Genomic DNA, 72,089 nt, shown 5'->3' with positions numbered 1-72,089 from the left:
CCAATTAATATTCAAATCCTTTTTTAACAAGATTTGACGATCAAATACGTCAGTTTTTGAGTTTCTATGTCGAGTATAAAGTTTTGGTTTTGTTTTTTTCTTATATTCTACAAATAAACTTTTTTTTTATAGATCGAATTTTTTCTGTGCATTACTTTTCATATTATATTAAACCAATTTATAATAATTTTAAATGGACCAATGTATGTTATTATACTATTTTATTTTATTATTTCTGCTCTTCTTTGTGATATTCCTCTATAATTAGACAATATATTATTTATCAAATAAAGTTTTATTTATATTAAAATTTTTCTAGCTAAGCTCTTGCATGTCTTTATACTCTAAAAATCCTTAAATTTTTTTGAAGGTTGCAAATATAGATTCTTCATGCAGAAATTTCCTTATGCAAATATTACTTTTAGCAAAATCTTACGGTTCTAATTTAAGTAATCCTATTTAAGTGTTTAAAATGGCGTACTTATATGATTAAAAATTCCCGAAGAATTTCATCAAAAATTAAGTATAAAGTTTATTATTGTATCACCGATGTACTATCTTCTGGTATTTATAGGTATTTATGGCTTAATATATATTCTAGTTATGTTGTAAATTTATCTACATCCAATAAAATTTCTTTTTGATTTTGATACATTGTTTTCTAGGCATATGCAATTAAAGAAACCAGTTATTTCTTAAATCACCATTCTTAAGTTTTATGAATCTTCAGAGACATCAATTAAATAATCAATGAGTAAAAAGTGTTGCTTTCTATAAAAAATTTAATCCAATGATATGTTTCTATGGTTGAGTTTTTCGTTGAGCTTTCTGCTTATTGATTACATGAACAAAACTTATGGAAATGTTTTTAAACTGCATTTTTTATTATTCATTTAATAATACTGTTATTTATAGTCATTTTATTGTTATACAATACCGAAAAGGTACATTTACGGAATATCATAGCTATAAAATTATATACTTATTAAGAAAGATTAATTCCTCTCTACCATGAAAAATTGATATTCACGGATTATCGAATGAAATGCTTTATTATCGATATTGACAAAATATTTAGTTTTTTGACATATTATCTATTTATTATCGTGTTTATTTTTCAGTATTCTTTGGATACTTATAAAAAGCGACAGTTCATATTATAATTTATGCTGATAGATATCATCCTTATACTTTCAATTAATATAATATAGTTTTAATTTTAGCAGTGATTTCATAAAAAGAATCTTTTGTATTATAACATTAAATTCCCACACTATATGTGTATCATAGCGAATGGGGTGTATAGTTCGCTCATAGAACTATTTATTCGCGATTATTTTCTTAAACGAATTTCTGGTAGAATATCTGAAATGAATTAATTTTTAAAAAATATTACCAAATGAAATTTTGGTTTTCAACCTGATCGGTAGCCAAGCAGTATTAGGAATTTTTTTCAAATCAATGACAAGGCAAAAAATAATCAGATTTTTTTCAAATAATTACATTAAATTGCTTATAAATTATGTTGTTTTTCATCCTTTCAAATTTTTTTGTTCAAAACCTCATAATTTTCTATTCTGTATTTTTTTATATTTTTTTCGACGGAATAAACTAATATATTTCATATATATCAATTTTATACTTCAAAAATATTATTTCTGTCGTATACTGTGTTTTTTTATATTTTTAATCGTTTTGGAGATATTTTTTTTTGTTTTATACTTCAATAAATTTTTTTTTGTTTTAATATGTCGTCTTGTTTCTTTTTATGACTCTTATCTCTTATGTTCCAACGGTTTAAAAAAATATAATTTTTATATAATTTAATTGTTTTCGATATAAAATCCATTTTTTATTAAGCCCTACATAGTATTTATACATGTTTTGTAAATTTTTTAAAATTTCGGTTTTGTTTTTAAAATGTTTGAAAGCTACACATGTTTTTAGAATATGATTAAGATGGTTATCTATCATTTTAGCCATTTGATAGATTCCTTATTCTTTCTAATACTTTATTATACGATTTTCTAATAAATTGACAGGTATATTAATAATGATTGAATTTTTGGAATTAAATTTTCAAATGGTCTTATACAACGACACTCTTCACATATCATAAGCATCTATCTCTTACTTTGCTGCAAAAAATTTTAATTTTGAGCTTGTATTTGTATGAAGTCATTGGTTTTACAAACCAAGACGCAAAATGCGCTTAAAGGTATCAAACAATAAGCAAATAGCAGTTATTAATTTATAATTTTTTTGGAAGATTGCCAATTGTGAAGATTTTTCCGCTTTGAATAATTTAAAGAGTTAGGCTTCTTTCAGATATAGCTTTATTTCGTTTTCTTCTTTTATGTCTTAACAAGATAAATTATAACAATTTTAATATCTTATCTTTTCCCTTGTTTTTCCGTTGCCTCCATTTCGTATTCATATAATTATAATACTAAAAAAGACATTTTAATATTTTATAAACAATCAGTTGAATAAATTATATAAGCATTTCTTTGTATACATGAATGTTTTTCATAAATTACAAATGTAAATTCTAACAGACTTCGCTTGGTTTTATCAGCCAATATAAAATTTAAAAAGTAAGAACAAATTCTAGTGTTTTATAATATATTAAATTATTTATTGTAAGATGTTTAAACGGTTATAACTAATATAAAATAAATACAATACAAAACAAGCATCATAGAAAATTCAATATAAATTTTTTGAAATAAAAGAAGTATCTTCTCGTTTTACAACTATATTTTTAAAAACCCCGAATACCGAGTTTAAAATTATTTTGTATATTATATAGCATAGTTTTTTCCACATATAAATAAATCTATCAATATACATTTATTGATATTATGTTAAATAATGGATTTTATGCCTGGTAATAATACTATAACCTATAATCTAAAATAAAAAATGTGTGATATTATGGAAAAAAATACAACATATTTGAACTGATACCAATATTTTTAGTGAGAATTTCAGAAGAAAAGAATTTTATATAATAAAAGACATGCGCAATTTTCTATAATTTATCTATTTTCATTTTATTATTGATCGATCTAATCACCTTTTTGACTCTATGCAATCTAGTTGGTTATCAGTCAGTATATTTTTGATTTCCATATATCATATTTCTTGGTTTTATTTATTTATAATTGCTTACACTTTAAATAAACAAAAACTATCACTAACTTAGGCGATATTATCAATCATAATCATAATTTCGTCTTTAAATAATGAATACGTTTTCGAAAAATATACATTATTGTATCAAAAAAAATCGCATTAAGTTTTTTTATAATTTTGATATAAATATTTTCCTCTATATCTAGTACAAAAAAATGCAAAAAAATATGTGATAGTACATTTAATTTTTAATACATTAAAAGCACAAGATAAATACATCTAGTATGTTTTAATTTTTGAATTTTGCGTTGGATGTAAAAAAGGAACTTTATGCATATACCAGCATATTTTTTATATAAAATCTACACAATTTTACCTATTAGACCTCGTGTGTTCATACATTAAATTTTTTAAATTTATCAGATAAATTTACAGACAATTTGATCCTAGCCGAATTTAATAAAATATGATTTTATAAACGATTACTGCTATTTAACACTATCGTTAATCTGAAAAAAGGGATTTACTGGACAAAAATAATTTAATTTTTTGTTTATAGATTATTAAAAAATAGAAAAAAGCAAATGTAGTTTTTTTTGAATTATACAGACAGAATTAATATTTTAATGACAAAAAAATTCATACGAATCTAACTATTTTAACGCATTAAGAAGATTTTCGGACAATGTTGCTACTTATTTGCCTTTTTTACATGTAAATTGCGTAATTTTTGATTAAAGCAAAATAATAGAGTGCTCTATGTATATATTTTCCTGATTATTTATACTTCATGAGGTTTAATTAAGTGCAAATAAAACAGTCGATTGTTTCTACAATAGTTGCATTTAATCTTATTATATCTTGTATCTTAAAACCTCATTATGAAACCTTTTTTAAAAACATAAAAATTAGTTCACCCTTAACATAAAAACTACATTTTATAATTATCTGAAAAAAAATCTTTTATGATAGAATTTATCGATGATTATATACAGGAAATAGTACATCAATAAGTTTTAGAATACAATAAAATATTTGTTCATTTTTATTAAAAACACATATCATTTAAAACACAAAATAGTTATTTTTTTCTTTTTCGCTTATTACACTCTGCTATATAGGCTATGTTTTTTAAGGAAAATTAAGGCATATTTGTTCTATAATTTATTAAAGCATTTATATTTTTCATCATTTACATAAAATATAACTTTTTATTTTGATAAATATGAAAGATTAATTTTTTTAGATGATATAATTATTTTTCTATTCATTAGTAGAGTTTCTTTTTATAATTTCATCTATTGAGACTCAGTCAACCCATTTGAAACAATGCTCAACTTCTAAATACATCTTTTCAGACCTTTCGAGATATATTTCTATTAATGCACCTCTTCTCTAAAATGAGATGATTTCAAATGTCTTACAAGAGTGAGAGCTTGAATGCATCCACCTGCTTTTTCCGGGATTTTCAACGCCTTAAAATGCTTTTTATGGAATTTTGTAACCACCCGTCCAAGATCATTACAGCTATATGATATAAAATATTGATTAAATTACAATTAATTGTATCAAAAATAGAAGTAATATATACATAACAAAAAAATAAGATAAGATATTTAACATATGAATCAAAAAAACTTCAATTATTTCAAATCTAAAAAAAATATTTAGATTGAATAAATTTAGGAGACATTGGTAGATGAAAATACAAAAATATGTAAAAATAGATAAAATAACAATAAATAAAGTATATGATATATTTTTTTCTAAAAAAAATTCACCGGTAAAATATATACTATATGAAGATGCCTTGAATTGCATACCTTTAACCAATCATTTTTTTGAATCTATTTAAATTGATTTATTTTTAGCAAGATATTTCTTTTAGCAATAAAATTTACATATAAAACATAGAATTTAAATTTTGAAACCATGCAGATATTTTGCTATGTAAAGGGAATAATCATAAAGATCTTATGGAAAATTGTAAAATAAGTTAAGCAATCATAAAAGTAATTTTTTTATGCATAAATTTATTTGAAAAGTTATATGAAAAGCCTAATCAATCCGTGAAACATAAAGTTGTTAAATATCAACAACTATAAAAACATCGAATTTATAGCCTCTTCAATACAGACGGTTTTATACGAAAAATCCTTTTTTTTCATCTTTTAAAGTGTGTTATTATAACCCTTTTATAGATTATTTTAATTTTGATACATTTTTTAAGAAATACTTTGTAATAAAACTTATATATACATAAATGAGGTTATTGGATGTTTTTGAATATTAAAAAAAAATTATATCTAAAATTATATTATTTAAAGATCAAAAATTGCATGTTAGCACATAAGAAATAAGAGCAAGTTTTTCGTCTTTTACTATACTAAAATGATATCATCTGCCTATTTCGAGTAAATTTTACGCGTACACTTACATTTAATGCTTTATAGTATTGATTTATTAATTTTTAAAGATTTTTACCCAAACGTAATTAAACTGTTTTTATAATTTTTAAATCAAAGATTAGAATATTTTCGTTTATATTTATAAAGAATTTACATATGAAATGTCCATATATAGATATTTTGATTTGTTATCAAGCTCACATTACATTTTTTTCAACTTAATTTATTTTTTTATGATAAATTACACTTCTTGTGCATAAAAAAATGTAATATTATTTTTTTTTTCTATATAGTCGGTAAAATATATCTGTTTTTTGTGTCATTTCCATATGCACAAACTTTATTTTCAATTTCCCGATGGTAAACTTTAGATACTATGTGCAGTTTTCTTATGTTTATAAATTATAATATCATATTAGCCCAAGTTTAATTTAATGATTATACGATAAATTCCAATAAAGTGATGAAAGAAGCGTTCGAACCAAATGAAAAAAAATTGATTTTTTTTTGTAAAATCATATTCAGCAACTTATAACGAACAAATGCAGTCAGAGGATTTTTTTGTAATTTGAATTAAACCAGTGCCACATATTCCAAATAAATGTGCTATTATCATAACACAAATTTTTTATTCTGAAACGATTTTTTATAAAACTATACAGCTGCATTTTTTATATTTATGCATTTTCAATCGATGGAATTAAATCAACGTACTATAAAACAATGTAAAAAATGTAATGGTTTAAAGCTATTCAAATTAAAATACCTTTGCCGTATTTAGTAATCAGAAAGGATAAAACTATCGTGAAGTCTCTATTTGATTTCATATTCATACGCATCATAAACGTTTTATATTAATACAATACAAATTTTTTTTTATAAAGGCGATTTATAAAAAACTATTAGTTGATATATTTAGTATTACAATTGCAATCTAAAAAAACCAGATAACCTAGATTTATGAAACAAAGTTAGAATTCGGCCTATCGGTATTTACTCAATTGATGATATACAAAAGCAATGTTTAAAAATAAAAATCATTTCAATGCAGTAAAGACGAGTAAAAGAAAAGCAACATATATTTGTACATTCGAGCTACATACCTTCCAAAAATAAGACTTATTTTCAGACCTGACAGCCTTTAAAATAGAAAAACCGATAAACCTAATATTTAATTAGAAACGTCAATTATATGCTTTAAAAATTATCCCGTAGTTTTCTAGAATTCCCACTATAAGAAATTCAAAAAATTAAATTGGGCCGATTTATTGAAATCTTAAGAATTTGTAACTTTAGATTAAAAACAAATTGAGAATAAAAATTGAAAATATAAAACAAAATAATCATATACATTTATGAAAAATAGGAAATAGTCTGAAAACACTAGGTTCAAAAAGTAATTGAAACGAAAGGGTGGAAATAAAGAGGACGCAAGAATAAAAACGGATATAAATTACATCGACCACACATTTTCGTGTACGATAAGAAGAGTCACTTCATAACGTTAATGGAAATATAAATAACGGGCATTGACGATCTTAAGAATGTTGAAAATAAGAAACTATGAAAATACGATCTATTAGCAAATAAAATCCCCCAAACTTATAATAATGAAATCAAATATTGCCAAACTCATAACTTGGGATAGGCGTAAAAATACCAAAAATCATATTTTAAGGTGTTAGTAATGCTAACTGAAGCGGAAGCATACGCGCAAATAATAGGGTTGAGGAAGACACTTGAACTTAAAAATCTTGAGAGAAGAATATGCGTCGAGTAAGCATTTTAATATGATGAGGTAGAAAGAAGTATTAGCCAAATAAATTCTATAAAGCAATCTAAAGTTTTGCTTGAACAACTTATAAGAGCTTAAAATCAATTCAAATATATGAAATGAATAGAAATGATTTGAAAATTCATGCAAGATAATACCTTTTCGCAACAAATAGTATTCTCGTTTTCAGTAAAAATTAGTATTTTAAATTTTAAATGGTTTGTGCATAATTGATTTATGTTTTAAACTATTACTTTTAGGAAGCTCGCTTTATATAAATAGGAACCATTGCTTAACTGCTGCGTATCTCTGTGATACTCCCCCAGCGCTTCTTTTCGCCCGTAATCCCCGTGAATTGGACCCCTTCTCATGGGCGGCAGTCATTATAGGGAGGGGATGAGATTCTATATGCTGTTGATCGCTAAGGTATACTAGCTATAACCACACTCTACACTTACCTATATCCTTGCTGAACAGTGTGGTATCTTTTTCCATACTGGAGGCACAGTTCAACACCTTACGCAGCAACCTTATATTTCTCATGGCTTGTCAATGCTTTATGGTTATATTTTATTTATCACTGGCCGCCACCTTGGTTATTTTTCTTTAGAGTAAATTCGTTTGGAAATTAGTGAGGTGGGTGGAAGTGGAACCTACGACCCCTCACAGGGGTCTGACTTGTAAACCACTCAACCATACCACCCCTAGATAAAGGTACATATAGATATAATAATTTATATTTATTAAATAAAAAATGAGAAGTTCCATTAAAAGTTTTTTTATAAAATCAGATGAAGATACACATAACAACATGTGTATTGTCTTTAAAAAAATATCAGAAATACACGACAGCAATTTATTCATAGTTTAACATGGATTTTTTGTAGATCCTTAGAAAAAATATATCTTTTTTATTTTAATACGCGTGAGCTAAGGATATTTTTTCCTATTATTCTGATTTATGAACCGACAATACAATACAAATCTCTATAATGATCAAATTGTTTAAGAATTCAAAAATATATTTACTCTATTTCTATTTTTACATTGAGAAAAACCATTAAATTGATTTCGTAATTTTCTTGTGATTCAACCAAAAAAACTACCTCATTAATTACTAAGTACTGTAAATAAAGAATTTTTCACTATATTATCAAAAGAAGAATCTTATTGTAAAAATTTTATGAAAAACTAAATGTATAAAACTAACAGGCAAATATTTAATTTCGTTTAGTTTGATGTATTAGAACCCTTTCTTTATAAGCCACAGCATTTTAAAATTAAAATAGCACCGTTAAATATTATTTCAATCTATCATTGATTTTTTATAAAGCCTGTTAAAGAGCTTATATTATTGTATTGATGTTCACAATCAAAAAACAGATTCATTAGTCTAATAGGAAATTTTCTCAAAATAGAAATTATACAAAATTAGGATCAATATTGCTTACTTGCGTTAAGTTTCACCGAAACACATTTTTGACCAGATTTTTTCTCAATTATACACCTTTAAATATATTTTTTACTTGATTAACCAAATGTATACGAATTTTGTTGTTTTTCATCGTCCATGTTATATAATATACAAATAATTATTATTTTTAAAAAAAAATAGATTGAAATGATTCCCATTTATCACATCTGACAACAATTATATGCGTTTTAACGTATATTTTAAATTTTATTTTATTTATTGTGAGAATAAATTTTTGCTTTATAAATATACGTTTTTGAAAATTTTTAATATTTTATTAAATTCATTACATCTTCAATAAATTTCAAATATTAAACTGCAATAATGCAAAGTGTAAAAAGACTATTTTTAGTAATTTTTTACAGCCTTAAATCTCATTTACGGTTTATTCAAAAGCTATTATAAAAAGAATAGTAGAAATTCATGAATACGTATACAATCTTATTGTAACATAGGTAAAATGTACATATTTTCCTATTTAATTTGACATTATATAAAGTAATTCATCAATTCTTAAAATTAAAGATATGCGTACCTCTAAGCTTTCTTATGCACAAATCAATATTTTCGCTATTAAAGAAATGCAAAATTAAACCAACGATATTAAAGATGGAAATAAAATTAGAAATTCTTTAATCACCAATGCAAAGATGAAATTATTTTTTAATTTTAATTGATAAAAATTGCCAGAAAGAAGATTTCGATAGTGATGTAAATAAATATTTACCATGTTGTTTTTATTAATTATTTCAAGTAATTTTTTTTGTGAATTTAAATTCAATTTATAAATTTTAGCTTTGAACTAAAACATTGTTTTGCAGGATTTAAAAATTTTAAATTTTCAAAATAGAGTTTTCACCAAAACTAGTATAAAACAGGCTTTATTTTTATCTATAATTTATGGAAATTTATCATTTTTAGACCATGATATGAATACACAGATCTGCTTAAATTAGAACCTAAAGTACCGCACCATGTTTCAATTTGATTTGGTTTGATTTGGTCTTTGATTGTCTATCTCGATCATGCCTTCTTGTATAAAAACAAAATTGTATGAATAGATGTTAATCAATAACAGGCTTGTCAAGATGCTAATTTTTCGAATATAGATGCAAAATAAATAATCATCAGTTTTCTGTTGACTTTTGAATTTTATTGTCATCTTACGATTATTATATCACATTTTTGATTCTTAGATTCAAGTAATAAGTTTTTTTCCTGTATTTTAAGGGTGCATCATTCTCTGCCTTATCTTTGTAGCCTTTCATATTAAAAAAGTTGATAAAATAGAAAACATCTTGGATATTTTTCATGAAAAATTGTAAGCAAACTAAATACATTTTTAATATGTTGAAAAAAAACAATTGAAATATAAAGAAATCGGGGATATGATATTGTATATTTTCAAAGCTTTCTTATACAAAAACCTTATTTGCAATCTTCTTTATAAACAATATAATATAGATGATGCATATTTTTCAAAAAAATAATATACACAATTCACATCAATTTTGATTATTAAAATAACATTACCGAAAAATAAACATATTTTTGGTATTTTCTTGTAAAATTTAAATCCTTTTTATTTTAAATAGATAGAAAAGGAATTTTTAGAATTTGTTATATTTAATTACGCTAAAAAATAACATCTGCTCACTGATACTTTCTATATTTGAAATTTATTTTTTTATTATAGATGATTGTACTTTTATTCTTGCAAATCGATATAAAAAGCGGTTATAATTAATAAAATAGAATACGTGCCCATATGAATTGCAAAAGCTTGCTAAAAATATTATATTTAGTAGATAATATAAAAATGATTTAATAAAAATTATTCTCAATATAAACAGACCATATTTTTCTTTATTGAATAGATAAATAAGTATTGTATCATGTGTATAATTAATAGCCCCCATTATTTCTCATTCATACATATATACTACTGAAATACCGCACAGTCACTATTTTATTATTATTTTATTGGTATCAAGCATAATACTTTATTTTATTCTTTAAACAAGAACTTATATGAATTTTTCAATGTGCGTATCGTTTTGAATATAAAAACCACGTTACACTATATATATATATCATTTGAATAGCTATATACTTTGAAAAGTAAGTATTTGTCAAAATTTATATTAATTCTATGATTAAACATATTCTTATATGATTTATTTTTAATTTTTAAAATATCTCTTTCACACTTTCTCGATTTTAATTCAAAAATCATGATGATTATTTATTTTCCTCATTTGGAATAATTATTAATATAAATTTAGAAATAAAATTGAATTTCTGGTTATCAGTGAATGAATCAGGGCTTAAAATTAGATAAGAGAAATTATGCAAACAAAAAAATTTAATTTATTTTGGGAAGAATATTCGTTGGAAAATTATATGTATAAAAGGTGCATTGAATTTCTATTATAATGATCTATATTATAATTGACATAATATTGTTATTTTTAAATTCCGCTGTAGACGATGGCATGGTCGCAGAGAAAAGCCTTCTAAGGCTTTTTATTGTGGTTGAGATAGATCCAATACAGTTCAAAAAGCAAAAAACTTGCAATTCTATACAAGATAGGAAAAATAGCACGGATTTGAAAAAATCATCCGTGGATAAAAAAAATGAAGATTCTGGTTTTCATTGTGATGAAGAGCTTAGCAATAAAGCAGAAGAAAATGGTAAAGAAAAATATAGCATAGAATCAGATTTGGCCGAAAAGCCATTGATGTTTCTATGCATTATTATCTTGGTTTTTTTATTGGAGCTTTTGTTTTGGGCAGGAGAAAAATTAATGCCAGGAAATCATATATTGAAAGTGATTTTTTTTATAAGCTCGTTAATTATGGTCTCGAGCGAGATAATGAGACGGATGATTCGGATACTCCGATAATCCACATTCTAATTTCTTTAAAAGAGTATTTGTAAAAAAATTTCTATTATAGTTTCATGTGTATTTCTAATTTATGCGATTTTCTGATTATATATTTTGTGTATTTTAAAATAATAAATAATGAAATATTAAATGAATTGAGCTACATAAAATCAAGAAGAATTGCACAGCAGTGAGCTTTCAATAGGAAAATTTTGCTATAATATATTTGTTGAAGAGTGGATGAAATCGATTTTTGAAAGTTTTATATGTTTTTGTATGTAATTAATTCACTAAAATGTTTTATTAAGGAATTAATGCATCGTAGATAAAAAATTCATAATTTTGTAAAGAATTCGATATTTCACATGTTATTCAATAATATATAAATAATTTATACACATACGCGATTTTCATTTTATGCTTCGGCAGTTTATAGGATAACATTATTCTTTTTGGATATATACGAGTTGTTTCACTAAAAACTTTAACAAAACAAATAGAAGAAATTATTGGTAATGAAAGATATCACAATCTTGATTTTTTTTTCAGTCAAGAGTAAAGCCAAAAAAAAATAGTTTTAGGTGAATATATATACAATATGGTTAAATTTTTCTCCAGTCAATAATATAAACAAATAAATAAATTGGCTATACATAAATAATGATTTGAATTGCTTTTCATCAGTCAAAAGTATAGACAAATAAAAGAAATGTTAAAAAAACACATTTGGTATTTGTAAACGATATTTAGTAAAGTTTTTGTATTTAATATGGCAATTCATTTATTTATATTTAAATGTTATTTATTCGATCTTACTAAGTTGATTTGCGGCATGAATCTGTTACAATTATCCTTTCTTTAGCATGTGAATTTTCCAAATAAATTTTATTTCATACAGAAAATATAGTTTGTTGAGTCAATCATTTTTTTGTTAACTAAATAAAAAAAGCACTCATAATAATGCAGTTTCTAACTTCTGAATAAATTTATATTACGATACGGAAGGGGAACAACAAAAAACACAAGAAAATATGCTCATCGAATATTTTTTCATATAATTATGGGAAATTAGTGCGTTTAATTATTTTATATAAGTTTGATCGGATCAATTTGAATTATTACAAAAAAGAAGTTAAAAATATTATCAAAAATAAACCTTTTAAAATCGTATATCCCAGAAAAACACGATAAAAGAAATTAAAGTTTTATTATTTATGTTTTTATGTGTATTAATTATGTTGTATACTATTAAACATAAATATTTTTAAACTTTCTTACCTTAAGAAATTATGTATAGATCCGATTAATATTTGCTAATATATAGCAGATTATTTGTTAGTCAAATTTATGATTATATTTTTAGTTTTTATTCTCAGGCACAACTTCTTAATTTTCTTATGCGAAAAGACTATTTATACTTTCGGCTTTCTTCTCCTCTCTTTAGAGACCTGATAATTCAAGCGTTTTCTCAATCACAAAATTGTGCCAATACCATTCAACTATTATCGTGACTTCAAGTTTGCTAACATAAATCAATTTGATACCGAACTATTTTATATTGCGGGAAAGGTTTGGATTTGATATTCAATATCCGGCCCATTTTCTAACAACATAATAAAACATTTATTTTAAATATTCTTGAAACCTTTGAAATAGGATTACCGGATGTCGATAGCACAAATTAATTTGTTTATTTCCGCGCCACACGTAAAAAGTTATAAATGATCCTACATCACCACAATTACTTGTGCCTAATGAGGAAGTTAATTTAAATTTGAAACTTGTATAATTTTTTTTAGGTTTATTAATGGGTAACACATTGTTTAATTCATGTATGACCGTCTTAAAATAACCCTGTTTTCTGATAGATCTGCAATATACTTATTGGGTAGAAATGAGTAAAGGAAAAATCAGTTTATATAAGAGACTAGTTATTTATATTAAAGATCAGGGGAAGGTTCCAAAAGATGCATCAAGGAGTTGTGCAATATCCCCAATACGCTGACTACGTCTAAATAGATAAAATCGATGTTAAGAAAATTAACCCATAAATAAATATCTCTTTATATTAAAAATTTATATCGATTATATTTGAGACGTGTAGTTAATAGCACATTTTAGATCTTGTAAATTGTAATAAAAATAACGAATTCTATAAAAAATACTAAAAATTCTTCATAAAAGAACACAAGAAATATGAGTAAATTTCCTATTATTTAAATTCTGAAATTCATGAGAGCTAATCACGGTCTTTTGACCTTGTGAACTAAAAATAATTGTAAATGAACATATAATTTCTATTTTATAATATTTTTAGTTTAAAATTGGAATTTATGAATGTGTGAATTTACGGCAAGGGTTTAAGATTTTAGCTAAAATTTATTTTTACCACTATAAATAAGTATTTTTATTATATAGTGTCCTCCCGCGCAATAGTATTTGCGCTTAAATCTTTACTGTATAAGTATTAGTGGAAAAAGATTCATTATAAAAGATTGTAAAGATTATATGAATAAAGACGTTATATACCGTATCATTTAGAAAAGAAATTTAAAATTGGACTTAAAAAAATTAAGGCAATTAAAAATTACAGTAAGCTAAAAATTCATGCATATCCATAATGTGCATATAAGAAAATTATGCGAGAAACATTCAAATATGCAAAATATTAATAAAATGAAGGCATAAAATTTGAGCTTTAAAACATTAATCTTGAAAATATTATCTTATCTCATAATTCCATAAATAATAAAAACGCTTAAAGCGAAAAGATTAGAATAGCGATAAATTCACTCATACTTTAACGAGAATAAATGTATAAACTACGTTTAAATGATATTTTTACTATTTTATTAATAAAAATTAATTCTATAAATTATTTTGTTAAATATACTTAAAATGTCAATGATATTTCTCACAAATATAATCAATAATTAATTCTGAACAAATATGTCATTTCCGTTTTTTTTGAGCCGGTTAGTTATAGGCGAAAAGGTATTTTTTTATTTATAAAAATATAAATTTCATAATTAAAAAACAGATAAGATATGTGTGATGTTTTTTGAGATTTATTTTATCTAAGCTCTATAATTAATGCTGTTTTTACAGTATATTATTTTTTCTCACACAACATTTTTTCTTAATTTTTTGTGACAATTTTAACTCATAATATCCACAAATTTTAATAATTTGTAGTTCTCCTTGTTTGACAGTAATGTCTTCAATATAGTTGTGACTGCTATTTTCATGCATAAAAAAGTACTGCTAAAACAATATGCCTAATGATCAATCTATGTCACAAAAGAAAAATTTATCCTGATTGAAGCTTTTTAAAGTTTATTTAGACATAATTTTGTGCCTTTTGGTGGTTTTGATACTTGATGTTTTTAAAGTTGTATCTTAAATATAGTATATGTACTTGGTTTCTTAAAAAAAAACAAAATAAATCAAGCTAGAAAATTTTTAGTTTAATTACCTTACTTCATACAAAAAAAGATATAAAAAATATAAATTAGCGACATAATAATTATTATAAATCTGAAATCTCTAAGTCAGATAATATAAAAAATCCAAACAAATAGTTTTCTATTTTTTAATTAAATCTATAATCAATTTTCTTATATTTTATAGTGTTAAAAAAACGTAATAATGTTTTCTTTATTTCCATTTTATTTCAAAACATATTTTAGCAAAAAAACAAAAGCATTTTTACAATACCAGACTTGCCGTCTAACTTAAAACGGAATTGTGTTAATAGACAGGAATTATTTGAACATGCAAATCAGCAATAAATATAATAAGGCGTAGACTTTGCATGAATATCAATTTTTTATAGTAAAAAAAGGTTATAAAAATAAAGCACTCTACAGAGAAATTTTATGCTCAAAAGATGTTTAGGTAAAAAATAAGTAGATAATACTTACTTTTTAAATTCTAATGGTTCTTAAGTAGCTTTTTTTAACATCGTATATAAATGTAGAGTGTATAATCTTTCGATCATCTTTTTTTGGAAAATACACTAATTCCGATAACCTTGACTTATTGGCTATAAATTCATATAAAATATGACAAAATTTTTAAAGTCTAATAAAAGAAAATGATTTATTTGATATTTTAGATCATATTCTAAAGAAATCAAGAAATTTAAACTCATGACTAAATTTTAAGAGGAATTGGAATCCCCGCTGAAATACATTATTGTATGCATTTAAGCGAATGAAAGGATGATAATATTGATGACTGTTTATATGAACATTATTGAAGACTAAAAAACTTTATATAGCTAACATACGTTTGTAAAGGAGATATAAATATAGACGTAGATACTATTCACGAAAAAAAGGGTTTAATTTATGTGAATTTTTGTATATATTTTCTGTTTAACGTAGAAAATGTTTGAAAAATTTCTTATGACATGATTAAATCTGAATAATAAATTAATAGCTGCTTTAATTTTTTTAAAATTGCTTTAAATCACAAAATCATATTTTCTCGTAAATAAGAGAAAGTTTAAATATTTGAGGCGACTATTAAATATTTTCATTTATAAAAATACAAAAAAGGCAAATATCAATAAAATCGGTTCAAAATTAAAATTTAAGAGCTATAAAAATTGAAATGGATTAATATGATCATGATGAATTTAAAATTAGAATAATAACCCGTTAAAATCAGTCATGTGTTAGAAAACATTAATTATCTCAATTTTTAATGGTGATAGAATTATTTTAAAATTTATTATAAAAAATAATATTTGATATTAAATTCTAAAATCATTTAATATAATGCATTTGAAACAAAACATATGACAGTTTCGCTTATTAGGAGCTAAATTTTTTGGTTTTATGAGCTTGATCAGGCAATCTAATAAAAAATCATAACTAGCAATCGAAATATAAATGTGAAGGTGAGAAAACAGGATAAAAATAATTTTAGATCAATTGTTTAATATTTTTATAGCGAATGATGTGCTTAATAACGCTTAAACTAATAAATAAAATGAGAAAATTTGAAGAAAAGAATCACTAAATAAAATTTTATTTATTTTTCGCCTTTCATATTTCTAAACATAGAATAAAGTCTTTATTAGATGATAAAACATTTATAGAGTAGAAAATATTATCTTCGTTGTATAAAAAGATTATAATGTTTTTTGTATGTTTTAATACACCGTTTTCAAGACAGATGTCTAAATTGTAGATAATATCACTTAAACCTACATATATATTCATAGAAATCGCCGAAATTTGTAAAAAAAAGAATTGAAACCATGATAAGTTATATAATTGTAACTTTTTATAAATCGGATTGTATAATTTAGCAAGGCGCAAATAAATAGTTTATTATTGTGGAACAAGAAAAAGCTTGTTTTTTTTCTTTGTAAATAATTCTTAGCTAAATTTTGAGCGAAATTCAATTTCTTTATTCACTATGCAGGATATGAATGTATTTAGTATCTAATTTGTACTTTTGTAGTATTAATGACGATAAAACGTTACTTTAACAATCTAAATAAATAAAATTGGTTTTTTAGTTTCATTGTACGAAGTCGTGTCAAAAATTATTATTTATTGTGACTGCTTCTATTTTTTATATAATTTTCTATATGATCATATTTATGTATACGTTTCAATCAATTTAGCTATAAATATGTCATTTTTGATGATTTATAATAAAGACAAGTAAATTGAATAATCTGTGTAGAAGACCGTATATAATTTATTTGTTAGCAAATTCACAATATAAGCAATAAATTATCAGCATTAATTGGATTAAAAGCACAAAAATTGATTGAAAATGATTTATAGTACGTTAAAAAAATAACGTTGCATGTCCAGCTTATATAATGAACTAAAAAGCCTCTAATTTTAGGAATAATACAAAGTTAAAACATATATGTGTAGAGTATTTGATTGGGATCATATTTATTTAAGGGCTACTTTTTATATAACTTCTCATTTTTTCACGCGCAAAACTATGGATTACTTTATATATCAATTTTCTTTATGTCCGTTTCAACAAGTCATCTTTTAAGTATAGTTTTATACATTATCATTGTATATTTTTTTATATTCAAACTTCCTCAATGCGATTTTATGTGCATATAGTTCTGTAGGTATAATCAATTCCTTAATATAATACTTATAGTATTACGTGATCACACTAACCGATGTTATGGGACATAAAAGTATTCTTTTTATACCCTTTTATATGAGTGGGTGTTCATTAGCCCATAAATATTATTTTCTCGGTTTCAAGATTGCTCAGCTTATCGATACTTGTTACTTTCATATTTGAGATCTGATTTTTTTTATACTACAAAAAAACCATGCAAGTTGTGCGATAACTCGTTATCCGTCTAATACTAGTGTCCATTTTTATATCGATTACTTCACTAGCTATAAATTCTTATCCGAGTGTCTCCATATTTTCTTATTTTTTTTAGGTTAATTTTTATCACAAGGATCCAGTAATTGCATCTTTTTTTCATTTAATTTCTTGTGTTTCGCATTTTCAAGATATAAGATGTAATAATGTGGGGTATGAAGGATATATGATATCAAGAATTTTTTATATTTTTAGAGATATACACTTATACATTAAGATTTCATTAGAAATAATCGCTCTAATAAGCATTAATATTAAATACAGAATAAAAATTTTATTATATTATAAATTAATCACTGACCATAAAATTAAGTTTTTTCTTGTTTATTAATATTATACACATCTTTTGTGGGAATTGGATTTTTAGCGACGATTTTATTTTGAAATATTTAGCCTGTATACACATTTAAATCTTCAAAGAACCACGAAAATATTTTCTAATATACGAAAAAATTTTTTTTGTGTCACTTAATATGCAAAAATATACATAATATTTTAGCTAACTATAGTATTATATTGGTTACTGCATTATTTTTTTGCGGATCTTATCTTAAAAAACAACAATCTTATTCTAAAGAATATAATTTTATATATCTTGTACCGTTTATTTTTGAATTATTTTACATATAAAAAAAATCTAATCATTCAAGTAATTCTTGCTATATGCAATGGTTTAAATTGTATATTAGACTTTTTTTACAACCATTTACATAAATATTCCTATATGAAATCAAATCGTAGCCTTTAGATAATACAATATTCTTGCCTCTATCTCAACCTTATGAAGATCCATAAGTGCATGTGTTTTTCAGCCTTGTCATTTGTAAATGGCTGATTTATCAAGAATATCCATTTCCTTAGATACTATTTATAAAGATTATATCTTTAAAAGATTTATAACACTTCTAAAAAACAGAAAAGGATCGTAGAGTATAAAAAAATCTTGTTATCAACAAATAAATACCAAAAAAGCTGAATATTTATAACTGTAAATTATCAAAAGTGAAAAAATGGGAAATTAAAAGTAAGAAAAATCCAATAAAGTAAATAAAAAATAACTTAAAAAAACTTCAATGATAAAAAATTCAAAATAATAATAACTGATCCACAATTTTCCTCAAATGGACAATTTAATATGTTTTTATAATACGATTAATCAGGTATTTGATATAAAAGGATCAATTTTAAGTAGAAATAAATCACAGAAACAATAAAAAGACAGCAATAAATTAACCCAACGATTTTTTTTCGCAATAAAACTATATAATTTTTATGTTAAAAAAGAACCAAAAATCATCGAATCCTTATAAAACTAGGTTTTCTATTTATAATACAAAATGATGAAATTTTTTAAGAGTTTTTATATGAAAAACATATTTCAAATAGCTTAAAAATCCATGAATTATATTTTTGTACAAAAATCCAGCTGATAACACTCACTCACAATAGTATTATAATCTTTGATTTTTTTAAAAAAATAAGCGCAGTAAAATTAATCTAAGAATCCATTAAACTGGATAAATTCTAATTTTAAAAATAAAATTTATTTTTATAAATATAGATAAGCATGATCTTTTTAAAAATACTCCATTTTGGTAATAATAAGAAAATTATCTTGAGGCAGTTACAATTTACTTTTTCGAACAGATTTGATTATTTTTAATTTACAGTTTAAAGAAGGCTCAATGTTTCTTTCTTCTTATATTCTAAATTGCAATGTATTATGAAAGTTCGGTCCCATAAATAGCTGATAGAGAAAAGTAAATCAATAATTATTTTTGTAAAAAAAAGAGGATTATATATACCTTATAATCTCGAAAACATTATATAAACAATTTTTATTTTTTTGGCACAATGGTATTAGATAATATAAATTCGACCTATATCGTTAAATTTTGTATAGAAATATGTTGTTGAAAATATTTAGTTATTATATACAATAGCGTGCTGTACTGATGAGAAGCAAGAAGGGATTATTTTTAAAAAAAAATAGGTATTTGAATTTAGAGAGGCAAATTATCATCCTAAGCTAATTATTGGTATAATTTTACATGAGGATCGAACATTTGTCATGGTTTTTAAATGTAGAAAGATCGGATTTATTTCTATAATTTACTTTAAGCCTTAAATTTATATTAATCCTACAAAAATTTTGAAACTCTGTATTCGTAGAAACTATTAAGCTTGATATTTTTGATCATCATAAAAATTCAAAAATAATTTTTTTACAATTAAAATAAATTTACTGCTGAGAAGTACTTTATATTACAGAATTACAATTTGTAATTATAATGTTTTGTTGATTTATACTCGAGAAAATCAAAATTTAATCTGAGATACAATTTAAATGTCATAATTACGCTGCATCTATAATTTTAAAAAGATAAAATAAGCTAGAAGATAACTTCAAATCTTAGATATTATAGTATCATATAATAAAGATGCGGGTAATGATACATATTTTTAATAATTTTAAATACGGAAAGAATTTATTGTGGAAATCCAGATCTTCGTGGAAATCCATAATCAGAAGCCCTAAAGGTAATTTGGTCATTATATGTTTCCTTATTATACTTCATGGTATTACAACACCAAAGGCAATTTATCTTGTCTAAATGATTTTATTTTTCATTATCGGATATTTTTTAAAATATAGCTTGAATTAAATCAAAACTGGCCTTTTCTAACCAAAAAATTGCTAATATGGCCTTTAAAAGCGCGAAAAAGTATTTATAATATAGGACTATACGTTTGAAATTATTAAATATGTAAAATCCCATAATACTGGGGGGGGTTTCACTTTTCATAGAATTTATATATTTCTAACTAGCCGTTATTAGATAAAATTTAATTTAATCATATTTTGCCTCCATAAAACCTTTACCTCCTTATAATTTCTACCTTCATAAAACCTTTACCTCCTTATAATTTCTACCTCCATAAAACCTTTACCTCAAATAATTTCTACCTCAATATAATTTATACCTCCATAAAACCTTTACCTCCTTATATTTTCTACCTTCATAAAACCTTTACCTCCTTATAATTTATACCTCCATAAAAATTTTACCTCCAAAATTAAAAAAATCTAGAATATATTTTACCTCCATTCTATAGAAATTTTCCATTAAATTTTACAATAGAACATAAGATCGTTATATCTTGCCGTAATTTTTTTAAGAATATTCTATTACACATATATATTTGGAAATAAAAATACCGTCGATTCTTTTTGATCGAAAAGAATCAGATATGTAGCATAAAATATTTTTTTGGATCATTGTACTATATTATAAACAAGTATATATAGAGCACCATTTTATTGATTAAAATCAAGGCCGGCATACATATGTGATTGATGCATGCTAGCCTCTGCCCAATTCCAGTGTGAAACGGTGTTCTAGGCGTTGCACGTCGAAAGGCAGGGCGAGATTTAAAGTTGGAATGTTATACACTCTAGCCTTATGGTACAGCCAGACCTTGGTTCCGAGCTTACGGAACCCCATGTATGCCTCTGGCAATCTAATATGATTGGAGGCAAAGGTATTTGTACCATATAGGTAGAGTGTATCTCTCCACGCACCTGTTATCAACTTTTATTTGGGCGGGGGTGAAATTTAGTTTTTTTCATATAAACATATAATTCTAAATCCATAAATGGGATATTATAGATTCAATCATGGATATATAAATGTCCTCTTTGATATATCTACAAGTACGAAAACTCGTTTGAGTGACAAGTAGTAAATCATTTACAAAAAAATCGAAGTAAACTGATTTTTATAGTACCTTTTTTGAATAAAAAGGTTTATATTTAAATAACTTTAAATAACTTTAAAACTCTGAGGCCTCTATGGCCCTAGTTTTATATCACTTTTAAGAAATTTCAATAAAAATCGAATTTATTTTAAAAAAGTACCATTAAAAATCAAAAAGACGCAGGAGTATTCCCTCCATAACAATGATTAAAGGATGTATACGATCAATGAAATTTATATCACTTGTGAAAAAAACAATTTAATCGATATGTTTTACAGCACTATATAAAAAAACTCAAATTATTATTATCTAAATTTTATTTATTAAGAAGTATCATAAGGTGTTTTAGAGGATTTAAGTTTTTTTTAATAAATAATCATGCATAAAATTCAGAAAAATAGGCTATTTACTGATATATTTTGTTGTATTGAAATTTAAAAAAATTAAACAAGTAAAAAATATATATATCTAGCATTTGATCAAAAAATAGTGTAACTAATGATCTTACTTCAAATAAAATTCTTCAAAAATAAAGTTTCTTTGTTTGATTTTGCTTTTCAGATATAAAAGAACATATCTTTTATAAATTTTATAATTGTCTCAGTCACGATTTACATGCAAAATCTGCAATAAGATCAAAAAAATATCGTAAAAACAGGGTAAATTAATTTAAACACATAAATAAAAGATTTTCTTTGTAAACATCAAGGTTAGTCAAATATCAGGGTGTTATATAAAAACTTGAATTATTTCTTTTGTATACATAATCGTCGTTCTAATAAATAAAATTTCTTGCTGTACCTTAAAGATAAACGACTAAAAAAAATTTTTATATGTTTGGGATAATATTTATAAATTTATCATTTGTATTCAAACTAGAATTTTCGCAACATTATCAATTATATATATTATTTTTGCTCTATATGGCTCGCTACATTAAAATTATCTTTCAGCGAATAAAAAAATAAGTCCTTGAAAAATTAAATTTATTTTCAATCACAAAGCATAAGAAAGAAGTAAAAATATGAAAAAAATAAATGAAAATTATGAAAATTATAGTCATTATTTAGCTATGCTCAAAAATAATAAACCACTATATTTTATATTTTATTTATAGCACAAAACCAATTAGAAGTATCGAATCATAAAAAGTTTTACAATATACTGTGATTATGATCATTGTATATAATTCACAAAAATAATAAATTTTTATTATCTACTATAAGCCCAAATATGATTAAAAGCATATAAATATAAAAAATTTAACAAAATTATAATCTTTATTATGCCGTGCACAAGATAATAAGACAAGAGAAGTAAATTATTTTTGTGGCAATTATACTTAATAAAATATTTTTATCTATGAGAAGATATAATTTCCTTATTGGTGAGATAATAGACTAAATTTTAGAATAACATGTATTTAAATCGTAAAAAATCAATAGCAAAGGATTTAAAATAAAATAAAGATTATGAGTACATATTTGAATAAAATCAGGAATAACTAAATTTAATACATATTTAACACAAAAACCATTTATTTATTAATATTAAACCATACGGAGATAAAGATACCCATATAAGAAAATGAAATATAAAAGATACACTTTTAATATTTTTCTGTTCTAATAATCCTGTGATATCGTTACAGTGAAAAAAAAAATGTTTTTTTAATAAATGAGATAGAAAAAATTGTGTTTTTATTTAATTTAAGACTAAATCGCATATAGTTAAGCTTTACTTGCAATATTTAAATCGTTTGAAACTTGTTTAATAACATTTAATCTATGTTTTACAAACAAACTATGATATGAACTTCAATATATCAGGTATACCAGTCCAATAAATCATTTATTATATTTTAAAACTTTATAATCAATATAGATCAAATTTTACCAATTCTTAATATAGTATCTATTATATTTGTGCGAAAATATAATTTTAATTCTTTTATAGTTAGACTAAAGTATTTTTTTTATTAGATCTCAGTTAATTTAAGTATTAAAAAAACAAATGTTATAATATGTGTTTATAATCATTATACTTGCAATTTTCATCATTCAAATATACTTGAAACTCACTGAAATTAGCCTCAACCTCACAATCACCATAAAAAGAAAAGGCAGGATAAACTTCCGAGAAAGGTAGATTCCAAAAGGCGACACCCAAATCTTCTCCATTTTTATAGAATCTCAAATAAGAAAGATTACATTTTTCAGATTTAAGACAAACATCTACACCAATTATATCCTTAACATCAAATTCCTCGCAATAGTTTCGCTGAAGACTCTTATAGAAGCTATATCCTTTGTTTGAAAATGAAAGTCCATACTTGTCAGTTCCAACTGGCACGTATTTATTGGCCAAAATATGTGCGATACCAATTCGAATAAATCCTGCTTTCTTTATATTAACTTCGTACTTTGTTCTTTCTTTTATACATATGTCTTTTATTATTTCTAGTCTGTATCTTAATCGTGAATTGGTTAAAACTCTTAGTTTATCTGTTGCTTGCATTTATATTATGTTTAAAATATTCGATTTTATTTTTAATCGGACCCATGTGAATATATTCTTTTAAGTATATTTAAAGATAGATATTTCTTATTGAAATGTTTTTCTTCCTATGGTATTTTTTGAAAGATGATAATAGAAATCGGACAAATATCAAGTAAAGAAATTATATAATTCTTTTTTACATTGATGATTTAATCATATCATGAGGACAAAATGAAAAATATGACCCAGTATTAATTGTAAAAGATTTATTTATAATTTATAAAAATAATATTCAAAATACTTGAAAACACCACATATTATTTGAGAGAATAACCAAATTTGAAGATTATAGATAGGGTAAGTTGTCAAGAAACATGAAGAGTTATAATGTTTCTGATTAGACAATTACATCTTAGTAAACGAACATATGAATTAAAGAAATTTAACACATGAATATGCAATATTCAATAAATATAATAATTTTATTTTTTAATATTTTCAAGGCTATATTTATTGTATGAACTTATAAAATTAATTATAGGTTGAACGAATTTCAGCTTTTAAAATTGACTAACCAAAAACCTTTTTTTCCCCAAATAGCAGATGATCTTAATACTCTTTCAGTTGCTTCAAATTTAAAATCATCCTAAATATATCTTCTGCCATTGTAATTTATTAGTTCAAGTGTTTTCTTCAACTTCATGTTTTTAAAGATGATTCTACACCAGCAGACATATCTAACTTCTTAAAATACGACTTATAATATTTACTCGTTCAGTCTATCATATTTTATGACATTTATATCTATTCCTTTTAGAATTTTTAAATTAGGGTTGATCTATTTGTTAGTAAATAACATTATCCTAGATTCTGATAGTTAAATGAGAAAATAAAAATTAAAGAACCTCATCAAAAACTTTTGGTATCTACAACAACTCAATGATTGGAATTGCCGGATCTTCAAGGCGGCTAAAATTAGAAATTTTAAGCCAAAAGAAGGAGCAAGATTCTGTTTCATGCAAAATAGAAATGTGTTCTTTATACAAAATTTTAGCACTGCGGAGAATAATATAAATCAGTAGGACACTCACCGCAAGCCAATTTAAAATAATGCTTGGCTATGACTATATACGAAGACATAATGAACTTTTAAGATGCATACACTTCTTGCTCTCAAGAAAATACAACTTTAAAAATCGAAGTTAATCAGAAAACATTCGATTCATAAAAGTAATTGAGAACGAACTAGCGGAAATAAAGTGAATGCAAGAATTAATAGTATATAAAATTATCACATGATCGATCAGACATTTTCGTTTCCAATAAAAAGAAACACTTGATTACACTAATAGAGATAGGAATAACGTGTATTGACATTTTTACGAATGTTGAAAATGTGAAGCTAAGAAAATACAATCCATTGGCAACTGAACACTCTCTTATTTATAAACATAGAACTCGAATATTGCCATACTCATTACTTGGCACGGGGTGATAATACAAAATATTATAAGTCATATATTAAGGAGTTAGGATTTCTAACTGAAGCGGAAGAATAAGCACAAACACTAGGATTGAGAAAGACACTTGAACTATAAGTCTTGAGAGAAGATGCATCGAGGAAGATTTCAAAGATGGTTAGGTGGAAACTAGCATCAGCGTATCTGTTCCATAGAGTAATCTAAAATTTTGCTTGTACAACTATAAAAAGTTGAAGTTCAATTAACCCATAGATAAAATTTATTATCTTAGATTCTAATTTTAAAAATTTATATAGTTATCAAAATACAAAATTTCTATGATTAAGAAATTCTTTTCATCATAAAAACATCAGGTCAATTATTCAATAATTTTATATGGTTTCTATTTCTAGTATCCAATTCATTCTGTATATTTAATTACAATAATTTATTAAGTGTGTGTTTTGATTTTCTTTGATCCTTTATACTTGAATTTTCTTGATAGAAAAAATTTTACAGTATTGTCATTTCTGCTTTAAAATTTGGTAAAGCATTGATCCAAATCTACTTTCCAATGATCCTTTGCTTTATAAACCCCTCCAGAGTGTTACAATTTAAACTTAACCGCAAAAGCATATTTTTATCCTGCATGGAACGTAAACTTGGCTCTAGCTTTGATATTTTTTTATAGTATTTTGTACATTCATGCTTGTTATTTATAGATTGCTGTAGGTAATAAAAGGCTTTTGATTGGGTTATTTATATGCACAAATAATTCTATTTTTTGTTTCTGCTTGATTTTTTTGCTATATCTTATCTGATTTGAACTAAAATTTGTATAGCTTGTCTCTAAGAGACGGATGTGGATGTTTAAAAATTTCATTCTATAGTTTTCTGGGCTACTATTTACATGAGAATAGTGTCTTATTTGACAAAAAAAAGCCATTCATCACTGATAGGGATACAAACTCAGACAACACTTACCTAATAGGACTCTTTTTAAATATATTATTTCTTTTTTACTGGGTTTAAGTGTATAGATTCAGACATCAGAAATTTCATATACACATACAAATATTCTAGTTTATATTACGGCTATAATAAAAGAAGCTTGCTTTTTTTTTACAAATGTGATTGCATTTTATTCATATATATAAATATATATTTACCACATAAGTTTTTTTTGCTAGGTTTATGATTTTCAAAATATTTTATAACAAATTTATGCAAAAGTTCCTTAGTCTTATTGCTGATTCACTATCTTTTATGTTTATAAGGTATTTTTATCTAATTTATATTCTATAGGAGTTGTAAGTTCGCAACATTTAACTTTATTTTTTGCTGATTTTGATTTATTTATTTCTAGTTTTATGTTATACAAGAAACTACCTGTTCCTTCTGAAAAAAAAATATGGTTTTATATTTTCCTAACTGCAATATTTAGTTTAAAATATATATAAGATGGTTTTTTGTGTAAAATAAGATCAAAATAGTTATTTGCTTGTGGTGGAGATCTTTCATTTTTCATGTAACATAGTTGATTTATGCTTAAAAAAAACTAAATGGATGAAAAAATAAACCCCAGATAAATTCGAATATTCATATACTTATAGAAACATCCTAATTTTTATTAAATTGACGAAATATTCTTTATATTTTATCATATTATTAAACTCTATTATCGATTATAAATGATGATGTGATTTTAATATTGCAGTAATTACCCATGGATGATTCTGGTATTAAATTTCTTTGCATAAACCTAAAAAAACATATTATTTATTATCCCTCTTTGCCGCTGTTTTAAATGCCTCTTGTTAGTTATATCCTTGTATTCTACGCACTGTGTAGGCTAATTTTTTTATATAGATTGCATATTTTCATTCTTTTTACAGAATTTTAACCATAATTTTATTATACAATCAATGAATATTATTTATACAAATTATAGGCCTGGTCTCACGTTCATCTACAACATTATCTTTTGAAAAATAATATTTAGTCGATATTTCACAAAAACAAACATTCACAATTTTTATCTTTATCATATAACGATATAGTATCATCAATAAATTAGTGTAAACATGCTATTTTATTTATAAATTCTGTATAAAGCTTCAGATTCTCAGTTAGGCTAAAAAATTCATTTATTGAAAAAAAAATCGATTTTATAATATAATAGACCTGTACATGTGCTTTTAAAATTATATGCTTATACTTTTTTTTCTCAAAAATTTAATTTCATCATCTTTTAAGGTAAAATCACTAAATGATCGTATATGCAAAAATCCTTTTAAATACAATTCATTTATATTTCTTTGCATTCTTATTATATTAACTTGTCATTTTATAATTTCAATAAAAGATTTTTTTCTGCATATTATTACATAGTTCAGTCTTTTTTTTCGAAGTTTATTTGAGAGCAGGCAGTTCATTCTTAAGATGTAATAAAAATACGAATACGCTGTTATATCTAACATTTTATAGCTATTTTATTATTTAATTATAATGTTTTTTATGTAGACAGTCTTTTTTATTGAGATATATAAAACTAAATTCATTTTTTTGTTTTTTTAACAATATTAGTTGTATTTTTAATAAGTTTAGAACTGATACTTGACTTTAAAATATAATTATATCTCCTGGAATTTTTTTTGAATGTGTGAAGCCGTATTTTTTCTCTATTCTTTAAAATCCTTTATCAGATGATTTTATAAATCTTATTGATTGCGCAACAAACAAATTTGCATTCTAAATTTTTGTTATAATCATCAAAATTTTTGTTGGGCTTTAAACTCATTGCTTTTTCATATGATGGTATCTGATTAAATTTTATAACTGTATTTTCCAAAATTAATATACGGAATTACATATATTCCTTATTTTTATTGCTGTATATATAAGTTGATTTTTAACTTGCTATGAAAAAATCATTAGTTTCTGCCAACCGAGCCGCGGCATGCCCTGAAAGCCTAGAAGAATCGATTTATAACACTCTTAAATACATAAATATATGTTTAAAATTTTTATGCATATTTACCGAATATTGCGATTTATAAATGTTAACTGTCTTTTTCATAATTCTTAATTTCATTTTATTACATTTTTTCGTTCTTGTAACAACTAATTATAGAATTTTTTCGTTTCTTTTTCCTATTTTTGTGTCACCGTATTATTTTGCGATGCGAATAAATATAAAAATCAAGAATAAACCTTTAGGTAAGGTATTAAGAATTTTATCATGTAGTTCTTCACCGTATCCAAAAATTAGATACAAAAGATTAAATAAATAGACTTTAACTAGAAATAAATAGAAGATAATATTATAATGCATTTAAAAAAAAGGAAATGGAAATTGACTGTAAAAGAATTTATTAATTTACAAAAAATCGACTTTTCATTGAATTCAAATATTATATAAGAAGAAAAATAAAGAAATATACAGTCATTTCTAAATATATGCCTATATTATAAAAAAGTAAAAATAGAAAATATATTATCTCTGATATTCAAGCTATTCTATAAGAAAAAAAAACTTGATAATAAATTAAGAAATAACCATAATGAGTTTTGATGAAAAAAAATGTTTTTGAAAATTAAAAGCGCGTGACATAAATTTACTTGCAAATTAATGCATCCTAATTTTGAAATAAATAATTTTAATAGATTGATGCATCATAAAATGGCATAGTCCGATGACAAAATACTATAATTCGTATGTTAAGAAGTTAGAAATACCAACTGAAGCTGAAATATATTTACAAACAATAGATTTATAATTAAAACTTAAAAAAAATTGAAATAAGAAAATATATTGAGAAAGGTATTAAGTTTACTCAACAGGAATAATTTTCTAGCACATCTGTTCTGTAGGAAATAAAAGGTTTTGCTTTGGCAAATTTAGGTATCTGAAACTAAAATAACCCAAAATATTTTATAATAATGAATTGTTGTAAGAAATACATTATTATAATGCGTCTAAAAAGGTGGAAACGTATTTAATTGGATGAAAAAAAAAACAAACAAGAGAATAAATAGAAAATACCCACGGAAAGCAAAACAGTTAGATCTGTATATAAAATACATATCTAAGATATCGGAATTAAACCATAAATATAATCTATAGTAAGAATAGAAGAATAGAGGTATCTTATGTTTCGATATTTTTTAATACGAATATTATATTTATAGTATTTATTTTTCTCATCGATCATTGAATTCGAATTTAAAATAGGGAATTTATAAACGGGAATTCAAAAAATAAATTACTGCAATATATTTATAGATAAGTTACATAAAAAAACATAATTTTTATTCTAATATATGTTTATTGATATCATAATTACTTTGACTTTCTTAGATACTATAAAGATCAATGTATATTATTGAAATTTTATTTAGACTCAAATCGTGTATTAGTCATGGTATATTTGATAGAATATAGTAAATATATTCTATGTTGCAGTGGTAAATTTTTCGTTTTATAAAATCGAAATAAACAATGTAGGATAAATTTTTATATAAGCAGTATTGATCTTTTTACAATTTTTAGACTCAGCAAAACTTTGGATGACTCTGTTTATGAGTGAATATTTAAACTTCTTGAAATTGCTTCTTTTAACTACCTCTATATGTATCTTTCCCGTTAAAGACATATAAATTCAAGATTGCAACTATAAACCCATTATTTTAATTACCATGCGCTCGTCTTATCATTCAAACTATTAGAAAGTTTTATTCATTTATTTATGGATTAAATTATTTGTTCCCAAGCCCAACTTGGCAGAATTCTTGTGCTCATAACGTATTAATACTTAGTCTATTATTTTCTCTCTAACTTCTTCTTCAATACCTCTCATCCCCTCAAGACTTACTAAAAAAGGGTTTTTCCCATTACCAAGGTTTATGTATATGCTTTGATCAGTTTTTTTTAATTCGAGTTTTTTAAGATATATTATACGATATTGTTTTACCCCACCGACTCAAGTTATAACATATAAATAAAATTATCTTGCGCTTGTATATTAATGACATCACAGATGCTAGCAGATCATACCTTTGTAATTTTTTGTTTGCAACTATGTTTATGTTTTAAATACTAGACACACCAATTACTATGAGAGTGATACAGTTATCCCTAAAATCGTATATAAAAACATGAGGTCTGTCGTTTTATCATTTTATGAGGGTTTAAATTTTTTGTATCAACTACGAACTTCGCAAATTCATTTTCCATTTTTTCTAGTACTGTGTGTCTACGGATTTTTTTTTGAAATTTTTAATCTTTGCTAACATAAAGTGAAGAACCCGTACAATTTTTGTTATGTCTTTTTGTATAGTAATATTCAAACATTTTTTCAGATCTGAAAGCTAAGGGATCTACAGTTTTTAAAGAGTCTTTACAGTACAGGCATCTTCCTATTTCACCTAAGTAAATATTTTGTTTCTGATCGAAACAGAACAAAGCTTTTAAAAAGATATATTGCGTATTATAGCACTTTGATGATCCGAGTATTTCTCGCGTTTGATTATTATGCACGTTGAGGAGTTTTTGATGCAGTGTTTTTGTTTTTATTTTTATTTTACATAATAAACCTTCTTTTTACTTTACTTTGAGTTCCGAAAGATCTTAGCTTACTATTTCGTGTTTTGTTATTTATAAATCATTCATTAAGGCCCAGTTTGTCCCACTTAATTTTTCATATTTTAGCTTCACTACTTTCTTAGAATATTGTATTCTTTTGTGATTAGTGATTTTGGTAGTTGAAAGAGTATTCGTAAAGATTAAAATTGCTTGTTTTTAATGCCGCGGTATATTAAATTTCCTTTTAGGTAAAATCTTTCTTTATTATATGGTTGTATGTGTATCCCATTATCAAACAATATTTGCCTATGTCATATTCTAGTAATTTTTAATCTTCTGACTCTATTAATATAACCCTATAAAACAGTTTAATAATGGTATTGTAGGTTCTTATATTGCTTTATTTAAATTTTTAGTGTTAAGAAATGTTTGGCATAAATTTTTGACCCGTTTTAACATTTTATTTCTTATTTTTATAATTGTAACGATTTTTGTTGTTTATTTGATGTCTTTAAATATTCCTAGATATCTATATCCATTCTTTCCTTCTTTAAATGTTGCAAAACTTTTGCTGTCATCGTTGTTAGCAGCAGACTATTTCATGTATATTTTCCCCTAATGCATTTGAAAACTTTAGTTTCTTTATTAGAATTAGATAGGATTACTTTTGTCCTTTGATATACATATTGGGCTTCAATATAATAAAACAATTAGCTGTAAATCTTTCTTGTCTAGATCGATTGCTACTGATGCATATTTTTCGTTCAATCTACGATGTAGTAGATGATCTATGCGTAAAACATACAGCAGTGGGGATAAACATAGACCTTGAATAATTCCTTAATACAATTTCCTATTGATTGTTTATTCATTTTGAATCACAGTGATAAGGGCCGCTTTTTATATATTTAGTTATAAATACAATAATCAATTATTTATGTTAAGTGTTTTTATACAGATCATAAGATACCCATGATCCATCGAGTCAAATGCTTTTTTATATCAAACCATGTTACTTTTAGTTCGTTTTTGTATCTGCTATTTATCGCAACGTTAATAATTTCCTGTTATTTAGCTCATTGTGCTCTTATGACTTTCTAAGTTGGTTTATTGGATATAAGTATTGAGATTTAACGTCACTCTACAATATAATTGTAATTGTTTTTGTCGTAAATTTATTAAGGTTTGACATGCATGTTAACGGTCTAAGTTCGATCCATTGAAGACTGTTTGTTTTGGTACTAAGTATGTTATATCGAAATCAAACCAATTTTTACCACTTTTTATAGACATAATTATTTCACTTTCTCCTATACTATACATTAAAAATTTTTAATTTTCTTTATAAAGAAGGTGTATATACTATCATATCATGCTCCATTCAGTTAGGTAGATAATATCGACCTAATGAGCACATTTTTTTTTGATGAACAGCACATCATGTATTTTCGAATGCGTTCTTGCGCAAGTAATGATCTAATAATGTTTTGTTTTTGCTTTTTTTCTCATTTTCGAGGAAAATTATATGCTATTACACTTTTTATATTTCATAAATGCAGTTTCTGTGTCTTTAAAGACTCTATAGAATGACCTTCTGTTAACTTCAAACCGATAATTTGTTATAATAAACTCTTTTCTTTTGCTCTATTTGTCTTTTCATTATTCTTATATTATTTTTTTTCTTACTGATCACTTCTATAATATCAATCTTTTTGCCGTGCATTTTGTTGTTGTTGTCGCATGATCTTTCGTAAAAATAATTACATAACCTTGAATTATTCGGGTATTCCCTACGAAAGATGTCAGCAATGTGTATATTTTATTTCAGCTTTGTATTTTGTGTATCTTTATTATCGCATAATTTAATGTTCTGCGGCTGATTTTAATTTCAATTCCTCGTAACTTTTTTGAATAGCCTGTGCAATTCGGGCTATCTCACACATACTTTGTTGATGATGAGCTGTAATACAATATTTATAGCATCATTTAGTGCATTAATATTATAATTTTAATCCCTGTATAAGAAAATTTTGAGGTTCTTGGGTACATTTTAATGTCAATAGTTTACATGTCCGCTAGAACTCTTAAGAAATATATTTTGCATTCATCAAAGGCATTAAATTCTCTTTATGTTTTAAATTATATCTCTTCGGTGCTTATTTTGCTTCTTTTCATCTATATTCTTTGAACTTGCGGACTTGTCTTCTATTCCCGTTATTACCTTTAAGGTCATTTGATGCTTTGGATTTGACTTGGACCATACTCATATCACATTTAAATATATTATTGTGGTTTCTTTATAGATCTTGCGCGCTAGAGCTCTATATTCTTCTGAATCGAGGTGTAAACCTCTTTATCCAATTGTAATTCACGGCTGGTGTATTCTTGGAGAAAGCTTCGTGAGTGATGAGAGCCGTGGTATTGTTATGCATTTTTATGTGATTTTCAACCGATATTTGGTTAAGTTTTACGTTGCAGAATCGGTATTTGAATGTTCTTCAATGTACTTCTCCTCCCCTGTTTTTCTTTATCATCCATATAACAAAGTAAATAAATATTTATCTAATCTTGCATAGTCGTATATTAAAGAGTTAGGGATGCCTATTGAAGCAAAAGTATACGTACAAACAATGGTATTGAGAAAGACACTTGAACATATAAGTCTTGAGAGGAAAAGAAGCTTCGAAGAAGATTGTAAATATAATGAGGTCACGAATCAGATTAAACGTTCTAAACTGCATTTTAACCTTCAACTTAATTAGATTAAACAGATAAAAATCAAATTAGCCTATAAATAAATAAAATAATTGTATTCTCATGTAAACCTATCTTAAAAATTCATATGTCTTTTGACACACATGAAATTGCTATTAATTTCACCCCAAAAATATATTTAATATCTGCAGCATGAATACTTTAATAAATAGTTGAAATTGAGAATTATTACAATTTTAAAATCAACTCTAGATAAAACAAAAATATGACATGTTGAATAAAGATTTGAAAACAAATTTATATCAAACTTAAATAGAAACATGCATAAAAATGCGATGTATTTCATAGTAAGAGGACTCAAAACAAGCGTTAGCACAAATTTGATAATTTTAATTAGTTTATTAATTTTCGAGATCCCATGGTCGAACAAGATGAAATAAATCCAAACGACTTTGTAGATGCAAGGGCAGCAGAAATTCAAGCACTAGAAGCAAAAATACACACATCAACAAAAAAAAGCATGTTATTCCAAAGATTACCGTTTCATAAACGCAGAAGAACAAGAAATTGTTATAAAAAGAGTAAATACACAAATTATTCGAGAATGAAATCTAAAAAACCAGGAAATCTAAAAACTCACGTGTGGTTTGCCAAAAGATTTGAGATGATTGATATTTTTGGGCATAAGTTACCTTTAAATAGAAGAGAAAAAAGTGAAAAGTTCATCTATAAAGGAAAAGAAAGGGGATATGTAACAGATGAAAGCTATAAATCCATAAAAGTGTATAAAAGAATTAAAAATATAAAAAATCTTAAATGTGAAAAAGATTTAGAAGAATTGAAAATTTTCAATGATTTTGATATTTCGATAAATCCAGACGCTAAAAACAAGCTTAGTGAGCTAGAAATCGATTTAGATAATGATGAAAATTTTGATGAAAGTAATTTAGTCCTAAATCATTCAATGAGTGTAAAATTTCATAATAAAGATGTAGTTATTATGTGTGATATTATATTGACCAATAATTATTTTATTGTAATAAATATACAAAATAATACAATTGATGATTTTTTCAAAAAATTTGAGCTTGCAACAAAATTAGAGCATTCACTATCTTTAATACTTGGGTCAAGATATTTTGAATATACTGGTATTTATAAAGGGATAGATTTTCAGGAATCGAACATCAACAATATGCTAGAAACAATTTTAAATGATGGGAATTCGTCAAATTGTTTTAAAGATGAGACAAATACAAATATAGATGTTCGTAAATCCGAAGGAAATGAAAATTCCGATTTTATAGTCCCGTTCGTGTTTGTAAAAAGTGTAAATAGCATTGAAAAGGGTAAAATATTTACGTTGAGCAAAAATATAATGTTTATCTGGCAGTTGATTTTCAATAAAGGAATAATTCCAGTTTCTATAAATGAAATGCTCAGAATCGGTACTGAGAATAGAGAACTAATATATCCTTACGATTTTCCCAAATCCAATCTTTACAAAGAATATGAAAAAAAGGTATTTGTCAGAGTAAAGGATAAAAATGATAGAAAACCACCAGGTAAAAAAATAAATTACGAAAAAAATGGAATTGAAAACCCTTTTTTTCTTCCCGAAAGTTTTTATTCAAATTCAGACTTAAAGATAACTTATTTTGAAGTTGAAAAGGGATCAGTTAAAAGAATGGCCATGATTTATAATTGTGTGGGTAGTATTGTTGGATATGTCTTAAGGGGTTCGTATTGTTTTTCTTTAGGTAAATGTGTTGGTGTTTGTGCTCTTTCATATTCCAAGTCGGATAAACTTGTTGCGCAAAATATTAACAGCTATAATTTATATTCTATTAAGATTATAGACCAAAAATTACTTGGATTGGAACCTTCTTGTAAAGCTGAAGATGAAATCAAATAAAATAATAGTTTTATGAAGATTATTTATCAATGGCTCTATATTTATACTTTTTATCTTTATAGTTAACAAGAATTTTAGACTAAGAAAAAAATTTTACATTCAAAACATCAAATAATTTTAAAATATAAAACCCCTTAAAAATAAATGGTCGTTTTCAGGCTAAAAATAATGGCGTTTATTATATACGCCAGTAAATGCTTGCATGTATTTTAAAATAAAGTTGTTCTATGTGATTCTAATATATTTTAAAAGAACGAGAATTGCATGTTTACGCAGAAAATATAGAGTAATAAGAATATTCTAAATATAAATAGCTTTATTTACATGCAAAAACAATGGAATTACGATAAACGCTTGAATGTATAAGTATTGTAAGTAGAAGATGTATTGTGGAAGACGGTACGGATGATTTGCTTGAAAATAGTATAAAGCAAATGTGTAATACATATCATCTAAAGTTTTGCGCGAGCAAACAGGAAAATTTAAAAGAAAAATAAGCCCTTAAATAAATATATAAGTTACGAAACAATAAATTATTATACGAAACAAATTTCAATTAACAAATAATTTTTAATAAATTGTAATTAAAAGGAGCTGAAATATTCAATGAACTGACGATATCATTACACTCTGATGATGAAAAATAATTCTGAGAATATTGACTAAATTAATATGGTTTTGATCTATAATACTTCAAATTATTTGCAGATTTGTCTAAAACTACATAAGTAACCAATTAATAATATAATATATTGGTGATATTGTATAACTTGTGAAATAAAGTATATACACTAACAGAAGATAAAAAAACCATGATTAGAGAAATCACGGATTCAATCACTGCATCTTTATTGAAAGATTTTAATTTTTCAATGGTATTTCTGATTATTATATTGTTTTTGAGCTTATGTTTATGAACAAAACGAATTCGAACATACTTATATAGTGAATTGGAGCCTTAAATATTTTCAAGAGAACTTGAATGTAGCACACCGAAATCAATTTTGCAAATATAATTAAATTTGGCTACCATTAAAAGAAAATTATTTATAAGTAGATCTTAAATTCACGTTAATAATTTTTTTTTCGTTTTTTTTGCTTAAGCACTCTAAAATTGAAATATATTTAAGAATATTTTTGTATTTCACTTAAGATACATTTGTTCTGTGTTTTAAAAACAAATAATAATTATTTGTTTTTTTCGTTTTAATAGGCTTTCTTCATTCATTTCAGCTGTTCATCTATTAAAATCAGATTACCAAGATATCTATTTTTTATTTTATTTTGATGCAATTCAACATATGGTTTTATTCCAACTATTTATTTTACTACTTACATTTATTAATCCGGTCAAATAACTGATTATTCAACGAAATTATTATAAATATCAGATTTTTTTATAGAACCAGGATTTCTGTAAATTGATACTAATATCTGTTATAACTTATAAAAATGTTTTCTAAATAAATTCCTTTATAGTATTTAATTAATATTAGTCTCAAAAAAATACTTTGTGAAGGAATCAGAGCTTATCGTATAAAATTTAAAGTTTGTGGTCAGGTTATAATATTTCACTCCTATATTCCAAATTTATTTTTATCAAGTTATAATGGAGTTTCTTTATTTCAAAATAATTTTCAACCCGTACTCTATTCAAAGCACATCTTAAAATTTCTTCTTATAGTCTAATATCACAATTAAATATATGCCTTTTTCGAGTATTTTATCACATATTATATCTTTTAATATTAGGTTATCTATAATATAGTTTTTGCTTAAAATATTTAGGCTAGCATTATGATTTTTTTTCTTATTCGTAAAAAAGCAGTTATTACTGGTTATTGCTATAATACAGAAAAAAATAAAAAAATAAAATTTCAAATCTCGGAGAATCATTTATTTTAGAATTCTATTTTTTTCTCTCTAGGGCATACGAATGATTGAAAAACGGTGTTGTACTATATTTAATCCTTAAATATAAAACATTATTCAAAAAAACGCATAGTTTCATTTAAAAATTATTAAAATAAAATAATTCATATTTTCTTCGTATTGGTATGTTTTATCAAATGAAATGTGTTATACTTTGAGGATCATCTGTGTAATCCGCTTCATAATAAAAATTTAATAAATTCGACATAGACTAAAAAAATAAAAAATAAAATATAGATTAAAATATTTAACTATAAAACATGAAAAATAAGTTCGAACAATATACATGATATTTTAAATATTTAATAGAAAAATCGATATATATATCAATGAAATATATTCATTATAGACTTTAGAATCAAATAAAATGTATATCCGCCAAGAGAATTTCAGGCGAATGGAAGAAGATCAATATTAAAGCAAAAATCATGTTTATTTATTAAGAAAATTTAATTTATCTTGAATACAAGTGTTTGTATTTCTATTCTAAAATTTATTTAACTAAAAAGCAATGCGAAAGATACTATATTTAAATTCAATGCTTATATTTAGACCATAGAAAATTTTAAACCCTGTTACTTGCCGTATTAATCCATTTGAAATGATAAAATCTACGATAAATGTGCGAGCAGTTGCAAAATAAAAAAAAATATTCATAAATTTCATTAAAATAGCTGTTAAATTTTGTTTTCTTGGATATATTTGTATAAAATATCTGCCATTATATTTTTTTTCGCAAAAATCCGTTTCCAACAATATCGTATATACTAAAATGTCTTTTGTTGTAATATAGTCTTTAATTGCATGTAAAAAATTTTTATGGGTTCTAATGTTCATATAAAAAAAGCATCATTTAAACCATAAGGTCCTTTATATAAACACATGGCAGTTGTTACAATATAGGCTATTTTTCAAACTTTTTTTTTCTTTTTATTTTTACATGCATGTAAGCATTCAAATTTGGCTTTATTTAGTTAAGAGATAATTACTTTAACAATTTTAATTTTTTCAAGCAGAATTTGTGATTTCTTTATAGAAGCGATTTGTTTAATTAATTTTTACTGATCTCAATAACTACAATTTTAATTAATGCCTCTTCTTCTTTAAAAATACTTTAATTCAAATTTCATCCCAATCCTATTAATTATTCGTACGTTTCTGCAGGTATTCACAAAACCCTGATATATTATTATAGTATTTCGTGACCGCATCATCCCATACTTTGCACTAAGGTACCATTAGTATTCATAGATTTTAAAATAAGGTGAGCCAACTTGCCATTAATTGATATATTCTTAGCTTCTTATGCAACCCAGTCAGTTTATCATTGCTAGTTATTCCTCATTCTATTGATAAAATGCGTTTTGGTGATAATAATAAATAAAATAATCCAGTCGATTATGAAAAAATTAGTTTAACTTTTGCTCACTTTCGTTTTCATCTTTTCTGATCTAAGTGTCGTTGTATTTTTTTCATCCTTTAAAGTTAAATTTTCTTGTGATCTGAAAAAGTATGCATATTACCATTTATTTACGTCACGTAAACATTCACGATCAAAAATTCTTCTAAATATACTTTTTGCGTCATATACTGTTCTATATCTTTTAAACAGGTTGTCATTTAGAAATCATCGGTCAAAAAATTTCTATCCAGAGTAAAACAAAATATTGCTTCTCCAATTGATATTTAAATCCTTTTTTAATAAAATTTGACGATCAAATACGTCAGTTTTTGAGTTTCTATGTCGAGTATAAAGTTTTGGTATTGTTTTTTTCTTATTTTCAGCTCAATAAACTTTTTTTTTATAGATCGAATTTTTTCTATGCATTACTTTTCATATTGTATTAAACCAAGAGATAATAATTTTAAATGGACCAATGTATGTTATTATACTATTTTATTTTATCATTGCTGCTCTTCTTTGTGATATTCCTCTATAATTAGACAATATATTATTTATCAAATAAAGTTTTATTTATATTAAAATTTTTCTAGCTAAGCTCTTGCATGTCTTTATACCCTAAAAATTCTTAAATTTTTTTAAAGTTCGCAAATATAGATTCTTCATGCAGAAATTTCCTTATGCAATCATTACTTTTAGCAAAATCTTACAGTTCTAATTTAAGTAATCCTATTTAAGTGTTTAAAATGTTGTATGTATATGATTAAATGATTTAAATAGACCATTGCAATCAAGATAGGTTAATCTAGATTAAAAATTCCTAAAGAATTAAATCAAAAATTAAGTATAAAGTTTACTATTGTATCACCGATTTACTATCTTCTGAAATTAATAGGTATTTATGACTAAATGTATATTCTAGTTATGTTTTAAATTTATCTAAATCTAATAAAATTTCTTTTTGATTTTGATACATTGTTTTCTATACACATGCAATTAAAGAAACCAGTTGTTTCTTAAATCACCATTCTTAAGTTTTATGAATCTTCAGAGACATCAATTAAATAATCAATGAGTAAAAAGTGTTGCTTTCTATAAATAGTTTTATCCAATGGTATGTTTATATGGTTGAGTTTTTCGTTGAGCTTTCTGCTTAATGATTACATGCACAAAACTTATGAAAATTATTTTAAACTGCATTTTTTTAGTATTCATTTAATAATACTGTTATTTATAGTCCTTTTATTCTTATACAATACCGAAAAGGTACATTTACGGAATATCATACCTATAAAATTATATAATTATGAAAAAAGATTGATTCCTCTCTACCATGAAAAATTGATATTCCCGAATTATTGAATCGCATGCTTTATTATCGATATTGACAAAATATTTAGTTTGTTGTCATATTATATATTTATTATCGGGGTTATTTTTCACTATTCTTTGGATACTTATAAAAAGCGACTGTTCTAATTATAATTTATGCTGTTAGACTTCATCCTTATACTTTCAATTAATATATTATAGTTTTAATTATAGTGGTGATTTCATAAAAAGAATCTTTTGTACTATAGCATTAAATTCCCAAACTATATGTGTATCATTTCGAATGGGGCATATAGTTCGTTCTTAGAACCATTTTTTCGCAATTTTTTTCTTAACCGAATTTCTGGTAGAATATCTGAAATGAATTAATTTTTTAAAAAATTACCAAATGAATTATTGGTTTTCGACCCGATCGGTAGCCAACCAGTATTAGGAAATTTTTTTTCAAATTAATGACAAGGCAAAAAATAATTGATTTTTTTCAAATAATTAGATATAATTGCTTTTAAATTATGTTGTTTTTCATCTTTTTAAATTTTTTTGTCCAAAACCTCTCAATTTTATTACTGTATTTTTTTCGGCGGAATAAACTAATATATTTTATATATATCAATTTTCCACTGCAAAAATATTATTTTCTTACGTATACTGTGTTTTTTTATATTTTAAATGTTTATTAGATATTTTAATCGTTTTAAGCTTCAATAAATAAATTTTTTTTGTTTTAATATGTCGTCTTATTTCTTTTTATGACTCTTCTATTCCAACGGTTTAAAAAAATATAATTTTTATATAATTTAATTGTTTTCGATATAAAATCCATTTTTTATTAAGCCCTACATGGTATTAATACATGTTTTGTAAAATGTTTAAAATTTCGGTTATTTTTTTAGAATGTTTGAAAGCTATACTTGTTTTTAGAATATGATTAAGATGGTCATCTATCGTTTTAGCCATTTGATAGATTCCTTGTTCTTTCTAATACTTTATTGTACGATTTTGTAATAAATTGACAGGTATATTAATAATGATTGAATTTTCGGGATTAAATTTTAAAATGGTTTTATACAACGACTCTCTTTACATATCATAAGCATCTATCTCTTTCTTTGCAGTAAAAAAATTCAATTTTGAGCTTGTATTTGTATGAAGTCACTGGTTTTACAAACCAAGACGCAAAATGCGCTTAAAGGTATAAAACAATAAGCAAATACCAGTTATTAATTTATAATTTTTTTGGAAGATTGCCAATTGTAAAGATTTTTCGGCTTTGAATATTTTGAACTGTTAGGCTTCTTTCAGATATAGCTTTATTTCGTTTTCTTCTTTCATGTATTAGCAAGATAAATTATAACAATTTTAATATCTTATTTTTTTCCTTGTTTTTCTGTTGCCTCCATTTCGTAATCATATAATGATAATACTAAAAGGGACATTTTAATATTTTATAAACAATCAGTTGAATAAATTATATAAATATTTCTTAGTATACATGAAGGCTTTTCATAAATTACAAATGTAAATTCTAACAGACTTCGCCTAGTTTTATCAGCCAATATAAAATTTAAAAAGTAAGAACAAATTCTAGTGTTTTATAATTAATTAAATTATTTATTTGTAAGATATTTATACAGTTATAACTGATATAAAATACATGCAATTTATAACAAGCCTCGTAGGAAATTGAATATAAATTTTTTGAAATAAAAGAAGTATCTTCTCGTTTTACAACTATATTTGTAAAAACCCCGAATACCGAGTTTAAAATTATTTTGTATATTATATTGCATGGTTTTTTCTACGTGTGAATAAATCTATCAAAATAAATTTATTGCTATTATGTTAAATAATGGATTTTAAGCCTTCTAATATACCATAACCTGTAATTTAAAATAAAAAATGTGTGTGGCCATGGTAAAAAAAACAACATATTTGAACTGATACCAATATTTTTAGTGGGAATTTCAGAAGAAAAGAATTTATTATAATAAAAGACATGCGCAATTTTCTATAACCAATCTATTTTCATTTTATTCTTGATCGATCTAATCACTTTTTTGACTCTATGCAATCTAGTTGGTTATCATTCAGTATATTTTTGATTTCCATATATCATATTTCTTGGTTTTATTTATTTATAATTGCTTACACTTTAAATAAACAAAAACTATCACTAACTTAGGCGATATTATCAATCATAATCATAATTTCGTCTTTAAATAATGAATACGTTTTCGAAAAATAAACATTATTGTATCAAAAAAAATCACATTAAGTTTTTTTATAATTTTGATATAAATATTTTCCTCTATATCTAGTACAAAAAAATATGTGATAGTACATTTAATTTTTAATACATTAAAAGCACAAGATAAATATATCTAGTATGTCTTAAATTTTTGGATTTTGCGTTGGATGTAAAAAAGGAACTTTATGCATATACCAGTATATTTATTATATAAAATCCACACAATTTTACCTATTAGACCTCGTGTTTTCATTTATTAAAATTTTTAAATTTATCAGATAGATTTACAGATAATTTGATCCTAGCTAAAGCGTTAAAATATGATTTTATAAACGATTACTGCTATTCAACACTATCGTTAATCTGAAAAAAAGGGATTTACTGGATAAATATAATCTAAATTTTTGTTTATAGATTATTAAAAAATAGAAAAAAGCAAATTGTGTTTTTTTGAATTATATAGACCGAATTAATATTTTAATGGCAAATAATTTCATACGAATCTAACTATTTTAACGCATTAAGAAGATTTTCGGACAATGATGCTACTTATTTGCCTTTTTTACATGTAAATTGCGTAATTTTTGATTGAACCAAAATAATAGAGTACTTTATGTATATATTTTTCCGATTAATTATACTAAATGATGTTTAATTAAGCGCAAATAAAACAGTCGATTGATTCTACAATAGTTGCATTTAATCTTATTCTATCTTGTATCTTAAAACCTCATTATGAAACCTTTTTTAAAAACATAAAAATTAGTTCACCCTTAACATATAAACAGCATTATATGATTATTTGAAAAAAAATCTTTTATGATAGAATTTAACGATGATTATATACAGGAAATGGTATATCAATAAGTTTTAGAATACAATAAAATATTTGTTCATTTTTATTAAAAACACATATCATTTAAAACACAAAATAGTTATTTTTTTCTTTTTCGCTTAATACACTGAGCTATATATGCTCTGTTTTTTAAGGAAAGTTGGAACATATTTGATCTAGAATTTATTAAAACATTTGGATTTTTTGTCATTTATATAAATATAACTTTTTATTTTGATTAATATGAAAGATTAAGATTTTTTAGATGATATAATTATTTTTTTATTTATGGCTAGAGTTTCTTTTATAATTTCATCTATTGAAACTTAGTCAACCCTCTTGAAACAATGCTCAACTTCTAAATACATCTTTTGAGACCTTTTGAGATATATTTCTATCAATACACCTCTTCTCTAAAATGAGATGATTTCAAATGTCTTATAAGAGTGAGAGCTTGAATGCATCCACCTTCTTTTTCCGGGATTTTCAACGTCTTAAAATGCTTTTTATGGAATCTTCTAACCACCCGTCCAAGATTATTACAGCTATATGATATAAAATATTGATTAAATTATAATGAATTGTATCAAACATAGAAGTAATATATACATTACATAAAAATAAGATAGGATATTTAACATATGAATCAAAAAAACTTCAATTATTTCAAATCTAAAAAAACCCTTAGAGCGAATAAATTTAGGAGAAATTGGTAGATGGAGATAGAAAAATAAAAATATGTAAAAATAGATAGAATAACAATAAATAAAGTATCTGATATATTTTTTTCTAAAAAAAATTCACCGGTAAAATATATACTATGTGAAGATGCCTTGAATTGCATACCTTTAGCCTATCATATTTTGAATCTATTAAAATCGATTTATTTTTAGCAAGATATTCCTTTTAGCAATAAAATTTACATATAAAACATAGAATTTTAATTTTGAAACCATGCAGATATTTTGCTATGTAAAGGGAATAATCATAAAGATCCTATAAAAATTGTAAAATAAGTTGAGCAATCATAAAAAGACATTTTTTATGCATAAATTTATTTGAGAAGTTATATGAAAAGCCTCATCAATCCGTGAAACATTAAGTTGTTAAATATCTACAACTGTAAAAACATCGAATTTATAGCCTCTTCAATACAGACGGTTTTCTACAAAAAAATCCTTTTATTTCATCTTTTAAAGTGTGTTACTATAACTCTTTTATAGATTATTTTAATTTTGATACATTTCTTAAGAAATACTTTGTAATAAAACTTATATATACATAAATGAATTTATTGGATGTTTTTGAATATTATAAAAATATATTTATCTAAAATTATATATTTATCGATCAAAAATTGCATGTTAGCTAGCACATAAGAAATAAGAATATGTTTTTCGTCTTTTACTATACTAAAATGATATCATCTGCCTATTTCGAGTATATTTTACGCTTAAACTTGCATTTAATGCTTAATAGTATTGATTTTTTAATTTTTAAAAATTTTTCACCCAAACGTAATTAAACTGTTTTTATAATTTTTAAATCAAAGATTAGAAATATTTTCATTTGTATTTATAAAGAATTTACGAATGAAATGTTCCTATATAGATATTATGATTTGTTATCAAGCTCACATTACATTTTTTTCGACTTAATTTATTTTTTTATGATAGATTACACTTCTTGAGCATAAAAAAATGTAATATTATTTTTTGTTTCTATATTGTTTGGTAAAATGTATCTGTTTTTTGTATCATTTCTATATGCACAAACTTTATTTTCAATTTCCCGATGGTAAACTAAAGATACTATGTGCAGTTTTTCTTATGTTTATAAATTATAATATCATATTAGCCCAAGTTTAATTTAATAATTATACGATAAATTCCAATAAAGTGATAAAAGAAGCGTGCGAACCAAATGAAAAAAATTGATTTTTTTTGTAAAACATATTCAGCAACTTATAACGAACAAATGCAATCTGAGAATTTTTTATCCTGAAACGATTTTTTATAAAACTATACAGCTGCATTTTATATATTTATGCATTTTCAATCGATGGAATTAAATCAACGTACTATAAAACAATGTAAAAAATGTAATGGTTTAAAGCTACTCAAATTAAAATACCTTTGCCGTATTTAGTAATCAGAAAGGAAAAACTATCGTGAAATCTCTATTCGATTTCATATTTATATGCATAAAAAACGTTTGTTATTAATACAATCCAAATTTTTTTTTTACAAAGGCGATTTTTAAAAAACCATTAGTTGATATCTTTAGTATTACATTGCAATTTAAAAAAACCGGATAACCTAGATTTATGAAGCAAAGTTAGAACTTGGCCCATCGGTATTTACTCAATTGATGATATACAAAAGCAATGTTTAAAAATAAAAATTATTCAAATGCAGTAAATACGAGTAAAACAAAAGCAACATATATTTGTACATTAGAGCTACATACTTTCCAAAAATAAGTCTTATTTTCAGACCTAACAGCCTTTGAAACAGAAAATCCGGATAAACCTAATATTTAATTAGAAACGTTAATTATCTGTTTTAATTGTTATCCCGTAGTTTTCTAGAATTCCCACTATAAGAAATTCAAAAAATTAAATTGGGCCGATTTATTGAAATCTTAAGAATTTGTAACTTTACATTAAAAATAAATTGAGAATAAAAATTGAAAATATAAATCAAAATAATCCTATACATTTATGAAAAATAGGAAATAGTCTGAAAAACTAGGTTCAAAAAGTAATTGAATTGAAAGGGTGGAAATAAATACGACGCAAGAATAAAAACGGATCTAAATTACATCGACCACACATTTTCGTGTACACTAAGAAGAATCACTTCATAACGTTAATGGAAATATAAATAACGGGCATTGACAATCTTAAGAGTGTTGAAAATGAGAAACTAAGAAAATACGATCTATTAGCAAATAAAATCCGCCAAACTTAAAAATGCTGAACTCAAATATTGACATACATCATAACCTGGGTTAGGCGTAAAAATACCAAAAATCATATTTTAAGGTGTTAGAAATGCTAACTGAGGCGGAAGCATACGCGCAAATAATAGGGTTGAGAAAGACACTTGAACTAAAAAATCTTGAGAGAAGAATATGCGTCGTGGAAGCATGTAAATATGATGAGGTAGAAAGAAGTATTAGCCAAATCAATTCTATAAAGAAATCTAAAGTTTAGCTTGAACAACTTTAAAGAGCTTAAAATCAATTCAAATATATGAAATGAATAGAAAGGATTTAAAAATTCATGCAAGATATTACCTTTTCGCAACAAATAGTATTCTCGTTTTCAGTAAAAATTAGTATTTTAAATTGTTTGTGTATAATTGATTTATGTTTTAATTCTATTACTTTTAGGAAGTTCGCTTTATATTAATAGGAACCATTGCTTAACTGCTGCGTATCTCTGTGATACTCCCCCAGCGCTTCTTTTCACCCGTAATCCCCGAGAAATGGACCCCTTCTCATAGGCGGCAGTCATTATAGGGAGGGGATGAGATTCTATATGCTGTTGATCGCTAAGGTATGCTAGCTATAACCACACTCCACACTTACCTATATCCTTGCTGAACAGTGTGGTATATTTTCCATACTGCTGGCACAGTTCAACGGCTTACGCAGCAGCCTTATATTTCTCATGGCTTGTCAATCCTTTATGGTTATATTTTATTTATCACTGGCCGCCACCTTAGGTATTTTTCTTTAGAGTAAATTCGTTTGGAAATTAGTGAGGTGGGTGGAAGTGGAACCTGAGACCCCTCACAGGGATCTGACTTGTAAACTACTCAACCATACCACCCCTAGATAAAAGTACATATAGATATTTTAATTTATATTTATTAAATAAAAAATGAGAAGTTCCATTAAAAGTTTTTTTATAAAATCAGATGAAGATACACATAACAACATGTGCATTGTCTTTAAAAAAAATATCAGAAATACACGACAGTAATTTATTCATAGTTTAACATATATTTTTGGTAGGCATTTAGCAAAAATATAACTTTTTTATTTTAATACGCGTGAGCTAAGGATATTTATACCTATTATTCTGATTTATGAACCAACAATACAATACAAATCGTTATAATGATCAAATTATTTAAGAATTCAGAAATTATTTACTCCATTTATATTTTTACATTGAGAAAAACCATTAAATTGATTTCGTAATATCCTTGTGATTCAACCAAAAAAACTACCTCAATAATCACTAAGTACTGCAAATAAAGAATTTTTCACTATATTATCAAAAGAAGAATCTTATTGTAAAAATTTTATGAAAAACTAAATGTATAAAACCAACAGGCAAATATTTAATTCGTTTAGTTTGCTGTATTAAAACCCTTTCTTTATAAGCCACAGCATTTTAAAATTAAAATAGCAGAGTTAAATATTATTTCAATCTATAATTGAATTTTTTATAGAGCCTGTTAAAGAGCTTATATTATTGTATTGATGTTCACAATCAAAAAACAGATTCATTAGTCTAATAGGAAATTTTCACAAAATAGAAATTATACAAAATTAGGATCAATATTGCTTACTTGCGTTAAGTTTCACTGAAACACATTTTTGACCAGATTTTTTCTCAATTATACACCTTTAAATATATTTTTTACTTGATTAACCAAATGTATACGAATTTTGTTGTTTTTCATCGTCCAGGTTATATAATACAGAAATAACAATTATTTTCAAAAAAATAGACCGAAATGCTTCCCATTTATCACATCTGACAACAATTATATGCGTTTTAACGTATATTTTCTATTTTTTTATTTTTTGTGAAAATAAATGTTTGCTTGTTAAATATACGTTTTTGAAAATTTTTAATATTTTATTAAATTCATTACATCTTCAATAAATTTCAAATATTAAACTGCAATAATGCAAAGTGTAAAAAGACTATTTTTAGTAATTTTTTACAGCCTTAAATCTCATTTACGATTTATTCAAAAGCTATCATAAAAAGAATAGTAGAAATTCATGAATACGTATACAATCTTATTGTAACATAGGCAAAATGTACATATTTTCTTACTTAATTTGACATTATATAAAGTAATTCATCAATTCTTAAAATTAAAGCCATGCGTACTTCTAAGCTTTCTTATGCACAAATCACTATTTTCGCTATGAAAGAAATGTAAAAATAAACCGAAGATATTTAAGAATGATTAAAAAGTGGAAATTCTTTAATCACCAATGCAAAGATGAAATTATTTTTTAATTTTAATTAATAAAAATTGCCAGAAAGAAGATTTTGATAGTGATGTAAAGGAATTTTTACTATGTTGTTTTTATTAATTTTTTGAAGAATTTTTTTGTGATTTTAAATTCAATTTATAATTTTAGCTACGAACTAAAACATTGTTTTGCTGGATTCAAAACTTTTAAATTTTCAAAATAGAGTTTTGGCCAAAATCAATATTAAATAGTTTTTATTTTTATCTATAATTTATGGAAATCTATCATTTTTAGACCATGATATGAATATACAGATCTGCTTAAATTAGCATCTAAAGTACCGCACCATGTATGAATTTGCTTTGGTTTGGTATTTGATTGTTTATCTCGATCATGCCTTCTTGTATAAAAACAAAATTGTATGAATAGATGTTAATCAATAACAGGTTAGTAAAAATGCTAATTTTCCGAATATGGATTCAAAATAGACAATCATCAGTTTCTGTTGACTTTTGAATTTTATTGTCATCTTACGATTATTTAATCACATTTTTTATATTGAATTCAATTAATAGGTTTTTTCCTTGTATTTTAAGGGTACATCATTCTCTGTCTTATCTTTTTAGCGTTTCATATTAAAAAAGTTGATAAAATAGAAAACATCTTGGATATTTTTCATGGAAAAATTGTAAGCAAACCTAATACCTTTTTAATGTGTTGAAAAAAATTGAAATATAAATAAATCGGGGATATGATATTGTATATGTTCAAAGCTTTCTTAATCAAAAACCTTATTTGCAATCGTCTTTTAAAACAATAGAATATAGATGATGCATATTTTGCAAAAAAATAATCCATACAATTCTAATCAATTTTAAATTATTAAAATAGCATTATCGAAAAATAAACATATTTTTGGTATTTTCTTGTAAAATTTAAATCGTTTTTATTTTAAATAGATAGAAAAGGAATTTTTAGAATTAGCTATATTTAATTACGCTAAAAAATAAAATCTGCTCACTGATACTTTCTATATTTGAAATGTATTTTTTTATTATAGATGATTGTTTTTTTATTCTTGCAAATCGATATAAAAAGTGGTTATAATTAATAACTTAGAAAACGTGCCCATATGAATTGAAAAATCTTGCTAAAAATATTATATTTAGTGTCTAATATAAAAATGATTTAATAAAAATTATTCACAATATAAACAGACCATATTTTTCTTTATTGAATAGATAAATAAGTATTGTATCATGTGTATAATTAATAGCCCCCATTGTTTCTCATTCATACATATATACTACTGAAATACCGCACAGTCACTAGTTTATTATTATCTTATTGGTATTAAGCATAATACTTTATTTTATTCTTTAAACAAGAACTTATATGAATTTTTCAATGTGCGTATCGTTTTGAATATAAAAACCACGTTACACTATATATATATATCATTCGAATAGCTATATACTTTGAAAAGTAAGTATTTGTCAAAATTCTTCTTCGAATGAGGCAAATATGGCTATAAAAAATTATTCCATTATTGTATGTGCATTTAAGAAATAATTTTTTTGATGTATCATTAAGTCAAGCATTCAAAGTAAAAGTGTAAATCAGATGAATTTAGTTTATAATTTATCTTCATTCTATGATTAAACATATTCTTATAGGATTTATTTTTAATTTTTAAAATATCTCTTTCACAATTTCTCGATTTTAATTCAAAAATCATGATGATTATTTATTTTCTTTATTTGGAATAATTATTAATATAAATTTAGAAATAAAATTGAATTTCTGTTATCAGTGAATGAATCAGGGCTTAAAATTAGATAAGAGAAATTATGCAAACATAAAAAATTTAATTTATTTTTAGAAGAATATTCTTTGGAAAATGATATGTATAAAAGGTGATTTGACTTTCTATTTGAATGATCTATATTATAATTGATATAATATTGGTATTTTTAAATTCCGTTGTAGACGATGGCATGGCCACAGAGAAAAGCCTTCTAAGGCTTTTTATTGTGGTTCAGATAGATCCAATACTGTTGTAAATTCAAAATACTTGCAATCCTATACAAGATAGGAAAAATAGCACGGATTTGAAAAAATCATCCGTGGATAAAAAAAAATGAAGATTCTGGTTTATATTGTGATGAAGAGCTTAGCAATAAAGCAGAAGAGAATGGTAAAGAAAAATATAACATAGAATCAGATTTGGCTATAAAGCCATTGATGTTTCTATGCATTATTATCTTGTTTTTTTTTATTGGAGCTTTTGTTTTGGGCATAAGAAAAATTAATGCCAGAAAATCATATATTGAAGGTGATTATTTTTATAAGCTCGTTAATTATGGTCCCTAGCGAGATAATGAGACGGATGATTCGGATACTCCGATAATCCACATTCTAATACCAATAAAAGAGTATTTTTAAAAAATTTTCTATTATAGTTTTATGTGTATTTCTAATTTATGCGATTTTCTGATTATATACTTTATGTATTTTGAAAAAATAAATAATGAAATATTAAATAAATTTATATACATAATACCAAGAAGAATTGCACAGCGGTGAGCTTTCAATACCAAAATTTTGCTATAATATATTTTTTGAAGAATTAATGAAATCGATTTATGAAAGTTGTATATGTTCTTGTATGTAATAAATTCACTAAAATGTTTTATTGAGGAATATATTCATCGAGAATTAGAAAAATAAACAATTTTTAAAAAATTCAATATTTCACATGTTATCCAATAATATATAAATAATTTATAAGCATACGCGATTTTCATTTTAAGGTTCGGCAGTTTATAGGATAACATTATTCTTTTTGGATATATACGAGTTGTTTCACTAAAAACTTTAACAAAACAAATAGAAGAAATTATTGGTAATGAAAGATATCACAATCTTGATTTTTTTTTCAGTAAAGAGTAAAGCCAAAAAAAATAGTTTTAGGTGAATATATATACAATATGGTTCAATTTTTCTCCAGTCAATAATATAAACAAATAAATAAATTAGCTATACATAAATAATATAACATATTGCTTTTCATCAGTCAAAAGTATAGACAAATAAATAAATTAGCTATACATAAATAATAAGTCACATTGCTTTTTTCATCAGTCAATAATATAAACAAACAAATAAATTAGCTATACAATAATAATAAGTCATATTGCTTTTTTCATCAGTCAATAATATAAACAAATAAATAAATTGGCTATACATAAATAATAACTCATATTGCTTTTTTCATCAGTTAATAATATAAACAAGTAAAATAAATGTTTAAAAAACACATTTGGTATTTGTAAACGATATTTATTAAAGTTTCTGTACATAAATAAACAATTCATTTATTTATATTTAAATATTATTTATTCGATCTTACTAAGTTGATTTGCGGCATGAATCTGTTACAATTATCCTTTCTTTAGCATGTGAATTTTCCAAATAGATTATTTTTCATCCAGAAAATATAGTTTGTTAAGTCAATAATTTTTTTGTTAACTAAATAAAAAAAGCACCTATAATAATGCAGTTTCTAACTTCTGAATAAATTTATGTTACAATACGGCAAGGGGCCAACAAAAAAACACAAGAAAATATGCTCATCGAATATTTTTTCTTATAATTATGAGAAATTAATGCGTTTAATTATTTTCTATAAGTTTGATCGGATCAATTTGAATTATTACAAAAAAGAAGTTAAAAATATCATCAAAAATAAACCTTTTAAAATGATATATACCAGAAAAACACGATAAAAGAAATTAAACTTTTATCATTTATGTTTTTATATGTATTAATTATATTGTATACTATTAAACATAAATATTTTTAAATTTTCTTACCTTAAGAAATTATGTATAAATTCGATTAATATTTGCTCATATATAGCAGATTATTTGTTAGTCAAATTTATGATTATATTTTTAGTTTTTATTCTCAGGCACAACTTCTTAATTTTTCTATGCGCAAAGACTATTTATACTTTCGGCTTTCTTCTCCTCTCTTTAGAGACCTGATAATTCAAGCGTTTTCTCAATCACGAAATTGTGCCAATACCGGTCAACTTGTATCGTGACTTCAAGTTTGCTAACATAAATCAATTTGATACCGAACTATTTTATATTGCGTATAAGGTTTGGATTTGATATTTGATATTCAATATCCGGCACATTTTCTAACAACATAATAAAACATTTATTTTAAATATTCTTGAAACCTTTGAAATAGGATTACCGGATGTCGATAGCACAAATTAATTTGTTTATTTCCGCGCCACACGTAAAAAGTCATATATGATCCTACATTACAACAATTACTTGTGCCTAATGAGGAAGTTAATTTAAATTTGAAACTTGTCTATATTTTTTTATAAGTTTATTAATGGGGAACACATTGTTTAATTCATATATGGTCGTCTTAAAATAGCACTGTCGTCTGATAGATCTGCAATATACTTATTGCGTAGAAATGTGTAAAGGAAAAATCAGTTTATATAAGACACTAGTTATTTATATTAAAGATCAGGTGAAGGTGCCAAAAGATGCATCAAGGAGTTGTGCAATATTCCCAACACGTTGACTACGTCTAAATAGATAAAATCGATGTTAAGAAAATTAACCCACAAATAAATATCTCTTTATATTAAAAATTTATATCGATTATATTTGAGACGTGTAGTTAAAAGCACATTTTAGGTCTTGTAAATTGTAATGAAAATAAGCAAATGCTATAAACAAATAAAAAATACTATAATCTATTCATAAAAGAACACAAGAAATATGAGTAAATTTCCTATTATTTAAATTCTGAAATTCATGAGAGCTAATCACAGCCTTTTGACCTTGTGAACTAAAAATAATTTTAAATAAACATATAATCTCTATTTTATAGTATTTGTAGTTTAAAATTGTTATTTAAGAATGTGTGAATTTACGGAAGGCGTTTAAGAATTTAGCTAAAATTTTATTTTTACCACTATAAATAAGTATTTTTATTATATAGTGTCCTCCCAAGCAATAGCATTCGCGCTTAAATCTTTACTGTATAAGTATTAGTGGAAAAAGATTCATTATGAAAGATTGTAAAGATTATATGAATAAAGACGTTTTATACATATCATTTAGAAAAGAAATTTAAAATTGTACTTAAAAAAATTAAGGCAATTAAAAATTACAGTAAGCTAAAAATTCATGCTTTTCCATAATGTGCATATTAACTAAACAATGCGAGAAGCATTCAAATGGTGCAAAATATTAAGTAAATGACATTTTTTAGAATAAAAGCATAAACATTGAGTTTATAAAAACATTAATCTTGAAAATATATCTTATCTCATAATTTCATAAATGAAAAAAACTCGCTAAAAGTGAAAAGATTAGAACAGCCATAAATAAACTCATACTTTAACGAGAATAAATGCATAAAATACCTTAAAATGATATTTTTACTATTTAATAATAAAAAAAAATCTTAAAATTATTTTGTTAAATATATATATTTAAATGTCAATGATATTTCTCACAAATATAATCAATAATTGATTCTGTACAAATAATAATTTGTGTTTTTTTTTGAGCCGGTTAGTTATAGGAAAGAAAGGTATTTTTTATTTATAAAAATATAAATTTCATATTTAAAAAATATATAAGAAATGTGTGATGTTTATTGAGATTTATTTTATTCAAGCTCTTTAATTAATGCAGTTTTTACGGTATATTATTTTTTCCCATACAACATTTTTTCTTAATTTTTTGTGACAATTTTAACTCCAGATATCCACAAATTTAAATAATTTGTGGTTCTCCTTGTTTGACAGTAATGTCTTCAATATGGTTGTGACTGCCATTTTCATGCATAAAAAAGTACTGCTAAAACAATATGCCAAATGATCAATCTATGTCACAAAAGAAAAATTTCTCCTGATTGAAGCTTTTGTAAGTTTATTTAGACATAATATTTTGCCTTTTGATGATTTTGATACTTTATGAGTCTAAAGTTGTATCTTGAATATAGTATATGGACTTGGTTTGTTAAAAAAAACAAAATAAATCATGCACGAAATTTTTTTGTTTAATTAGCTTACTTCATGCAAAAAAAGATATAAAAAATATTAATAAGTGACATAACAATTATTATAAATCCGATATCTCTAAATCTGATAATATAAAAAATCCAAACAAATAGTTTTCTTATTTTTTAAGTAAATCTAGAAAAAATTATCTTATATTTTATAGTGTTAAAAAAACGTAATAATGTTTTCTTTATTTCCATTTTATTTCAAAACATATTTTAGCAAAAAAACAAAAGCATTTTTACAATACCAGACTTGCCGTCTAACTTAAAACGGAATTGTGTTAGGAAGACAGGAATTATTTGAACATGCAAATCAGCAATAAATATAATAAAGCGTAAACTCTGCATGAATACCAATTTTTTTATAGTAGAGAAGGTTAAAAAATAAAGCACTCTACAAAGAAATTTTATGCACAAAAGATGTTTAGGTAGAAAATAAGTAGTTAATACTTACTTTTTAAATATTAATGGTTCTTAAGTAGCTTTTTTTAACATCGTATATATACGTAGAGTGTATAATCTTTCGATCATCTTTTTTTTAGAAAATACACTAATGCCGATAACCTTGACTTATTGGCTATAAATTCATATAAAATATGACAAAATTTTTAAAGTCTAATAAAAGCAAATGATTTATTTGATATTTTAGATCATATTCTAAATAAATTAAGAAAGATAAGCTCATGACTAAATTTTAAGAGGAATTGGAATCCCCGCTGAAATACATTATAGTATGCATTTAAGCGAATGAAAGGATGATGATATTGATGACTGTTTATATGTAAATAATTGAAGACTAAAAAACTTTATATAGCTAACAAAACGTGTGAAAAGGAGATATAAATATAGACGTAGATACATTCACGAAAAAAGGGGTTTAATTTGTGTGAATGTTAGTATATATTTTCTGTTTGATGTAGAAAATGTTTGAAAAATTTTTTATAAAATGATTAAATATGAATAATAAATTAATAGTTGCTTTAATTTTTTTAAAATTGCTTAAAATTACAAAATCATATTTTCTCGTAAATAAGAGAAAGTTTAAATATTTGAGGCGACTATTAAATATTTTCATTTATAAAAATACAAAAAGGCAAATATGAATAAAATTGGTTCAAAATTAAAATTTAAGAGCTATAAAAATTGAAATGGATTAATATGATTATAATGAATTTAAAATTAAAATAATAACACGTTAAAATCAGTCATGTGTTAGAAAACATTAATTATCACAATTTTTAATGGTGATAGAATTATTTTAAAATTTATTATAAAAAATAATATTTGATATTAAAGTCTAAAGTCATTTGATAGAATGCGTTTGAAATAAAACATATGTCAGTTTCGCTTATTTGGTGCTAAATTTTTTGGTTTTATAAGCTTGATCATGCAATCTAATAAATAATCATAACTAGCAATCGAAATATAAATGTGAAAGGTGAGAAAACAGGATAAAAATAATTTTAGATCAATTGTTTAATATTTTTATAGCGAATGATGTGCTTAATAACACTATAACTAATAAATAAAATCAGCAAATTTGAAGAAAGGAAGCACTAAATTAATTTTATTTATTTTTCGTCCTTCATATTTCTAAACATAGAATAAAGTCTTTTTTAGATGATAAAACAGTTATTAGAGGCGAAAATTTTGTCTGCATTGTATAAAAAGATTATAATGTTTTTTGTATGTTTTTAAACACCGATTTCAATACAGATGTCTAAATTGTAGATATTATCACTTAAACCTACATATATTCATAGAAATCGCCGAAATTTGTAAAAAAAAGAATTGAAACCATGATAAGTTATATAATTGTAACTTTTTATAAATCGGATGTATAATTTAGTAAGGCGCAAATAAATAGTTTATTATTGTGGAACAAGAAAAAGCTTGTTTTTTTCTTTGTAAATAATTCTTAGCTAAATTTTGAGCGAAATTCAATTTCCTTATTCACTATGTTAGAATATGAATGTATTTAGTATCTAATTTGTACTTTTGTAGTATTAATGACGATAAAACGTTACTTTAACAATCTAAATAAATAAAATTGGTTTTTTAGTTTCATTGTACGAAGTTGTGTCAAAAATTATTATTTATTGTGACTGCTTCTATTTTTTATACAATTTTCTATATGATCATATTTATGTATACGTTTCAATCAATTTAGCTATAAAATATGTCATTTTTGATGATTTATAATATCCACAATAAATGGAATAATCTGTGTAGAAGACCGTATATAATTTATTTGTTAGCAAATATACAATATAAGCAATAAACTATCAGCATTAATTGGATTTAAAGCACAAAATCGATTGAAAATGATTTATAGTACTTATAAAAAATAAAGTTGCATGTCCAGCTTATAAAATGAACTCAAAAGCCTCTAATTTTAAGGATAATACAAAGTTAAAACATATATGTGTAGAGTATTTGATTGGGATCATATTTATTTAAGGGCTACTTTTTTATATAACTTCTCATTTTTTAACGCGCAAAACTATGGATTACTTTATATATCGATTTTCTTTATGTCCGTTTCAACAAGTCATATTTTAAGTATAGTTTTTATACATTCTCAATGTATAATTTTTTATATTCAAACTTCCTCAATGCGATTATTAGTGTATATAGTTCTATAGGTATAATCGATTCCTTAATATAATACTTATCGTATTACGTGATCACACTAACCGATGTTATGGGGCATAGAAGTATTCTTTTTATACCTTTTTATATGAGTGGGTGTTCATTAGCCCATAAATATTATTTTCTCGGTTTCAAGATTGTTCAGCTTATCGATACTTGTTACTTTCATATTGGTGATCTGTTTTTTTATACTGCAAAAAAAAACTTGTAAGTTGTGCGATAACTCGTTATCCGTCTAATACTAGTTTCCTGTTTTATATCGATTAGTTCACTAGCTATAAATTCTTCATCCGAGCGTCTCCTTATTTTCCTAATTTTTTTAGGTTAATTTTTATCACAAGCATCCAGTAATTGCATCTTTTTTTGATTAAATTTCTTCGTTTTCGCATTTTAAAGATATAAGATGTAATAATGTAAGGTATGTAAGATATATGATATAAAGAATTTTTTATATTTTTAGAGATATACACTTATACATTAAGATTTCATTAGAAATAATCGCTCTAATAAGCATTAATATTAAAGAAAGATTAAAATATAATAGTATAAAAATTTTATTTTAGTTATAAATAAATTACAGACCACCAAATTAAGGTTTCCCTTGTTTATTAATATTATATAAAATCTTTTGAGAGCATTAGTTTTTTAGCGACGATTTTATTTTGAAATATTAACCTGCATACACATTTAAATAGTCAAAGAACCACAAAAATATATTCTAATATGCGAAAACCTTTTTTTTTGTGCCACATAACATGCAAAAATATGCATAATATTTTAGCTAACTATAGTATTATATTGGTTACTGCATTATTTTTTTGCGGATTTTATCTTAAATAACAACAATCTTATTCCAAAGAATATAATTTTATATATCTTGTACCGTTTTGTTTTTGAATTATTTTACATATAAAAAAAATCTAATCATTCAAGTAATTCTTGCTATATGCAATGGTTTATATTGTATATTAGACTTTTTTTACAACCATTTACATAAAAATTCCTATATGAAATCAAATCGTAGCCTTTAGATAATACAATATTCTTGCCTCTATCTCAACCTTATGAAGATCCATAAGTGCATGTGTTTTTCAGCCTTGTCATTTGCAAATGGCTGATTTATCAAGAATATCTATTTCCTTAGATACTATTTATAAAGTGTATATCTTTAAAAGATTTATCACACTTCTAAAAAACAGAAAAGGATTATAGAGTACAGAAACATCTTGTTATCGATGAATTAATACCCAAAAAAGCTGAATATTTATAACTGTAAATTATCAAAAGTGAAAAAAAGAGAAATTAAAAGTAAGAAAAATCCAATAAAGTGAATAAAAAATAACTTAAAAAAACTGAGGTGATAAAAAATTCAAAATAATCATAACTGATTCATAATTTTTCTCAAATAGACAATTTAATATGTTTTAATTATTTGATATAAAAGGATCAATTTTAAGTAGAAATAAATCACAGAAACAATAAAAAGACAGCAATAAATTAACCCAACGATTTATTTTCGCAATAAAACTATATAATTTTTATGTTAAAAAAGAACCAAAAATCATCGAATCCTTATAAAACTAGGTTTTACAATTATAGTACAAAATAATGATATTTTTTTAGAGTTTGTAAAATACAAACAGATCTCAAATAGCTTAAAGGTCTATTAATTATATTTTTGTACAAAAATCCAGCTGATAACACGCACTCACAATAGTATTATCATCTTTGATTTTTTTAAAAAAATAAGCGCAATAAAATATATCTAAGAATCCATTAAACTGGATAAATTCTAATTTTAAATATATATTTATTTTTTAAAATATGAATAAGCAGTTATCTTTTTAAAAATACTCCATTTTGGTAATAATAAGAAAATTATCTTGAGGCAGTTACATTTTACTATTTCGAACAGATTTGATTGATTTTTAATTACACTTTAAAGAAGGCTCAATGTTTCTTTCTTCTTAAGATCTAAATCGCAATGTATCATGAAAGTTCTGTCCCACAAATAACTGATAGAGAGAAGCCAATCAATAATTATTTTTGTAAAAAAAAAGTGGATTATATATACCCTATAATCTCCAAAACATTTTTATATTTTTTGGCGCAATGGTATTAGATAATATAAATTCGACCTAAATCCTTAAATATTAATGAAAAAACGATCTTGAAAATATTTAGTTATTAGATACAATGCCGTGTAATCAATATATGGGAGCAAGAAGGGATTATTTTTAAAAAAAAATAGGTATTTGAATTTAGAGAGGCAAATTATCATCCTAAGCTAATTATTGGTATAATTTTACATGAGGATCGAACATTTGTCATGGTTTTTAAATGTAGAAAGATCGGATTTATTATTATAATTTACTTTAAGCCTTAAATTTATATTAATCTTTTAAAAATTTTCTAACTCTGTATTCTTAGAAATCATTTAGCTTTAAATTTTTGATCATCATAAAAATTCAAAAATAACGTTTTTACAATTAAAATAAATTTACCACTGAGAAGTACTTTATATTACAGAATTACAATTTGTAATTATAATGTTTTGTTGATTTATGCTGGGAAAATCAAAATTTAATCTGAGATATAATTTAAATGTCCTAATTACATTGCATCTATAATTTTAAAAAGATAAAATAAGCTAGAAGATAACTTCAAATTTTAGATATTATAGTATCATATAATAAAGATGCGGGTAATATAACATATTTTTAATATTTTTAAATACGGAAAGAATTTATTGTGATAGCCAGATCTTCGTGGAAACCCATAATCAGAAGCCCTAAAGGTAATTTGGTCATTATGTGTTTCCTTATTAAACTTCATGGTATTACAACACCAAAAGCAATTTATCTTGTCTAAATGATTTTATTTTTCATTATCGGATATTTTTTAAAATATAGCTTGAATTAAATCAAAACTGACCTTTTCTAACCAAAAAATTGCTAATATGGCCTTAAAAAGCACGAAAAAGTATTTATAATATAGGACTATACATTTGAAATTATTAAAATATGTAAAATCCCATAATACTGGGGGGGGGATTTCACTGTTCATAGAATTTATATATTTCTAACTAGCCGTTATTAGAAAAAATTCAAATTAAATATATTTTACCTCAACATAATTTTACCTCAAAATAATTTCTACCTCCATAAAACCTTTACCTCCTTATAATTTTACCTCAATATAATTTCTACCTCCATAAAACCTTTACCTCCTTATATTTTCTACCTCCATAAAACCTTTACCTCCATAAAATTTTCTACCTTCATAAAACCTTTACCTCCTTATAATTTTACCTCAATATAATTTCTACCTCCATAAAACCTTTACCTCCTTATATTTTCTACCTCCATATAATTTCTACCTCCATAAAATTTTTACCTCCAAAATTAAAAAAAATCTAGAATATATTTTACCTCCATTCTATAGAAATTTTCCATTAAATTTTATATAATAGAACATAAGATCGTTATATCTTGCCGTAAATTTTTTAAGAATATTCTATTACACATATATATTTGAAACTAAAAATACCGTCGATTCTTTTTGATCGAAAAGAATCAGATATGTAGCATAAAATATTTTTTTGGATCATTGTACTATATTATAAATAGATATATATAGAGCACCATTTTATTGATTAAAATCAAGGCCGGCATACATATGTGATTGATGCATGCTAGCCTCTGCCCAATTCCAGTGTGAAACGGTGTTCTAGGCGTTGCACGTCGAAAGGCAGGGCGAGATTTAAAGTTGGAATGTTATACACTCTAGCCTTATGGTACAGCCAGACCTTGGTTCCGAGCTTACGGAACCCCATGTATGCCTCTGGCAATCTAATATGATTGGAGGCAAAGGTATTTGTACCATATAGGTAGAGTGTATCTCTCCACGCACCTGTTATCAGCTTTTATTTGGGCGGGGGTGAAATTTAGTTTTTTTCATATAAACATATAATTAAAAATCCATAAATAGGATATTATAGATTTAATCATGGATACATAAATGTCCTCTTTGATATATCTACAAGTACGAAAACTCTTTTGAGTGACAAGTAGTAAACCATTTACAAAAAAATCGAAGTAAACCGATTTTTATAGTACCTTTTTTGAATAAAAAGGTTTATATTTAAATAACTTTAAAACTCTGAGGCCTCTATGGCCCGTGTTTTATATCACTTTTAAGAAATTTCAATAAAAATCGAATTTATTTTAAAAAATACCTATAAAACATCGTAAAGACGCAGGAGTATTCCCTCCATAACAATGATAAAGGATGTATACGATCAATGAAATTTATATCACTTGTGCAAAAAAAATTTTTATCGATATGTTTTACATCCCTATATAAAAAAACTCAAATTATTGTTATCTAAATTTTATTTATTAAGAAGTATCGTAAGGGGTTTTAGAGGATTTAAGTTTTTTTAATAAATAATCATGCATAAAATTCAATAAAATAGGCTATTTACTGATATATTTTGTTGTATTGAAATTTAAAAAAATTAAACAAGTAAAAAAAATATATATCTAGCATTTGATCAAAAAATAGTGTAACTAATGATCTTACTTCAAATAAAATTCTTCAAAAATAAAGTTTCTTTGTTTGATTTTGCTTTTCAGATATAAAAGAACATATCTTTTATAAATTTTATAATTGTCTCAGTCACGATTTACATGCAAAATCAGCAATAAGATCAAAAAAATATCCTAAAAACAGGGAAATATAATTTAAACAGATAAATAAAAGGTTTTCTTTGTAAACATCAAGGTTAGTCAAATATCAGGGTGTTATTAAAAACTTGAATTATTTCTTTTGTATACAAAATCGTCGTTCTAATAAATAACATTTCTTACTGTACCTTAAAGATAAACGACTAAAAAAAATTTTTATATGTTTGGGATAATATTTATAAATTTATCATTTGTATATCAAACTAGAATTTTTGCAGCATTATCAATTATATATTATTTCTGCTCTATATGGCTCGCTACATTAAAATTTATTTATAATATTGAAATTTTCTTTCAGCGAATAAAAAAATAAGTCTTTGAAAAATTAAATTTATTTTTAATCGCAAAGCCTAATAAAGAAGAAAAATATGAAAATAAAATTAAAATAATGAAAATTATAGTCATTATTTAGCTATGCTCAAAAATAATAAAAATTATATTTTTTATTATATTTATAGCACAAAACCAATTAGAAGTATCGAATCATAAAAAGTTTTACAATATACTGTGATTATGATCATTGTATATAATTCACAAAAATAATAAATTTTTATTATCTACTATAAGCCCAAATATGATTAAAAGCATATAAATATAAAAAATTTAACAAAATTATAATCTTTATTATGCCGTGCACAAGATAATAAGACAAGAGAAGTAAATTATTTTTGTGACAATTAAACTTACTAAATTTTTATATCTACAAGAAGATATAATTTCCTTCTTGGTGAGATAATAGACTAAATTTTAGAATAACAGTATTTAAATCGTAAAAAATCAATAGCAAAGGATTTAAAATAAAATAAAGATTATGAGTACATATTTGAATAAAATAAGTAATAACTAAATTTAATACATATTTAACACAAAAACCATTTTTTTATGAATATTAAACCATATAGAGATAAAGATACCCATATAAGAAAATGAAATATAAAAGATGCACTTTTAATATTTTTCTGTTCTAATAATCCTATGATATCGTTACAAAGAACAAAAATTTTATTTTTTATATAAAATACAGAAATAAAACGTGTTTTTATTTAATTTAAGACTAAATCGCACATAGTTAAGCTTTACTTTCAATATTTAAATCGCTTGAAACTTGTTTAATAGAATTTAATCTATGTTTTACAAACAACCCATGATATGAACTTCAATATATCAAGTATACCAGTCCAATAAATCATTTATTATATTTTAAAACTTTATAATCAATATAGATCAACTTTTACCAATTCTTAATATAGTATCTATTATCTTTGTGCGAAAATACAATTTTAATTCTTTTATAGTTAGACTAAAGTATTTTTTTATTAGATCTCAGTTAATTTAAGCATTAAAAAAACAAATGTTATAATATGTGTTTATAATCATTATACTTGCAATTTTCATCATTTAAATATACTTGAAACTCACTAAAATTCGCCTCAACTTCACAATCTCCATAAAAAGAAAAGGCAGGATAAACTTCCGAGAAAGGTAGATTCCAAAAGGCGACACCCAAATCTTCCCCATTTTTATAGAATCTCAAATAAGAAAGATTGCATTTTTCAGATTTAAGACAAATTTCTACACCAATTATATCCTTAACATCAAATTCCTCGCAATAGTTTCGCTGAATACTCTTATAGAAGCTGTATCCTTTGTTTGAAAACGAAAGTCCATACTTATCAGTTCCAACTGGCACGTATTTATTGGCCAAAATATGTGCGATACCAATTCGAATAAATCCAGCTTTCTTTATATGAACTTCGTACTTTGTTCTTTCTTTTATACATATGTCTTTTATTATTTCTAGTCTGTATCTTAATCGTGAATTGGTTAAAACTCTTAGTTTATCTGTTGCTTGCATTTATATTATGTTAAATTATTCAATTTTATTTTTAATCGACCCATGTGAATATATTCTTTTAAGTATATTTAAAGATAGGATATTTCTTATTGTATGTTTTTCTTCCTATGGTATTTTTTGAAAGATGATAATAGAAATCGGACAAATATCAAGTAAAGAAATTATATAATTCTTTTTTACATTGATGATTTAATCATATCATGAGGACAAAATGAAAAATATGACCCAGTATTAATTGTAAAAGATTTATTTATAATTTATAAAAATAATATTCAAAAATACTTGAAAACACCACATTATATTTGAGAGTATAACCAAATTTGAAGATTATAGATGGGGTAATATGTCATAGAATTAATGAAGAAGAGGTATAATATTTCTGATTAGCCAATTACATCTTAGCAAACGAACATATGAATTAAAGAAATTTAACACATGAATATACAACATTCAATAAACAGAATAATTTTGTTTTTTAATATTTTCAAGGCTATATTTATTGTATGAACTTATAAAATATATTATAAGTTGGACAAATTTCAGCTTTTAAAATTGACTAAGCAAAAACCTTTTTTTGTCAAACAATAGATGTTTTATTTAAACTCTTTCAGTTGCTTCGAATTTTAAATTATCCTAAATATATCTTCTGCCTTTGTAATTTATTAATTCAAGTGTTTTCTACAAATCCATGTTTTTAAAGATGATTCTACACCAGCAGACATATCTTACTTCTTAAAATACGACTTATAATATTTAATCGTTCAGTCTATCATATTTTATGACATATATATCTATTCCTTTTAGAATTTTTAAATTAGGGTTGATCTATCTGTTAGTAAATAACATTATCCTTGATTCTGATAGTTAAATGTGAAAATAAAAATTAAAGTACCTCATCAAAAACTTTTGGTATCTATAACAACTCAATGATGGAATTGCCTAATCTTCAAGGTGGCTAAAATTGGAAACCTTAAGCCAAAAGAAGAAGCAAGATTCTGTTTCATGCAAAATAGAAATGTGTTCTTTATACAAAATTTTAGCACTGCGGAGAAGCATATAAATCAGTAGAACACTCACCGCAAGCCAATTTAAAATAATTCTTGGCTATGACTATATACGAAGACATAATGAACTTTTAAGATACATACACCTTTTGCTCTCAAGAAAATACAACTTTAAAAATCGAAGTTAATTAGAAAACATTCGATTCAAAAAGTAATTGAGAACGAACTAGCGGAAATAAAGTGAATGCAAGAATTAATAGTATATAAAATTATCACATGATCGATCAGACATTTTCGTTCCCAATAAAAAGAAACACTTGATTACACTAATAGAGATAGGAATAACATGTATTGTCATTTTTACGAATGTTGAAAATGTGAAGCTAAGAAAATACAATCCATTGGAAACTGAACTCTCTCTTATTTATAAACATAGAACTCGAATATTGCCATACTCATTACTTGGCACGGCGTGATTACAAAATATTATAAGTCATATATTAAGGAGTTAGGATTTCTAACTGAAGCGGAAAAATAAGCACAAACACTAGGATTGAGAAAGACACTTGAACTATAAGTCTTGAGAGAAGATGCATCGAGGAAGATTTCAAAGATGGTTAGGTGGAAACTAGTATCAGCATATCTGTTCTATAGAGTAATCTAAAATTTTGCTTGAACAACTATAAAAAGTTGAAGTTCAATTAACCCACAAATAAAATTTATTATCTTAGATTCTAATTTTAAAGATTTATTTGGTTATCAAAATTCGATATTTCTATGATTAAGTAATTCTTTTTATCATAAAAATATCAGGACAGGTATTCAATAATTATATTTGCTTTCTATTTCTAGTATCCAATTCATTCTGTATATTTAATTACAATAATTTATTAAGTGTGTGTTTTGATTTTATTTGATCTTTTATGATTGAATTTTCTTAATAGAAAAAAATTTTACAGCATTGTTATTTCTGCGTTAAAATTTGGTAAATCATTGATCCAAATTTACTTTCAAGTGATCCCTTGTTTTATAAATCCCGTAGAGTGTTGAAATTTAGACTTAATGCAAAAGCATATTTCTATCCTGCATGGAACGTAATCTTGGCTCTAGTTTGGAAATTTTTTTTATAGTATTTTGTGCATTCATGCTTGTTATTTATAGATTGCTGTAGGTAATAAAAAGTTTTTAATTGGGTTATTTATATACACAAATAACTGTATTTTTGTTTCTGCTTGAGTTTACTATATCTTGTCTGATTTGAACTAAAATTTGTATAGCTTGTCTCTAAGAGACAGATGCGAATGTTTATAAGCTTCATTCTATAGTTTTTTGGGATTCTATTTACATGTGAATAGTGTCTTATTTAACAAAAAAAGCCATTTATCACTGATAGGGAACAAACTCAGCCAAAACTAACCTAATAGGATTTTTTTGAAATATATTATTTCTTTTTTTACTTGGTTTGAATGCATAGATTCAGACCTCAAAATTTCCTATACACATATAAATACGCTAGTTTATATTACGGCTATAATAATGAAAGCTTGCTTTGTTTTTTGAAAATGTGATTGCATTTCATTTATATATATTTTTGCCTTATAAGTTTTTTTTAGCTAGATTTATGATTTTCAAAATATTTTATAACAAATTTATACAAAAGTTCCTTAGTCTTATTGCTGATTCACTATCTTTTAAGATTAAAAAGTATTTTTATCCAATTTTTATTCTATAGGAGTTGTAAGTTCGCAATATTTGACATTATTTTTTGCTGATTTTGATTTATTTATTTCTGGTTTTATGTTATACAAGAAACTACCTGTTCCTTCTGAAAAAAAAATATGGTTTTTTATTTTCCAAACTGCAATATTTGGTTTAAAATATATATAAGATGGTTTTTTGTGTAAAAAAAGATCAAAATAGTTATTTGCTTGTGGTGGAGATCTTTCATTTTTCATGTAACATAGTTGATTTATGCTTAAAAAAGACTAAATGAATGAAAAAGCAAAACCCAAATAAATTCGAATATTCATATACTTATAGAAACTTCCTAATTTTTATTACATTGACGAAATATTCTTTATATTTTATCATATCATTAAACTCTATTATCGATTATAAATGATTATGTGATTTTAATCTTGCAGTAATTACCCATGGATGATTCTGGTATTAAATTTCTTTGCATAAACCTAAAAAACATATTATTTTAATATCCTTCTTTTCCGCTGTTTTTCATGGCTCTTGTTTTTTCTATCCTTGTATTCTACGCACTGTGTAGGCTAATTTTTTTATATAGATTGCATATTTTCATTCTTTTTATAGAATTTTAACCATAATTTTATTATACAATCAATGAATATTATTCATACAAATTAAAGGCTTAGTCTCTCGTTCATCTACAGCATTATCTATTGAAAAATAATATTTAGTCGATATTTTACAAAAACAAACATTCATAATTTTTATCTTTATCATATAACAGATATACTATCATCAATAAATTAATTTAAATCTACAATTTTATTTATAAATTCTGTATAAAGCTTCAGATTCTCAGTTAGGCTAAAAAATTCATTAATTGAAAAAAAATCGATTTTATAATATAATAGACCTGTACATGTGCTTTTAAAATTATATGCTTGTACTTTGCTTTCTCAAAAATTTGATTTCATCATCTTTTACGGTAAAAGCCCCGATTGATTGTATATGCACAAATTCTTTTAAATACAATTCATTTATATTTCTTTGCATTCTTATTATATTAACTTGTCATTGTATAATTTCAATAAAAGATTTTTTTCTGCATATAATTTTATAGTTCAGTCTTTTTTTCAAAGTTTATTTGAGAGCAGGTAGTTCATTCTTAAGAGTTAATTGAAATCCGAATCTACTGCTATATCTAACATTTTATAGCTATTTTATGGATATCTATAAAACTAAATTTATTTTTTTGTTTTTTTAACAATATTAGCTATATTTTTAATAAGTTTAAAACTGATGCTTGACTTTAAAATATTATTATATCACCTGGAATTTTTTTTGAAAGTGTGATGACGTATTTTTTCTTTATTCTTTAAAATCCTTTATATGATTATTTTATAAATCTTATAAATTGCGCAATAAACAGATTTGCATTCTAAATTTTTGTTACAATCATCAAAATTTTTGTTGTGCTTGAAACTCATCGCTTTTTCCATGATGAAATCTGATTAAATTTTAGAACTGTATTTTCATAAATTAATATACGGAATCACATCTATTCCTTTCTTTTATTGCTGTAGATATAAGTTGATTTTTAACTTGCTATGAAAAAATCATTAGTTTCTGCCAACCGAGCCGCGGCATGCCCTGAAAGTCTAGAAGAATCGATTTATAACACTCGTAGATGCATAAATATATGATTAATTTTTTATGCTTTTTTTCCTATCATTGCGAATTTGAAATATTAGCTGTCTTTTTCATAATTCTTAATTTCATTTTATTGAATTTTTTTCGTTCTTGTAACTACTAATCATAGAATTTTTTCGTTTTTTTTCCTATTTTTGTGTCACCGTATTATTTTGCGATGCGAATAAATATAAATATCAAAAATAAACCTTTAGGTAAGGATATAAGAATTTTATCATGTAGTTCTTCACCGTATCCAAAAATGAGGAACAAAGATTAAATAAATTAACTTTAACTAGAAATAAATAGAAGATAAAATTATAATGTATTTGAAGAAGAGGAAATAGAAAATTGACCGTAAAAGAATTTATTAATTTGCAAAAAATCAACTTTTCATTGAATTTAAATATTATATAAGAAGAAAAATAAAGAAATATACAGTCATTTCTAAATATATGCCTATATTATAAAAAAGTAAAAATAGAAAATATATTATCTCACGATATTCAAGCTATTCTATACGAAAAAAAACTTGATAATAAATTAAGAAATAAAATCAATGAGTTTTCATAAAAAAAAATAATTTTGAAAATTAAAAGCTCGTGATATAAATTTACTTGCGAATTAATGCATCCTATTTTTGAAATAAATAATTTTAATAGATTGATGCATCATAAAATGGCATAGTCCGATGACAAAATACTATAATTCGTATGTTAAGAAGTTAGAAATACCAACTGAAGCTGAAATATATTTACAAACAATAGATTTATAATTAACACTATAAAAATAATTGAAATTATAAAATATATTGAGAAAGGTATTAAGTTTACTCAACAGGAAGAATTTTCTAGCACATCTGTTCTACAGGAAACAAAAGGTTTTGCTTAGGTAAATTTAGGTATCTGAAACTAAAATGACCTAAAATATTTTATAATAATGAATTTCCAGAAATACATTATTATAATGTGTCTAAAAAGGTGGAAACGTATTTAATTGGATGTAAAAAAATAAACGAACAAGAGAATAAATAGAAAATGCCCACAGAAAGCAAAACAGTTATTTCTATTTAAAATACATATCTAAGATATCGGAATTAAACCATAAATATAATCTACTGTAAGAATAGAAATTTAGGGGTATCGTATGTTTCGATATTTTTTAATACGAATATTATATTTATAGTATTTATTTTATAATGATCATTAAATTCGAATTTAAAATAGGGAATTTGTAAGCAGAAATTCAAAAAATAAATTATTGCAATATATTTATAGATAAGCTACAGAAAAAAACATTTACTTTTATTCTAATATATATTTATTGATATCATAATTACTTTGACTTTCTTAGATGATATAAAGATCAATATATATTATTTAAATTTTATCTAGACTCAAATCGTGTATTAGTCATGGTATATGCGATAGAATATAGTAAATATATTCTATGTTGCAGTGGTAAATTTTTCTTTTTATAAAATCGAAATAAACAATGTAGGATAAATTTTTTTATGAGCAGTATTAATCTTTTTACTTTTTTTCGACACAGCAAAACTTTGGATGACTCTGTTTTAGTGTGAATATTTAAACTTCGTAAAATTGCATTGTTTTAACTACTTTATATACATCTTTCATATTAAAGGCATATAAATTCAAGATTGCAACTATAAACCCATTATTTTAATTACCATGCGCTCGTCTTGTCATTCAAACTATCAGAAAGTTTTATTCATTTATTTTAAGATTAAATTATTTGTTCCCAAGCCTAATTTGGCAGAATTCTTGTGCTAATAACGTATTAATACTTAGTCTATTATTTTCTCTCTAACTTCTTCTTCAATACCTCACATCCCCTCAAGAATTACTAAAAAAGGGTTTTTCTCGATACCAAGGTTTGTGTATATTCTTTGATCTGGTTTTTTAATTCGAGTTCTTTAAGATGTATTATACGATATTGTGTTACCCCACCGACTCAAGTTATAACATATAAATAAAATTTTATCTTGCGATTGTATATTAATGACATCACAGATGCTAGCAGATCATACCTTTTTAATTTTTTGTTTGCAACTATGTTTATGTTTTAAATACTAGACACACCAATTACTATGAGAGTGATACAGTTATCCTTAAAATCATATATAAAAATATGAGGTCTGTCTTTTTATCATTTTATGTCGGTTTAAATTTCTTGCATCAACTTTTAAATTCCCAAATTCATTTTCCATTATTTCTTGTACTGTGTGTACGTATTTTTTTTTGAAATTTTAAATCTTTGCTAACATAAAGTGAAGAACCCGTACAATTTTTGTTATGTCTTTTTGTATAGTAATGTTCAAACATTTTTTTCAGATCTGAAAGCTAAGGGATCTATAGTTTTTAAAGAATCTTTACTGTACAGGAATCTTCCTATTTCACCTAAGTAAATATTTTTTTCTGATAGAAACAGAACAAAGCTTTTTAAAAGATATATAATACGTATTATAACAATTTGATGATCCGAGTATTTCTCGCGTTTGATTATTATGCACGTTGAGGAGTTTTTGATGCAGTGTTTTTGTTTTTTTTTTATTTTACACAATAAACCCTCTTATTGCTTTACTTTGAGTTCCGAAGATCTTAGCTTACTATTTCGTATTTTGTTATTAAGAAATCATTCATTAAAGCCCAGTTTGTCCCATTTAATTTTTCAAATTTTAGCTTCACTACTTTCCTAGAATATTGTATTCTTTTGTGATTAGTGATTTTGGTAGTTGAAAGAGTATTCGTAAAGATTAAAATGCTTGTTTTTAATACCGCGGTATATTAAATTTCCTTTTAGGTAAAATCTTTCTATATTATATGGTTGCATATGTATCCCATTATCAAACAATATTTGCCCATTTCATATTCTAGTAATTTTTAATCTTCTGACTCTATCAATATAACCCTATAAAACAGTTTAATGATGATATTGTAGGTTCTAATATTGCTTTATTTAAGTTTTTAGTGTTAATAAATGTTTGGCATAAAGTTTTGACCCGTTTTAACATTTTATTTCTTATTTTTATAATTGTAACGATTTTTGTTGTTTATTTGATGTCTTTAAATATTCCTAGATATCTATATCCATTCTTTCCTTCTTTAAATGTTGCAAAACTTTTGCTGTCATCGTTGTTAATAGCAGACTATCTCATGTATAATATTCCCTAATGTATTTGAAAACTTTAGTATCTTCATTAGAATTAGTTTATAATCAAATTTCTTATTGATTTTGAATCACAGTGATAAGGGCCATTTTTTATATATTTAGTTATAAATACAATAATCAATTGTTTATGTTAAGTTTTTTTATACAGATCATAAGATACCCATGAT

This window comes from Rhyacophila brunnea, unplaced genomic scaffold (genome assembly GCF_057557595.1).
Source record: "Rhyacophila brunnea isolate RB1 unplaced genomic scaffold, BYU_Rbru_1.0 scaffold_72, whole genome shotgun sequence".
NCBI lineage: Eukaryota > Metazoa > Arthropoda > Insecta > Trichoptera > Rhyacophilidae > Rhyacophila > Rhyacophila brunnea.
This window is presented reverse-complemented; position numbering follows the sequence as displayed.